We start from the raw sequence: 70,251 nt of genomic DNA on the forward strand, positions 1-70,251 counted from the left end.
GCGGCTCGACGAAACGGCGGCTAATCGGAGAGAAATCTGATAAGTTTAACATTTTTTTTGTTGTCCAATTGCTTAATGGTCACTTGTGAGGATGACATATGGAATCATCTGATTAAGTGAAAGTGGATAAAGATGTCTTTTTCTTTTAAGAGAAAGACGGCAGGAGTTTTGCCGGTTATATTGGAAGGAATAAAAAACAGTATAAAAATTTAGATTAATACATGGCGCAGAGCAACACATCCTCAAGGAATAGGGAGATGATTATTAGGATTTAGGAGAAGTGTTAACAACTAGCCAGGAGAGAGATCCAATGAAGAAAGAGACTTCAGGGTGGTTTGAAGGCCAATTCTCTGTGGTGGACATCGTCTAGGATGAGTTCAGCGACTTGTGATACACTCTTTTGGGCTCCTTTGAAGATTCTCTCATTTCTTTGCAGCCAAATATACCACCATCTCGTGATTAGAGCACCCCCAAATTGAGTCTCCTTTGAATTGTTGTTCCTGAATTTGAAATTGTAAGCATCCATGTTTGCAATACCTCTTTGGGATGAGATTTTGGCCCAGAGTTGCCGCGTGCAGGCACAACCTCTAAAAAGATGATCAGTGTGTTCGAATGCTTCCGTGCAAAGAGAACAAATCTAATTACATAGCCAAAGTGGGTCAAAGATGTCAAATAATCGAAACGTATCTTAAAGATTTTAAAGAGTGTTAAATAATCTTGTGTGGCTCCTTCGCCAGGGCGACGCGCGCTCTCGATCGTTGCCTGGTGAGGAGCGGGACTCTGGATGTGTTTTTGAAAGGCTAGAAGATAGCGTGACATGATTAATTAATTAGCAGAAAGAATTGCTTAATAGAATGCCTAGCACTCGTCGTTCATAGTGTCATCTTAAGTATTTCTCAAACTCCTTGATTTTTGGAGTCATCTAGAATTTAACATTAAAGTTTTGAAGTCATACGATGTGCATGATTAAAATCGTTTGACTGTTCGAGAGTTTTTTTTTTTTTAGATAGTGCAATGCGGATGAACTTGCGACGTGTTCGGATCTTGGTTGTACTGCTAGCTTGAACGATTCGAGGTCGATCATCTCTAACTTGTATTCATCAATGCACTGTCCACCTCCTGGGCAACTTTGTTCAATTCTTTTAGCGATCTCAACATTTCAGGCCCACCTTAGATATTTTTCAATTGACGGATATTTTTCGTTTCATTTTAGTCTAGTTTCATCGAATCTGGTGGAAACTTGTTTAAGTTGCTTCAGATTAAATTAAAATTTTCTCACAATTTTAATTTCCCTCGATGGGATTTTGCTCGAGATGTATCTCAAAGATTTCCCCTCGAGAACAATAAATTAACTCTTGCCTGATATATGTATGTGCAATTTATGCTTCCTTTCATACTCGTCCTACCTTCATTATAAATAAATAAAGCTCCAAAGTGTGACAACACAGGAAATACCAGTCATCAAACCATGGCATCAAGAGCAACAAAACCATGCAGAGATGAACAAACATGTTTCCTACTACTACTACTGCTGTACACAACACACACCAATTACCAATTCCACTGTATCTCTATGCCTCCCTCAATTTTCCCCAACTATGTTATTGTCCACATGAGGATGGGAGGTATTGGGAAGATAGCGGGCAGATACATCTAGACTCGTCGCCCCGCCACTTGAACTGGAACTAACAGGACGCAGCTGACCTGCTGCCACCACGGTGGCGGCCAGCAGCGGCTACCGTTATCTCAAAACTCGACGAACCGGATACTAACCGTGACCACGTCCACCACTGATGAGCGAGTGTTGCCCCATCAGGTGTAATGGCAAGACCGCGGGCTGATTCGGTTGGAGGTGGGAGAATATAGTGTTACGTGGTTAATTAGCTAGTAGAACAACTTGTTCAAGTGAGGTCGTCTAGTGGTCTACCAGGTTCGCAGCATCTGCAGCCACATCTCTAGGATGATTCTTTAGAGGACTCCGGATCGGAATTCATGTGGAATTTTTAAGTCAAAATTTTGAAGCCATCTGACGTGCACGGTAAGTTTTGATTTATTATGTAGAAATAAGATCAGTACCAAAAAAAATATTATAAGAGATTTTTGTTTTCCATGTGATAACACAGCTAAAGAGAGATTACTAGCTCGGATCAAATTGGCCCTGTTGTGTTTAACATACTTGCACCCGCATCTCTATTTTTTTCCCGTATCCTCACCTCCCTAACTAACCCTAGAACAGAGATAGAGAACGACGGAGAGGTGCAGCTCGTCACCGGCGTGCGTAGTTAGTTCCTTGTTTCTCTCTCCCAAGAAGAAAGTCGGAGAGGAAGGGGCAAATGGTCACCACACGCAGGGAAGTGGATCCTCTGACGTGAACTACACACTGACGTGGTCACTGACAGGTGTCAGTGACCACGTCCCTCTTACTTCACGTCAGAGGATCCTAATCCCGCACGCAGCAGGAATTGAGTAAGAAGATGGGGAGAAAGTGTGAAAAATGCAGTTTAGTGCCCTACAGCGCAAATCAAGTGTCTGGATTTTTTTGCTAATCAATAATTGGATAAGACACCATTGGCGGCAGCAAGCCACCGGGGATGGGAATGGAAGGAACCGCCATGGGGTTTGGGATGGGAAGGAGCCACCGGTTGCTGCTGCCATCGTCATTATCAGTGACCTTGATCCTGTGTGCCGTCAAGCAAGCTGCTAGCAGTTGCTGCCCTTTCCACCGTTCTCGCCCTTTTCCATGAAAGTGTAATGGATCGAAGAAAAATAAGTAGCATGTGCTATGAGTAAAAAACATAAACTTTTTGTGTTATTCTTTTTTAAGTATCGGTCTTATTTTTATGCTATGTATCAAAATTTCTCTTGATTTTTTATGTCTAATTTTCTTTTAGACAGGCAACATGTGGTTGTACTTATAATGTGTACGAATCTCAATTGCCCGTACAAATTAGGGTTACGATCATAACCTCGTGTGTTTGACATAATAGTTATTGCATAAGTCAACGCATTGTCTCAAAAAAAAAAGGCATCTCTTGGAAAAAATCATTATGCACGCCCATCACCATTTTATCGTTCCTTGTTATACACCATTATATTTGGGCCATGGTCAAATTTAGGCCTATAATAGTAGTAGTATAATGTTCCCAAACAAAACACCTTAACTCCTTTGAATTACGTACTTTATGCAGTACACTATTATAACACTTACAATACATCACATCATCTTCATATCAAAGCCTTCAATTCCCCTACCAAAATGAAGCTTCGTCTTCCTTTCGATGTATTTCTTATGCGCGTCCTGGCATCTTTCATGCTCTCCAGCACTGACGGATTACACACAGGAGGAGAAATGTATTTCCATCATCAAAATGAAGCTTCATACTTTTAAGTTATTTACAGTTTGGAGTATTTCTTGAGTGTGTCCCCTGCATCTCTCACGCTGCCTGGCATCGGCAGATTACATAGAAGAGTTACTCTGGATTCAGAAATCTGAGGCTCTTTCTCCTTCATGGATGGATGATGGATCCATCTTCTACAGCTTCACCTCCCATACCCCTTCAGAGTTCATCCATTTTTTAGCGCTAAGCACAAGGCTGAAGCTTCTTGAAAGATCAATAAGCAAGACATGTGCATGGTACGGAGGATATCACTTTATTTTTTTTACCTTGAAAGAAAACTTGTATTTTTTATTGCTCGATGTTGAATTGGCTTATCTGGAGATAAATTTTGATAGTGTTCGAGACTATCAAACTGCATTGTTTTTCTTTTATTTTTCTTGTATTTTTTATTTACCAATGTCCTGAACTCTTTTGTCTTCTTTTTTCGAGTCCACAGCTAAACAGTTAAGCCCTATGGCTGTGCAGCAACTAAAACTACGGGCAATAATCTGAAATAATGAGATTGAGCGAGTGGTCAGCACTAATCACTGTTTTTTTTACGGGCACTTCATGAAGCGATGTGAAGGAAATATGGCGCAACTAACACAATTGATCCCGAAATTCACAATCGAATGATAACGAGTTGCACATGTTATTCAAGAGAAAATAAAATATTTAAAATTTCGATCAAAATGATACCGATCAGGGTGAGGGGTACGATATAGCCAAAATTTCAGTCCAAAATTTTGAACCTTGTCATCGCCCCGTGAGATGGAAGAATTCTTCGACAGTATGTCTAGCAAGCTAAGCATCATTTGGAGTGACATCTCCAGGTTACAACCATGGTTTGTACTTAATACTGGTGCACGCAATTCCTCTAAACCAATGCATTTGTCTAAAAGCCATTTTCTGAGTACTTCTGTTCAGTTTGTTTGCCATCTCAAAGTTCCTGGCCCACCTTGTTGCCTTGTTGGCATCTGCGTGCATGCACAAAGAGATACCACCGAACGCGCATGCATGCAACGGCAAGACTGAAGCACCCATCTTGCTCCTTGCGTTGAAATATACTTCCCTCTTTTTTTTGAATACACAAGATGCACGTGCATCTTTGTATTAAGAGAAATAAGAGTATGCACAAGCGGAGCCAAAAAAAGAAAATTAGGAGGGGGACGGGAAACAGGAGAACAACAAATAGCTTAAGCCTATTCTCGTGACATCAGAAGGAAACGACCTAGAACAAGACCAAAATGGTTTACACCGGCAGCGCCGCGTATGCCAACCGCCAGAGAGTCGCTTCCGCCGCCATAGCTCGGGTTATCTCTGACCAGGGCCTTTGCTGAGAGTTGAAGATCCTATTATTTATCTCCTTCCAGATTGTCCACGCAGTAAGGGTTACGATTGTGTCAAATCCCCGCCTGCTAGCCCTCTCCACTTTAAGGCGGGAATTACAGAGCCAGAGATAGAAGGAATTTTCATTCAAGGGGAGACACTGTGGCAAACCAATACTGGAAAGGACGACCCACCAAAGCTGATCGACGAGACTCCGGATAGGCGACCAAGATGTGATCAATAGTCTCATCATGTTGGTCACAGAGCACACATCTGTCCGGGTGAGGCAAACCCCTGGAACGCAGACGCCAGACGGTAATATACTTCCCTCTTAATTAGATGAACCGTTTAACCAACTAACTTTACCCGGGCAAAAGGCAAATATGTGTAGAGAAATCACTCAGCGTCTATCGGTCTATGTGGTTCACGAACGCGAGAGCCTGGGAACTACCCGCCTTGGCCAGACAGTGAATCCGCTGATATATGTACCTGTGCCATTTTTGTTATGTATATGGTATCCTATTTGTGTCTATGTAAGCCTGTCATACATTTAACAAATTTGAAAGTTCAAACATTCATTTTCAGAGTTTTAGGGATCATGAATATATCTAATGACAAGTGTAAGGGCCGCCCATATATTTTACCCTTATTTTAGTTAGTGTCCAAATTATGTAGAACCATGTGAAGATCTTGAATTGCTCTCATGATAGCAGTCAATAGAGCTGTATATCTATCATGTTTCATTTTATCCATTTTCCTGTTATATGCATGTGAACTAAAACTATAATACCTATCATGTACCACCATCATCAATACAGCATTTTGATGTCGGCAATACTACTTCCCTCTCCTGTTTCCTTGGCTATAAAAGGATATGATCCAAATGTAAAACACAAGGAATAAAAAACAAGAGAGACGCCACAATGGTGAAGAAAAGCTAACTATAACATCGATGTTCAGGCAGAGGTTGAGTTTTCACTTCCATGTTGTATCGATCCATTTTCTTCATTTCATTCAGCCGACCTAAGCATGGGAGGTTTCAGGAGAATGATTTCTACGGTTTCGAAGAAACAGTGTCGTGTGTATTGGGCAAGGAGAACAAGGCCCAGGTGAAGCGCAAAATCTAGTGATCAAGCGGCTGAATACTGCTAGATGTTGCATTGGCTTGTCTGGACATTACATTGCTACAGTTCCTGAGGCTGAGATTAATTGTCCGGGACAAGCTGCAGATTAGCGGTGTTTATGTTATTCTTATCCTGTTGGTGAGAGTATTGAGAGGTCAGATCAGCAGGTCGACATGTTTGCAGTGTTTTATAGGAGTAACATGGTCAACCCCATTCAGATTGTTGTCGACTGTCGTTACACATTTTTTATGCACTAAAGCTCTCTTATTTTCTGCCGAGACTCGACACGAATTGTTTTTGACAATGTAAGTCTTATAAATCAATGCATTGTCTCAAAAGCCAACTTCTGCCTTCTTGGGCAATTTCTTCAGTTCCTCGGTGATCTCATACCCTTCTTAGATATTCTTCAATTAGCCAATAATTTCGGTTTTATTTTAATTCTTCTAAGGTGGCTAATTTTTTTTTGTTTGAATTGCTTCAGACTAATTAAAATTTTCTCACAGTTTTAATTTCACTCAAAGAGATCTCACATACCCTATTTAGTTTTTTTTTCCTAGGATGAGAAATTAATATATACCTTTGCCTGGCACACATATGCAGTAATTAACTCTAGGTGTTTAGTGAGAAGTTATCTAGTTTTACGGAACCCATGCCGCCATCTTTTCATTAGATGCGGTAGATTCATTTTGCATGGACGACCCACATGCTAATGACCCTAAACCCCTAAGGTCACCGACTTAAAAGTCAAGGATCTCGTTCCCCTTTCAATAAACACTATAAGTCACCTACCCACCCTCCCAAGCAGCCCAATACATAATATCGTGTCCTCTCGTTTTCTTTATTGTCTCCATATAAAGGGTTCAAGCTGACATGAAACATTGGAAACTTAGAACAGGGTGAGAAAGCTAGGTAGTGGTGGTGTAGTGCTTGATTCCTGAGAGATATATGTGTGTGAGAAAAACCTAGCTAGCTAGTTGCAACAGGGGATTATTCCATTTGCTAGTATATCTTCATGTCATTTGTTTTCAGTCTATTGGGCTATATGCATTGTGGATAGGAGGCATTGGGATAATTGTATTCGCAAAATACAGGGTCGAAACGCAGCATCTTCACGTGAGAAGGATTTGTTGTTCAATTTCCTAAGCCGTTCCAAACAAACTCCGGGTAACATGCCTACAACCTGTCAGCCTTAAGATTGAAGAATGACCAAACGAGAAAGACAAGCTATCGTCGTGTACCTACATCCTCTTTTGTTAAGCATAAGGTGGCGCATGGTTTGGAGCATATTCGTTATAATATGGGATATGCAATGTAAAAGTGTAATCAATGGAGCTGTATACCTTTGGAGTTATATTTTGCTAAAAACTCTGTTTATATGGGTGTAGTAAGGAGGCTAACGTTCATAAATTAAAATATGTATGCATAACAAAATGATAAGCACCACAAAAGAACATCAACTACAGCACCGGGGACCTTGGACAGTTGGATTTACTATGAAGTGCATCAGAAACTTGAAATTACTCTGATTAAACCCAATGTTGTAATGGTCAATTGAGAATTTGGCATATTAATTGTAGTTGCGAATTCGATCTCACTTCTTAATATTTTTTTTAAAATTGTGAGGGGAACAAATTAATCTTATCATATCAACATACAGTTAGTTTTTCGGGTGTTTATTTTTTAGTTCATAACCAAAATGTATCACACCTCACGTACCACTGTATGTGATGATCTTGATTGCTCTCATGATATCAGTCAAGGAAGGGTTATCTATCAATTATTCCAGCTTCTCTTCATTCATTTCCCTGTAATCTACATGTGAAAAAACTCTAATTTGGAAGAGAGATAAAACCTAACTTGTACCAATCCATTTTTTTTGTCAACACAACTTCTATCCCCTGCTTCTTTCCATCTAGGTTATATAAGTACGAAAATGTGAAGTACAAGGAAGAAAAGAAGAACCGCAATGGTGAAAAAACACAAGAGACCGTTCCTACTTTCTTCATTTCGTTAAGCCAACCTAGGGATGGGAGGTTTCAGGAAAATGTTTTCAACCACCTCAGAGTAATTAACCAAAGTTATTTTTCTTTCCTTCGAGAGAATTCCAAGCTAGTTGAGATAATTTGAGAAATTTGGAATGTCAAATGCCAATATTTTGATGCTACAAATTAAGAGAGACCTCTTCTTTTTTTTTCCAGTTTCGGGGGTCATACTAGTCCGAAGTGCATATTAGCTTGGTTAATTTTACCATCCTTGGAAATGTACCGGGAGATGTCATATTTTCTAGTGTAAAATTTGGTGTCTCTAGGTACTAATTACCTTGTTATACCAAAAATTTTAGTGTAAAATTTAGGTACCTAAGGTATTTTCTTAAGAAATGTAAAATTTCTATATTGGCTTATTCAAGAGGCTTGCTAATCGCAACCGAGCCTGGTTCTTTTCTCCTCCATTGTAAGGTACACTCAGTGGCTCAACTCAATTGCTTGTCAAAAAGGGTGATTTCCACATCAAAGGCCGGGTACAGAACTGCAGCAGTACAGCCCCTTGCTCAAACAAATCATTTATTTGATGACCAAATTTCATTCAACTATATTGCCTCTGAATCAGCCTCTTTTTTTTTTTTGAAACACAAGTAGGAGCTCTCCTATTTCATTGATTAGGAGGAAAGTACATGGCCTTCACCTGTCAGCTCAAAAGCACTAGAAGGCAAAGGAGGACCCTGTGGCGAGCCAGGGACAACTTCTCCAGGAGAAGCAAATGATAGAGTGGCTAGAACAGATAACTCTCAATGAGGATGATCTGGGCGTTGAGGTCTTCGTTTTGGAAAAACACTTTTGTTGCACTGCTTCCAAATATTACAGCATATGTATACGAAAACCCCGTCTAATCTTCTCATGTCAGCTTTCCCAAATCCATGGATGCTTCGTGTAGATGAAAACTCCGTTTAATCTTCTATAAATCAGCTACATTTTGACATTTGGAGGTTTTTACTTTTGCTCAACAAAGCATGGCTAATATTTTTTTCGAATAAGAGGGCAGGAGGACCGCCTCTTTTCATTAATAAAGGAGGAGAGAAGTGGTTTAATTACCCCTAGCCTCCTCCTTGATCTTTGCTATGAGTGTAGCGGGGGTTGAAGCGATGTGTTGGAACACCCAGGCATTCCTTTCCTTCCATATTTCCCAGCTGACCAGCAGTATTAGGGTGTGAAGTCCGCTCTTTGGTACTCCGTTCGGTTGGCCTACGACCGTCCACCAGGATTCCACTGAGTTTAAGGCGTTCCAATATTCTAGTGGCAGGTTGATCTGTGCCCATTTCGCTATCTCTCCCCCATATTCTTTTTTAACTCGACAGTGTGCCAGAAGGTGCACTGCCGTTTCATCGCATGTTCAATATAGTGGGCATAATCTTTGGTTGTTCCATCCTCTCCGCTCTAATCTGTCAGCCGTCCAAATTTTGTTTTGAACCGCGAGCCACGCGAAGAACTTGCATTTTGGGGGACCCCAAGGCTTCCATATTGAGGTGCATAGGGTGACGTTTGTGGAGCCATTAAATTGGAATTGGTAAGCTGATTTTGCGGTGTAGACTCCTCTTGCAGTGGTCGTCCAGGTTATCGTGTCTTCCCCATCGGTGAGCGCCACTCCTTGTAATTGCTCCCAAAGCGTCACGTATTCCTCAAATTGGTTTGTTGTCGTGAGATTGGCTATGTTGATATTCGCTATCCACTGGTTGCTTTGTTATAGCCTCTTTAACCGTTGCTCTTTTCTTTCGCGAAGCTTCATATATGCGTGGTGCTATTGCTTTTGGCGCTGTTCCTTCCAACCACATTGATTCCCAAAAGCTTGTTGTTTCCCCATTGCTCACTGTGACGTGTGATTGCGGTAAAAAGTTGTTGGTCCCCTCATCCCACGGGATCTCCATTCCTATCCACGGCTTATTTCGGTCTGTCCACTCGTGCCATAGCCATCTCAACCTCAGTGCTCTGGCAAAGCGCTCCAAAGCATGTCTAATATAGTCTACTTCTAACATTGCGAAACATTACATGTAGTGAGGCCTACATATCATAATCACAATTAGGCGAATTTTGTTTTAAATGGTGAAATGGGTGAAATTGACCATCTATTTCCATGTCAAAGGCCGGGTACAGAACTGCAGCAGTACAGCCCCTTGCTCAAACAAAACATTTATTTGATGACCAAATTTCATTTAATTATATTGCCTCTAAATCAGCTTCCTTTTTTTTTTTGAAACACAAGTAGGAGCTCTCCTATTTCATTGATTAGAAGGAGGCCTTCACCTGTCAGCTCAAAAACCGAAGAAGGCAAAGGAGGACCCTGTGGCAAGCCAGGGACAACTTCTCCAGGAGAAGCAAATGATACTATGACAGAGTGGCTAAAACAGTTAACTCTGAATGAGGACCGGAGAAAGATCACCCTTTGTTGCGCTGCTTCCAAATATTCCATGAGATGTATATGAAAACTCCGTCTAATCTTCTCATGTTAGCTTTCCCAAATCGTTTGGATACTTCGTGTAGATGATTTAATCTTCTAAATCAGCTAATTTTGACATTTGGAGAGTTTTACTTTTGCTCAATATAAAGCAAAGGCTAATATAGTCTACTTGTAACATTGCGAAACATTAGATGTAGTGAGGTCCACATATCATAGTCACACTTAGGCAAATTTTGTTTTAAATGGTCAAATGGGTGAAATTGACCATCTATTTCGCCTCAAACGCATGGTTTGGAATCCAAATACTTCACCATTCACCCTTTCTTTTTTTTTTTACACATTTAATTTTGCGCACGACCAAATTTGGTCATGAAGAACAATAAAATTGTCCCAAACCAAACACCTCGACTCCTCTGACATATACATTATTACAACAGACTTACAATATGTCACATTATCGTGAGATCAAACCATTTCATTTCCAGCATCGAAATGAAGCTTTGTACTTTTAATTATTATTATGTTTACAGTTTAGAGTATTTCTTGAGCGCCTCCCCTGCATTTTTCACGCTCTCCGGCACCGGCAGATTGCAGAGAAGAGTCACCCTGGATTCAGAGATCTGAGCCCCCTTCTCCTTCGTGGATGGATCCAATTTCCACAGCTTCACCGCCCACACCTTCAGAAGTTCAGAACTTCAGATCCATTTTATGATTCCAACACAATTAATTATTCTTTTAATTACTGCCAATCATCAGGCTGAAAGCTCCTAAAAAAATACTAGACATGTGAAATGTACGGAGGAGAAGACTTAATTTTTATTGCTACATGTTGAATTGGCTAGCCTGGAGATAAATTATTTTGTCTATGAGGCTGTGCTTGTCTGGGACAAGTTGCAGCCTAGCCGTGTGTATCTTATCCTCTTCATAAGAAGATTGAGAGATCAGCAGATCGACATGTTGCAGTGTTTTATTATAAGAGTAACATGGTCAACCAATCCAGATTGCTGTCACTACAACTTCTTTTTTTCTGTATTAAAATGTCATTTATTTTTCTCAAATACACATCTCTAGCTGTGTAGTAGCTGACAACTACCCCATTGATTTGTGCCCATAACTTATCAATTTTGATCACAAACAGTCTACAGTCCTCACCGATCTTGGGAGAGAAAAATACATTGGTTGCCTGTCGCTTTTGGCTGTACCGGCTTGTTTCCCCGGGCTCAAAGTTGACCATAAATGATACTCTCTCCATTTCAAAATATTTGACGCCGTTGTTTTTTTTAAAAATGTTTGACCGTTCGTTTTATTCAAAAAATTTAAGTAATTATTAATTCTTTTTGTATCATTTGATTTATTATTAAATATACTTTTATGTATATATATAGTTTTACACATTTCACAAAAGTTTTTGAATAAGACGAACGGTCACATATTTAAAAAAGTCAACGGCGTTAAAATGGTTAAATATTATATATCATTGTCCTATGCTATTCCCATAACGATGAAATCTGTACTAGCACTGTGTGATACCTGACATTGTCGATGGAGGTAGGCCCAGTAAGCAAAGATCTAGGAGTACTATAGTAAACAGCAGCATCATAGTTTGCTCTTCAGTTTATTACTTGGACTGAGAAACGCACTGGGGTATTCTAGCTAGCTCCACAAGGTGGGGTGGTGGGCTAAACGATTTGGGTTCAAAGCCTCACCCCTTCTAATTATTTGATACTACTCTATAATATTTGCGTTTTTTTTGTTTATTACTCGGACTCTCGGAGTATGGTGCTTTTTCATCGTAGTTTATATTTTAAGCATTGGCTTTTAAATTATTGAGTGTGTTTGAGAGGAGATGAAAATAAAAGATTAAGAAGATACGCAAATTTAGGTGATTATTGCATAATTAATTAAGTATTAATTATTTTAAGCATGAAAAATGAAATAATATGATTTTTAAAGAGACTTTTCTATAACTTTATAAAAAAAACATATTGTCTAACAGTTCGGGAAGCGTATGCGAAAAAACAAGGCTCTTTTCATATCTATCTCGGATACTCTCAAACATAAAAGTTTTTACTATATTTCTATATATCTCATAATGAATTATATGCGAAACGAGAGGAACCCATCATCAACAACTTCGTATGGGGATTTAAGAGGCGGCTCGCTTGCATCATTAGGTATGGCCAGCACGCACGGAATGACAGGTGGTGGTGCCTTGTCTTAATCAAGTGGTACTAATCCGGCACCTACTGATTAATTAATCGGCGTGGTTAAAGCAGATTAAACTAGGGGTGTGGGTAATTACTACTAGTAATTAGTGATGAACTGGCTGGACGGATGAGTTAGTTGACTTGTGGTACTAGTAAGCAACCAATTGGAGAATAGTGTAGTGAGAAGTCACCGATGGAGTGGTAGGTTAGGTGATGGGCGATGATGAGGTAGGTAGGTAGCTAGCATAGCAGCAGAGAAGAGGAATTGAGGATGATGGGTGAGGTTACCTGGGTGGAGCGGCCGACGTGGAGCGGGGCGGCGCGGACGAGGACGGTGTCGCCGAGGGCGGCGCTGCGGAAGTGGTTGATGCTGAGCTGCACGCCGGCGACGCGGCTGTAGCCCGACGCCATGTGCGCCCCCATGCTCGCCAACCCCTCCGCTATCAGCGCCGACACGCCGCCGTGCAGCACCTTGAACGGCTGCGCCCCATCCATCCATCGATCAGTATAACAATCACACGAATTAATCCAAGGCTCGGGAGGGGAGGGGGAGTGGGCGTGGCGCGTACGTACCTGGCAGCAGGTGGGGGTGACGAGGAGGCGGCCGGTGACCTCCGCGGGGGAGACCCGCTCGATCTCGAACCCCATGGCGTGGAGCGCCGCGTCCAGCTCCTCCGTCTTGGGCCGCGGCGCCCGCGACGACGACGACGTGGCGTCGTCCATGCCGGAGCCGGACCGGGTAAACGGAGGCGGGAGACTGCTAGTAGCTTGGAGGAGCACGCGCGGGGAGCAGTAGCGAATTGAAGCTACGCTATCTCTCTCGGGGTCGGGGAGGGAGCTGAGCCTGAGCGCGACAGAGGGCGTGGGGGGAGGAGAGGAAGCCACGGAATTTTGTTGGGTCGCTATTATAGATGGACTGGCCGGAACAGACCGGCGGACGGCGGAGGCCACTGGTCGTTACGACGTGCATTATTATTATAGCCTGTGTTTAGATGCAGTATCACATCAGATATACGAACACACATTTAAATTATTACATATAGTCTAATAATAAAATAAATTATAGATTCCATCTATAAAATCGTGAGACAAATTTATTAAGTCTAATTGGTTCGTTATTAGCAAATATTTACTGTAGCATCACATTATTAAATCATGACGTAATTAGACTTAAAAGATTCGTCTCGCAATTTACACATATTTAAACATTCGATATAACGGGTGTAAAACAGACCCATACTCTGGCGATTTATGTCTCTTTCTGTTTTTTCTCTTTTTATTTCCTTCTTTTCGCTGCTCGCTTTATCGTTCGTTGGGGTCGTTCATTATGCTGACGTGCTGCTTTGCTCCGTGGGCAAGGGCGTTCGTACGTTCAAACTTCTTTAATTTTAACCAATTTTATATAAAACTAGCAAAATACCCGTACTTCGCTACGGATAAGTTATTTGTTAGGCTAAGTATTGATTAGATATTTTGATAATAATTAGAATGGATAAAAACCACTATTGCATATTGATATACTCATGTTCTCATAATACCCAAGATGGTCGTGGATGCACCATCGATCAAACTACGGTGAGGACTGTGGTATGATGTGTCCCACGATTAGACTCATCCATTGATGGTGGACATTAGCAACGAAGAAAACGCGACCGACAATATGGTCCTGGTAGAGAAAGAGAGAGAGACGCCAACGGCGACCTCCGGTGGTGAACATGACCAGATGAGTATGTCAAAACGTGTTTTCGGACGAGAGGGTTCTGTTTTATTTGAACACATAGGAAAAAGGAAAGATGGAGAAAAACAATTAACACTGTTCATCTTTCCTAACCGAAATAAGAAACAAAATAGGAGAGACGATAGGCGCCGATGCTCTGGTGACCAAATGGCGGTGAAGAAGGTGGCCGGACGTGTCCCACGATGTGACTCCTCTATAGATGGTGGTGGTTGGAAAAAAAAACCAAAACAGCAGGAACGTGCCCGACGAGACGTGGTCCCAACAAAGAGAGAAACGATTTGGTAAAAAAGACAAAGAGAGAAACGACAACGATGAGCTCTATTGATGAACACGGCCTGGTGAGCGCATCAAAACGTGTTCCCGAATGAGGGGATTCTGTTTTCCTTGATCGTGTAGAAGAGAGGAAGCGCAGGGGAGAAGAAGGGCGTTGGGAGGAGGAGCGTTAGGAAGGAGAGGGGCCACAGGGGGAGGGGGATCGTGAGGGAGAGATGGTTGGCTACGAGAGTGTCGGAGGGTGAACTCCTCCACCAGGGAACCATGAGGCCCCCCTTTTTTGGTTCGGCCGGGGGCAGCGGGTGAGATTCGAGGACTTGGTGAGTGAAACTGTGTGATTTTGAGGGGGTTAGGCCCCTCCAAGACGATGAGACAAAAGGGGTTTATACAGGTTTGGGCTGCTAAGAAGCGTAATACCCTACTCCTGTGTTATGCTGATTGTGGGAGAAATTGCAAGATCTCCTTGTTGGAGCCGAAGGTCTTGATCATGAGGGGCAGAAGCTGCTCTAGAGTCTAAAATGGCTCATCCTCTCCCCCCTCCATCCGTTCACCCCCCTAAGTAGGCCTAGAACTCCTTTTATACCTTGAGGGGTTACCACATGGGCCCAACAACCTAACTTGGAGAAGTATTACAATCTTTGCATTAAATGCAAGTCTTGCCTCTTGACTTGGGAAGCCAAGCTCACGTCATCTTGATGATGGGGCCCGTCAAATCTTGCCGCTTGACACGGGGGGTGCCCCTGTCAGTCGCCATTTAATGGTTGAGGACTTCCGAGTTCCCGTTCACACCAGGAAACATGAACCCTGGTCAATTCAGAGTGGTTGGACCAGTTCTGACCGGGATAAGAGGCTGTGAAGCCCCTCATTATTATGATGGGACGGGACGGAGCACGCCGCCTGACACACTGACAGGGCGGGGGTACACAGTCGCCGTCCCATCGGTCATTCGATCGGTCACAGACCGGTCAGATGCGCAGCACGCCGTGTAAAATGCGGCATGGCGCGACTGCATGGACCGCTTTAAATGCAGTTAGGTAGGCGTTAGGCGCGCCCACCTAACCCTGTACATGCGGGCTGATACGTTAAGGGGGTCGGGGGAGCCCAACCCCAAGCTGGGAGGGGGCAGCCACCGCTCCACCCCGAGCTCGACCCTCCTCGGGGGAGCCACGTGGTCTTGGGGGCGGCCCGACCCCAAGCTGGGAGGGGGCAGCCGTAGCTCGACCCCAAGCTGGGAGGGGTAGCCATGTGGGTTTGAGGGCGGCCTCCTCCCTCTAGCTGGGAGGGGGCAGCCGCCGCTCCACCACGGGGGTTTGAGGGCGGCCTCCTCCCTCTAGACGTGATACCCCTGGGCCCATATCACCAACAGAGAGGGAGGAAGGTGGAAGCGGATGGATGGAAGTAGGCAGAAGCGAATGCGCCGTAAGAGGGAGGAAGGGAAGGAAACGGATGCTAAGGTGCGCCGGAGGGAGAGAGGGAGGCGGAAGAGGAGGCGGAAAGGGAGAGGGGGGCGGCGCGCGGGAGGGAGTCGGGATGGACGGACGAAAAAAGGGAGGAAGCCTTACGTATTTTTTAATTAGGTATATAGATATAATAGTATTTAATTGGGTTGCAGGAAAAATATAGGAATTGAACGACAGAGATATACTCGAAGAAAATTTTCCAAGAGGTTGGACCTCTTGTTAAATTTCCTCTAAAACCTACAATGCAATGAGATATTCCATAGGAATGGTTTGGAAAACTCTAATCCTTTGAATAAAAGGATCGAATAGAAAAATTTCCTACAGAATTTTAGTCTTGTGAAATTTATATATAAATCCTTTGATTTGGAGGGACTCTACAAGTTGTAGTGGTCGCCTAAAAAAGGTGTATCTGCTTTTTTGACCATTTTCTCCGTTGTGCTAATGCGTTGAAACTTGAGATTAGATGCTGTCATCTTCTTTTCTAAGAATGGCCGAATAATTTGTTATAATTGTTTTAAGGCTATAAATGATTGAATTAATTATTATAAAGTTTAAAAATTGAATTTAGACGGTACTCTATGAAATTCATATACATAAGTTTTTTTTAAAAAAATTCACACCGTTTAAGATTCGATAATATAATCCGTTTATCAACAACCTTTTTTTTTCTATCAATGCATCAGATACTTACTCAATTTAGGACTGGACAATCTAGACAGAAGTAGTACGAGGTTAAATTTGTATGGGACGGGGTAATCACGGAACCTCTCTTAGGAAAATGTGGAGGTGTCCATATATATTGCTATAGAAGAGGTCACATTTTCTCTATTGAATTTTTTTTGACGGAGTAGTTGACTACTAGTACGTGGCTCTAGCACAGAAACGGCGATAATGAAGAAAAGAATAAAAACGCTAAAGAAACAAAAAAAAATCGGTTTAAAGAATGCTTACACAGCTACTACACGTTGGTCAGAGGTGGTGTGCGTGCGCGGTTTACACGTTACCTGTAGAAAAAGAAAGTCCACTGTATTTGGGTCGTGGTAGGCCCAGTTTGTGGAATCTGACCGATAGTTTATTACTACACTTTTAAACCAACCGAGGTAAGTACGTGGTTATGAACTTGTGCCCATGTTACAGTAGTTAGTACTCCAGCTCATCATTTTTTTTAAATTCTTACCCATAATAATTAATTAAAGAATAAGTTCATTATGGATCTCTCAATTTCACTACTACGAAAAGAATTTTTTTGTGCGGTAAAAAAAGTTTTCGCATGTGGGTGGGTGAGCCACACGCACCCATGTATATGCAAAAATCACTATTTTTGCCTGCGAGTGGCACACTTGCACGCGAAAAATCTGATTTTCGCGTTCGGTGTGGTTATGTTGCGCACGCAAAAATTAAAAATAAAAAAAGAATCCAAAAATACGAAACCCTAACCCTAGCCGTCGCTGTCCTCCTTGTGGCCGTTGCCTGCTCCCGTCGCCGTCACCAGATCCGCCGCCCCCATGCCTACCCACTACCCGCCGACGCCACCCTCCCCTCCGGCCGCACCGCTGTCGACTCTACCCTCCCCTCTGGCCGCACTGCTGCCGATGCCCCTCCCCTTCGCCGGATCTAGGAGGGAAGCGAAGGAATGCTGCTCATTGACATATGGCCCTATGTGGGTCCCACTGACTCAGCTTGTCACGTCACATCAACTAAAATTGGGTATAATACTGCTTAGGATGTCGGGTGAGCCGGTTTTGTAAATTAATAACGGTATTTGGGTTTAGGGGTGAAATTCAGACTCAGCAAAAATGTGAGAAACTAAAGTGAACTTAGTTACATTGATTAATGACAGTTTAGGCCCATAACCATGTTGGTCTCCGTCAGCCGCTCTTCAACTCGGCCCAGTTATTCGTGGGCCAGCCATCCTGGCCCATGTACCGTCAGCCGAGCCATTACGACGCTGTCCCAGAACTCCACGTGGGCCCCACCTGTCAGCCACAACCCCCGTGCCCCGTCCCATCGCCACCGCCGCGCCGCCAATTTCAAACGCTAGAAGCCGCGGACGGCGGCGGCTAAAAAACCAAACGGACTCGCCGCGTCCGCTTCGTCCAGATCCGCCTCCGCCCTCCGCCACCGCAGGTAAATCCCCAAATTTCAAATCCTCCTCTTCCCCCCACACCTCCACATTTTCTAGGGTTTCCATGCCCGATCTCTAGCCATGTCCCGCTCCTTCTTCCCGACCTGCTCCTCCCTCAAAGGTGGGTGGGTTGGGTCTGGCCGCCGCCGCCGCCGCGGCTTTCCGCGAGATTTTGGTTGGGTTGGAATGCGTACTGTGCGTTCTCACATTGGGGGTTGATTTGTGTGTTTTGGTGCAGTGGAAATGGAGGAGATGTGCAGGGAGATGGACGAGCTGAGGTCGGAGGTGGAGGCGCTCACGGCAGAGTGCCGCGCCAAGGCGGAGCTCGCCGAGGGGCTCAAGCGGGCGGGCGCCGAGCAGGCGGCGCGGCTCCGGGAGGCGAGGGCGGAGGCGGAGAGGCAGGCGCGGGAGGTCGCCGCCCGGGACGAGGAGATCTCCTCCTCGGGGGAGGCGCGCCGGGAGCTGGAGGCCAGGCTCGCGGAGAAGGAGCAGGCGCTGCGGCACCTCTGCGCGGCGCACGAGGGGCTCAGGAGCAGCGCCAGGGAGAGGAGCGATGCCCTGGAGGCGGAGAAGCGGGAGCTCGTCGCGGCGCTGGAGGAGTCCGAGGCGAGGCGGCTCGAGCAGGAGGCGGCCGCGCGCTCGTGCGGCGAGGAGGTTGCCCGGCTCAGGAGGTTGCTGTCGGAGAAGGAAAAGAAGTGCTCGGAGGCTGAGCAGAGGGCATTGGCACCGAAGGAGGTGATGATGAGGGACGATATGCTGCTGAAAATGGAGGACCAGAAGGCCGCCGTCGAGGGGAAGCTCAAGTGGAAATCTGAGCAGTTTAGGCACCTCGAGGATGCACTCAAAAAGGTCCAGGATGAATTCAGGGCCGCGAAGAAGGAATGGGGCTCTGATAGATCAATGTTGGTTGATCAGATTGGCACTCTTGAGGTCAATTTGGATTCCAAGACCAGAATGGCTGAGGATTTTCGGTCAAGGCTCGAGATGTGCAGCCAGGCATTAGCCCATGAGGAAGGCCGCCGGAAGCTGCTCGAGGCGGAGATGTCTGAATTGAAACACTTGTATGGTAATGTGGTCTCCGATTATGAAGAGGCGAGGTCCACAATTGAGTCGCTTGCCGCAAAGCGGGATGGGGAGATCGCATCGTTGAGAAGCTCACTGGCTGAGAAGGTCACATTGCTCAAGGAAATGGAGTATGGGAAGGCACGTCTTGAGCAAGAAAATGAGGATATGCGATCTTCGTTGAAGGAACACCAGGAGGCTCAGATTGGTGGTGCAGATGCTGTAGTTTCATTGAAGGTTCTGCAGCAGAAGTTCCGAGCTCTAGAACAGACGCATAGAAACTGCATTGATAAGCTGAGAGATAAAGAGGCAGAATGGAAAACACAGATGGAGAAGCTTGGGAGTGAGCTGGATGGATGCTTGTCACAGTTAGATTCTAAAGATACACTTATCAAGCAAATGCAGATTGAGCTTCTGAGCAGTTATAGCTCCCTGGAGATGCAAGCTGTGCAGAATTGGGAAGCTTCAGTAGCTCTTGTTATTGTAGAATCAAAACTTTATGATTCTTGCTCATATTTTGAAACGATTCAACTGGATATGCAGAAGAACTGTGCACAACTTGAGCACAATTTTGCTGCTGCAAGAAAGCAGTTAGAGGAAGATAACTGTGCCATTGCTCAATCTCAAGCTGAGCGGGCACAACAAGTTGAGGTAATAGCAACATTGCATCAAAGAATTGAGCAGCTTGAACACATGGAAAAGGAACGTGAAGAGATGCAAAGGCAGCTTGATACATACAATCTTGACAATGCATCAAGAGATGTTCACTGCTTAAAAGGTGAATCTTCAGAAGAGGAAAAAGGCCTGCATGAGAAACTGCAGAAAGCATTATCTGATTTGGATGAAGCATACTCTGCAGTTTCTGAGCGGGAGAGTGAGCTGAGCCAAATAGAAATCAATCTTCATAAGCAAAAACAAGCAATGGAGCATTTGGAAGAGCTCAAACTTTCTATGGAAAATGAACTAAAGGGCTATATGGATGAGAACAATGTACTGAAAAGAGATCTTATTGCAACAACAGAAATTGAAAAGTCCCTAAGAGAAGAAAAGGAGAAATTACTAGGTGCTCTCAATGAAGCAAACTCTGCCCTTTCTGAGAAGAACTGTGAACTGAGACAATCTGAAATCATTCTTCATCAGCAAAAGCAAGCACTAGAACATTTGGAAGAACTGAGAGTCAATATGGAGACTGAAATCAAGGGCTACATTGATGAAATTTGTGTCCTGAAGAGGGATCTAGATGCTACCCATATGGCTAAAATAGAAGCCGAGAAGACTTACAGTGAAGAAAATGAGAAGTTGCTATGTGCTCTTGATGAAGTAAACTGTTGTCTTTTGGACAAGAAGAATGAGCTTGACCAAGTCACAGAAAATCTTCATCAGCAAATGCAAGCAGTGGAAGAATTTGAAAAGTTGAGAGTTAGTATGGAAACTGAGCTAGGGCGCTACATGGATGAAAACTCTGTGCTAAAGAGTGATCTGGTTTCTGCTCTTAATTCCAAAATGGATGCTGAAGAGTCTCTTAGGGAAGAAAAGGATAAGTTATGCAGTATAATAGATGAGAGGTGCAGGAATATTGACGAGCTTCAGCAACACATCGCTGTGCTGGAAGAAGAAAATTTAGATAAAAAGCTTGATGTGGCAGGTCTTATCAAGTCAGAGGCTGACAGGTCCATTCAAGAAGTCAATAGAAAGTACTCTGAAATCGTTGAGGTCTTTGACAAAAAGCTTTTGGAACTTGAAACAAGGCTCAGTTTCTTCGAACAGAAATACACATGCAGAGAGCAAGAACTCATGGAAATGTTTGATCAGGAGGAAGCTGATTGGTATACACTAATTGCAGAAAAAGAAAATGCTATTTCTGAAATTCAAGAAAATGTTGAATCTGCTCAAGTTGACATTAAGCACCTAGTCGAATCTGCTTCAGAAAAGCTAGCAGAAGTTCAGGTTGAGGTTCGGCAACTATATTGTTTAGCAGGAAATCTTAATTCACTCAATCTTATCCAAGAGCATGATAATTTGTTCAAGGACATGCTCATTGAAGAATGTGAAAGAGAGCTTAAGGCAGTGCAAGTAAATTTAGCGTTGGAGAAACAACAGTCCAACAATTTGAAGAATGATCTTGAGCAACTCAAAGCCAAGGCAACTGCAGAGATGTTAGAAAATGTAAAGGAGCATCTGGAAGTTGCAAATAAGCTGAGATCTTTGGAGGAAAGAAAAGAAGTACTGGATGAGCATGTAGGAGAGTTGAAGTCTAGGACAAAGAATATGTGCAATGCCTTTGTTCAAGAGAGGAAAAATTTATTTGATGAGTTGACTGGACTGGTCGATACCATTGGAGCAGCAATTCATGTAGATGAAGATCTGATGACAAGCTTGACAAAGATCATGCATAAAGTTAATAATGAAGAAGCCTTCCGGAATTCTAGTAGCAAAGAAATGCTTAGCTCGGAGAATATAAATGCGAGGAATTCTGCACCCTTGGTCAGGAATAAATCTGTACAGCTCCCAGATAGAAGATTACCATTGAAGGAGCACAACTATTAGCCTTCGTAGCTGAGGACAGATTGTGTACTGACATTGTTGTTATCTTAGCATCCTGTCTCTCTGGATCCACATAGGCTTTACATGCTACCTGTAGATTTGTGCTGCCATTTGTGTTGTGTTGTTTATACGCAATGGCTATGCTCATCCTACATTTCTTATGTATCAGCTTTACCTTTAAACTAATTTATTATTTTGACTACCTAGAGGAATGAGATTATTCCTTTAAAACATGTGCTCATTTCATTATTTTAATCACCATCAGCTGTGTTGTGATCAGCAGTTGATTGCTTAGATGAATATTTGGCATCAGATGTAAATCTGCTAGTTACTTTTAATTGCTTGTGCATTTTCCTAAGCTCGTAAACAGCAAGTTCTGAAATGTTCATGTTAATACACCTAAGTTGACTTGTTTGAATTGTTGAAAAGCCACTAGAATAGCTCTGAAAAAAATTGAGAGAATATCCAAATGAGGTGCTGCATCATAAGAATTTTTCAGTAGCAAGTAGATTCTCCCATTCCCTTGTCTATGAGGAATCTGCTGTCAGTTGGTATGTAAGATTACGTATGAAAATTTTTGTTTGTGCAATTACGTCTGTTGTAAATTTAGTGAAGTTTTTTTCCTTAAAATTTCTCATTTGTAAGAGCAACCTGCGTTGCTTATCATAGTGATTTTCTCTGGGACAGAAATAACTAGATAGCATACCAAGGCTTCAACTGGTAAGGTAAGCAGTTATTTTTACATGTTACAGTTTCACTAGTTTACCGAGGGAGTGAAACTGACAAAATCAGACCAGAATCTCCTGGTAAGGTCATGCACTCATGCAAGTAAAGAAGAGGGCTGACTTGTTACATGGTTCTCTAGTCCTTTGCAATATACTGTCATCTCTCAAGATGCATAGTTTGTGGAGCTGTATTCCTAACAAGATGAATATCTTCATTGGTTCCTGGTGATTCAACTATATGTCCACTTTTGAATGAATTTGAACATTTGAAATAACGTGTCTGGTTGGGTGATGAACTCAATCTTTGATTCTTTTCTGTAGGACTGAAGAACCTGTGGCCTGTATTCTTTAATTACTCTTTCTCAGTTTATATGGTCACTGAATTTTTCTCGTGCATCTTTATATGCATGATTGTAGCAGGTTTGCCTGTTTGAATTCCTATCGAACTGTGATCTGCTAGTTGTTAAATATTCAGATTATTTTTTTGTTCTGTAGCCTACTGCCCTTTCATAACTGATGTTCCTGTTATTTCATCCCCAATGTTCATTGTGAGGTTAAATGTAAGTTTTGTGGTGACGTTGTCAATCTGTAGGTTCTTATTTGAACTTGTGAAATTTTGACATACCAGGATGCTACCTGCTATTATACGAGATTAGGCGCTCAGTTGTGTGGGTTTTCTTCCCTGTTATCATTGAGTCAAAATGGCCGTAACATCTTGAATCACTAGCAACTGGCCAATCCAAAACTCTAATAGTGCTTCCTATTTTCTGCAGGAATTCACTGATTAAGTAGGAGTTGTAATCACTCCGTTATTTGATACATATCTCAGGACCATTATGTCAACAGTTAATCTGATCTGCAGGTTATATTGCTCTATAGGCTTATAATGCAGAGTTGCGACCCATACACATAATTTCAGATGAAAATACATCTATTTTGTCTTCCTTCTGGAATACAACCTGAGATTTTGTATCAACTGGTCTGATCATACCCTTTGTGCTCTTGGACAGGGCTTAACTGAAGTTTAAGGTAGCTGAAGACAACATGACCAATATTTGCTTCAGAAAAGAGGGTCTGCACTGGAGCAAACAGCCAAGAACAGTCCAAGCTTGCTGCAAGGAAGGTAAAAGCCAATGATAATATCATTTGATCATTACATATGCTCTGCATCATGTCTCCATCATGCAAGGAGAATCGTTCATCGATCCTTATTTCAGTCGTTTTGCTGAATTGTTTTCAACAATTTTTATCGAGTGCAAATCAATTTCTGTTTGGCCTTAGAATAACTGACTAAAGTTTTTGCCATTTTCTAATGTAAAGTTATGACAGCCTAAGATATTGCATGTTGTACAGCCTAAGAATCCCCTTTTACACGTTACAGTTTCACTCATTTTAAGGAGATATTTGATGATGCTAAAAAAACCAGATGAAAACCTTCTTCCCAGGAGAATGCAAACCAGTAAGAACTGCATCCTTACTAACCGGCCTTTGGTCTGTTGAAACATACTGGGGCCATACCTCAAGATCCGAAGCTTGTGCATCTGTATTAAATTGGTTTGCAGCTCTGACATGGGCAAAATCTGAAAAGCATTGTTGTTGGTTGAATACTGGAGCGAAGTGGAGAAAAACTGCTGAAGAAATCAATCATAATGTGTGGGGGATAATACACCGTCTGAATGGCTGTTTTGTTCATTCTGAACCTTCTCCTGGATACAATTACTTTCAGTATTGTATAGAACTGAGGACATATTAATAGGCTCTTTGGTCTAATTAAATCAAGGTAACTTCTTCGCTGATATTCAGTCTGAGTATGCAGTGTTTGTGGTCTAAGGAAATCAAGATAACTTCACTTATAATCTGTCTTTAAATGCAGTACTTGTGGCTGATATCCGGCTTGCAAACAGACATGCTGGAATCGTGGACAAGGAATTTCATATTCCATTATTTTGTGAGAAAGTAAGCTTCTGCACTCAGCTGATTGCGTAATTACCTTCTCGTTTTGCGTAAAACACTTAATCTTTATCTTCATGTTTATCTTCAGAAGATTCAAATACCACCTGAATCTGCTTGCTTTATTGAATTCCCTGATGAATCATTGCCCCATGAAACGCTGCAAGGTTGTCAAGCAATCATAATTATCTATGAATTTTTGAAACAATCAACAGCACACATCAGTCTTAAACTGCCCGTACCATTGTTCAGAATTTACTTCATTTATTTATTTACAGTCAAAGAATCAATCTTAATCCATCAATTCATCCCGTGGTCAAAACTAAAACCACAAATCGTCCAAACTAAATATTGGACGAAGATCAGGATGTTGCAATGGCAATTACAAGCATTTACAGCTTCAGTTCTGATTTCTGAAGATAGAAATTGAATCTTCTCAATTTCTGTAAATATTATCTACAAGAGGCATGGTTACTGGTTACAAAGACTAAGCCCTAACTATCACTCCAACTCCCAGCAAGCTCTTCGGCTGTCCATCTCCATGGCCACCATGGCCGCCTTCGCCGCTTCTTGGCCGCCGGCCGGTTGCGCGCCATTGACGTTCTTGGACATGGAGGGCAGCGGGCGCACCGGCCACGCCGGCGGTGGCAGGTCGCGGCGGCGGTGGCAGCAGCAGCAGCAGCAGCAGCTCTGGCGGCGGCGGTCGTAGAAGCACTGGTGCGAGTGGCTGCCACCGGCGGCGAGCTCCTGCGCGCTGCGCGCTCGCCGCATGGGCGGCGGCGCGGCGGGGAGCCCGGCGGCGAGCCCCATCTCGCTCCGGGCGCGCCGCATCATCATCGGGGGCGCCGCGACGGGTGGGTGTGGGCGGCGCCGCTGCTGGACGCCGGCGGCGGCGTCAACGGCGGTGGAGACGAACACCCGGAAGCTCGCGGACGGCCGCGTCGCCCTGAGGCGGTCGTACTCGTCGCGCATGTGGGCGAGCTCCTCGTCGGAGGTGACCGACACCAGGAGGTCCTCGTCGGGACCCTCGTCGGCGAGGCGGTACCTGACCGCCGTGACGGCGGCGGCGCCGGCCTTCTCCGCCAGCCGCGCCGTCAGCTCGCGGAAGGGACACCGCGCGGCACGGCGAGGGCGCGCGTCTCGCCGCCGACGTACCGGAGGCCGCCGCCGGGGCCGCACGGAACGAGGCGGCCACCGTGGCTGCAGAGCAGCCTCATCATCGCCTCCTCCTCCTTCGCCGCCGCCATCGGAACGATTCGATCGATGATGGATCGATCTCGGAGTGTCAGCAGGTGAGGTGAGAGTCTGGAAGGTGAGGGGGGAGATGAGATGAGATGAGATGTGCACGGGGGCGGGCGAATCTGGCGCGAATTTATCGACCCCGCCTGCGCGTGCGCAACCGTCAACGCGTCGTTCGAAATCCGAATCGGATTCGACATGGCCCTGTCTCGGGGTGATGCTTTCGTTTCGTGGGCCGAAATTGCATATGTCGGCCCAACGGACGGATAATTCAGGTTTTCCCAGGAGTATTGGGGATTTGGGGGTGCTATCATTTGCATAAACTGGAAATGATATCCTAGCGATTTTAGTAAAAATATACCATTTTATCATATGTTACTCTACCAGATATTAATGTAAGTTCGATTAAATAAAAGAGTTGTGTTAAAATAGAAATCTAAAATGAAAAGGAAATGGCTCGCTGAAATTTCTCTCTTTTTTTTCTAAATAACTGGGCATGCGAAGTTTCATATTGATACAATAGGAAAAATAATTATAAGATCTATAACAAAAGAATAGCCAACACACGACAACTCCTTGAAACACATCAAAAGAAAGTACTAGCACCAAACCAGTCGCCATTGTGTGATTGATTGTCGCTAATTTTAAAAGGTGCTACAAATGCCTTGCTGAACACCTACTCCAAACAGAAGACCGTCGATGGGCTCTTAGTCATCTTCATGGAGAAGAGTTAATGAAGGAGAGGGTGAGAGAGAAGATATGCTTATCCCTTGTGCTAACCTAGTAATGACAACCTAGAACACACAGCTAAACTAAGAGGAACCAAGGAGGTAAAGGTGGTGAAACAGGACCTCCTAGACGAAGCCTCCGGGACGGTAGTGGCGCTGAAGACGCCACCATCATCCGTAAGCCAAGACCCAGGCACCCAAGCCTGTTTAGCCCCATAGAAAAAAAAAAGGAAAATCATTGAGCTCTATGGACCTTTTACCTGGCCATGGCCAAGTGACCCAGAGCCTAAGGTCCACCTTGAGGACGACATACCCTGCTTTGAACATCACCAATAGTTGCAAAAATTTTTGTTCCCTAAATCTCTTTTAAAAATCTCTAATAAGTATTTGAGGACTAAAATACATACTTCACTCCAAGAGATAGCCTACCTGTTTGGTAGAGCTCCAACTCCTAAATCTAGTTTTTAGGAGTTGGGTCTGGAGTGTAGTTGTGGAGCTGTCTAAACCCAGCTCCACATATCTAATTTCATTTTGTGAGAGAGCTCCACCCAGCTCCGCTTCCATTTTAGGTGGAGCTGAAACTGTTCGGCTGAGCTCTAGCTCCAGGAGAGGTGGAGCTGGAGCTGGATCTGTGTCAAATAGGCCCTTGACTAGAGGTGGACCACCTCCAAACTACCAACTTGATCTCCCCTCGTCCTACGTGATCACGCACGCCCCTCCCTAGCTAGTCACAGTGGATTGGGAGCCGGTGCACTCCCCCACTAGTGGAATAAGAGAAGAATGGAGAAAGGGATTTCAATCGGCTTGCAGCTGACTTGGGCAAAACTTAGAAACAACCATTGTTAAGTGGAGAAGAACCAAGAGTGGATTGTAATATCTCGAGGAGAAGTCCTCTTGTATTCCTTTGCCACTCAAACCAAATGTAAATGGTTGTAAAAAAATTCAAAACTTTTGATAATGTAGAATATAGTGATATACTGATATTTATCACTTCACTTAAAATCAAATTCGAAATCAACCTACATATTGAAAAAGAAGGGACACATTCAAGTATAAATAGTGCACATACTGTTCATATGTTGGATTTGTCTTTTTAATATCTTCGATGTATGAGTTGAGTTTAGACTTAAAAGATTTTGTAAAGTTTATATGTTGTATGAAGTGTCAAATTTTCAATGAAATATTCATAACCATTGGATAGTTTTTTACCGAACTAGGGAACATCCCCTCAAGGAATCTGCATACTTTTCCCAGAAAAACTGCTGAAGAAATCAAGCATAATGTGAGGGATAATACACCATCTGAATGGCTTGTTTTGTTCATTCTGAACCTTGTCCTTGGATGCAATTTCTTCAGTATTATAGAACTGAGGACATTCTAAATTTCTAATCGGCTCTTTGGTCCAATGAAGTCAAGGTATGCTGATATTCTGTCTTGAGTATGCAGTATTCGTGGTTCAAGGAAGTTAAGGTAACTTCACTTACAATCCGTCTTTATATGCAGTAGTTGTGGCTGATAGCCGGCTTTCAAACAGACATGCTGGAATCATGGACATGGAATTTCATATTCATTTATTTTCTGAGGAAGTAAGCTAATTTCGTATTCAGCCGATTTAATCTGATTGCTTAACTGAATGCTGATCGAATCTGATTGTTTGATTGAATTTCCCTGATATTTATTCACTGCGCCATGAACTCATGCAGGCTGTGAAGCCAACATATTGTAGATGTAACTTTGAAACAATCTACATCAACATCAACAAGCAATAAACTGTACCTACCATTGTTCAGAACTTTATTTATTTACAATCCAAGAACCAATCTTATTCCCATCATTAATTACATCCTGTGGCCAGAACTACAAATTACTGAACCACAAATCGTCCAAACTAGTATTGGACGAAGAGGACGTTCCAACCATTGGCAAACTACAAGAATTTACATCTCCACTTCTGATTTCTGAATGAATTCAGAAATCGACAAGAATAGCTATGATCTACAGAGACTAAACCCTAGCTATCACTCGAACTCCCAGCAAGCTCTTCGGTTTTCCAACTCGAAGACCACCGGACCTGTCGCCTTCGCCGCCGCTGACACCGCAGGAGCCGCCTGTCGCGCGCCATTGACGTTCTTGGACATGGCGGCCGGCAGCTGGCGCACCGGCCTCGCCGGCTGTGGCACAGCCGCGCACTGGTCGCGGCGGCGGTGGCAGCACCAGCAGCAGCTCTGGAGGCGGCGGCGGTCGTCGAAGCACTGGCGCGAGTGGCCGCCCCCGGCGGCGAGCTCCTGCGCGCTGTGCACTCGCCGCACGGACGGCGCAGCGGCGCTCCGCCCGGCCGGCGGGCAAGGCCGGCGCGCCAGGCGCCCGGCGAGCTCCTGCGCGCTCCGCGCGCGCCGCATCATCATCGGGGGCGCGACGGGCTGGCGCCGCTGCTGCTGGACACCAGCGGCGGTGGAGACGAACACCCGGAAGCTCGCGGACGGCCGCGTCGCCCTGAGGCGGTCGTACTCGTCGCGCATGTGGGCGAGCTCCTCGTCGGAGGTGACCGACACCAGCAGGTCCTCGTCGAGGCCCCCGTCGGCGAGGCGGTACCTGACCGCCGTGACGGCGTCGCCGCCGGCGCCGGCCTTCTCCGCCAGCCGCGCCGTCAGCTCGCGGAAGGGGGCCCCGCGCGGCACGGCGAGGGCGCGCGTCTCGCCGCCGACGTACCGGAGGCCGCCGCCGGGGCCGCACGGCACGAGGCGGCCGCCGTGGCTGCAGAGCAGCCTCATCGTCGTCTCCTCCGCCGCGCCCATCTCGATCAATGGATGGATGGATGGATCGATCTCGGAGAGATCGAGTCGAAGAGCACGGAGAATTGCGGGGCGAATTTATCGGCGCGCGTACGCGTGCGCGCGCAACCGTCGACGCGTCGTTCGAAATCCGAATCGGATTAGAGTATTAGACGTGGACTCCGTGGGATCGTGGGTGAGGTGATGTCATCGTGTGATACTGATGCCTACGTGGGCCGGAATTGGATATGTGGGCCCATGGGAAGACATATTCAGGTCTTCTTCCCAGGAGTATCACTGTATCAGGGTGCTCTCATTTGCACAAATTAGGAAAAATAATATCCGTAAAATTTTAGTAAAATAGAACATGTTGTCGTACTGTTACTCGACAAGGTTTTAATGTAATTTTCGAGTAAACAAACGAATTTTGTCAAAAATGAAATTATTGTTACCTGAAATTTGTCTTTGTTGTTTTTCGTATACTCCCTCCGTTGTTTTTAAATATAATTTTCAAAACAAACCTCTATAAATCTTGATTTAAAAATAATATTTTTACATTTTTTTAGAGGAAACATAGAACATTACTCATAAGAAACATAGAGGTAGGCTCCCCTGAAAAAAAAAACATAGAAGTAGGCTAAGGCCCAGATTGACAGTCCAAGCCTGTTTAGGCCCACCCAAAAAGAAAAGAAAATCATTGAGCTCCATGTACCTCTTACCCGGCCATGGCTAGTTGGCCCAGAGAATGAGGTCCAACCACCCTTGACGATTTTTAATTTTTATATTTTCCTAATATTTTTTTAAATATATATATATTTTGGTCCTAAAATTTTACAGACCTTTACCTAACGCTATATGAGAGAGTGTTTTTTTATAAACACCCTTCTAGAGGGCCTTTTTTACGATGTTGTAGACGTTCATTGGCATATGCTAATGATCACCCGTCGAGGAGGCCGACCATTTTGCAAATAGCCCTTGCAGCTCTTGGAGAGGATGGTAAGAGGGTCGCCTATAAAATTGATACCCTAATCGTTTTGCATGCGGCTCCCTTTAGCCCTCCTAAAGGGTGGCAAAAAAAAATGACACCCTTGATTATTCTGTAATCAGCTCATTTATCGCTCTTTGCCTAGCAAAATGACCAATTCATCGGCGGGCGTCTGTTAGCATGCGCCAATAGCCATCTGCAATGTCATAAAAACATCATTTGTTCAAGAGGACGTTATGGTATAGATCTGTGATGCACATGGTGACTTTGTGAATATGAAAATATGTTGACCCAATCTTCGAATGTGCTCATATGTATTGGGTGCGTATGTTCCTGTGAGCGTCATGCGTCTGTAGTGTATTTCGGAAAAAAAAGGGGGAAAGAAATCTGATCTAGTAAGATAACATATATTATTTAATCTAAAACTGGAACCATAAAAGGACAGCCGTCAGATACGGATGGAGGGAGATAATGGCGAACGGCAACCCTTGCTAGCAGCCTAGCAGAGGATACGTATCTGGAAATACAATCTGGCAACTGGCAAGGAAGAACAACTTGTGGGGAGCATGCGAATTAATTAATCTATGCAGGTGAAAATGCAGGTAGGTAGGAGAACACAGATGGGAGTTCATAGGAACAACCGAAACAACAGGTAAGCCACGTTGGTCCTCGATACACCATTGATTCTGATAATATATAGTACACCACATACATGATATGCTACATTATATTATAAAATTATAGTATGCTAAACAGCTAAAGTACTTTTGATGATAAAATCTACTAATATATTCTTCCCCCACATCGAACGCAAATGCTATTTTATTTGCCAACTTGCACTGCCAGCGACTAAAGTTTCACCAAAATATGACTATATATCACAAAACGCGCGCACAAAACTTTTTTTTGAAAAAAAAAATTGCCAAAGGATCGAACACGAGCAGCAGCAAGTCAAAATTGGAGACTTTGTTCGTGGGCTGCCATAAACTTCCAACCGTTGAACTGTGTCCTTGACCGAGACGTCTACGTGCTCCCAGCTCAGGTTTGTGTTTGCACACTGTTCAGACCACACAAAGCTTTAATTAATTTGCCTCTTTTTTGTTTGAACGAACTAATTCTGTCATCTTCGTTGAAGGATAGGACTTTTGGCATTGCGTCGACCGACAACGCAGTTGACAAATGCAGCCAGCCGCTTTCATGAAACTATAACTTTTTAGTGATCCTTGTGAACCAAAGTCAGAAGAGTTGGAGCTATTGCTCGATCTGGAAAGAGATATAGTCAGCTCAGTTGTTGTGGCACAGTCAAATAAACCCACAGGTTTTGTAGCACCAACCATTTGTGCTGAGATGGAGAGATCAGTAACTATGAGCATGCATCAAGCAAATAAGGGCCTGTTTAGTTCGCGAAATGAAAATTTTTGGATGTCACATCAGACGTTTGACCGGATATTGGAAGGGGTTTTCGGACACGAATGAAAAAACTAATTTCATAACTCGCTTGGAAACCGCGAGACGAATTTTTTGAGCCTAATTAATCCATCATTAGTACTTATGGCTAATCATGAACTAATTAGGCTCAAAAGATTCGTCTCGCGATTTCCCCCCTAACTGTATAATTAGTTTTTCTTTTAATCTACATTTAATGCTCTATGCATGTGTCTAAATATTCGATGTGATGTTTTTGAAAAAAACTTTTTAGGAACTAAACGGGGCCTAATTGAGACATGCATACTGAGTAGGAGTACATTACAAATTAACACTGAAACAGTCAAGCAACCACGTACATATAATCATATAGTATATATCTCTACGCAAGCATACCTGGAGAAGAAAAAAAAATCCAACCTGACTGCGGCAAATAGGAAAAAAGAAAATATCCATCCAGTGTGAACCGTGGACTTAAGCAAATGTTATCGTGTTTTCTCTGCCATGCCAACACTCTTAGATTGTGTTTAGTTCATGCTAAAGTTGGAAGTTTGGTTGAAATTGGAACGATGTGACGGAAAAATTAGAAGTTTATGTGTGTAGAAAAGTTTTGATGTGATGGAAAAGTTGGAAGTTTGAAAAAATATTTTGGAACTAAACACGGCGTTACTCCTAAAATTTGTGCTTAACTTGTACTCCGTCCCAAAAAAAAATATGCGTGTTCAGATTCGTTGCTAGGATTGAGTTTTTTTTTTGGGACGGAGAGGTATATATTTTAAAAGCATGTACAGAGACTTGATGATTAATTTCCTGAAGGATATTTTCGGTCCAATTGAAAAGATAAATTCGTTAAATATATGAGAATGTCTCAAAGACCATGAGCTTCTAACATGGTGTTAGCAAGAGTGAAAATCTAAAAATTATGCAACATTGAATCTTCAATCATTGATAGCGTACATCATACTCTGGGCTTGTTTGGTTACAGCTTCAACTCTACTTCCATCTCTCCTAGAGCTAGATCCCAACCAAACAGTTTCAGTTCCACCTAAAATAAGAGCAGAGCTGGGTGGAGCGCTCTCCCAAAAAGAACTAGAGACTCCACTCCAGACTCAACTCTCGAAGCTAAATTTAGGAGTTGGAGCTTCTACCAAGCAGGCCATTTATCATCACCCCATCATCAGGTTCAAAGCTTTTGGCTTGAGGGATATTTTTTAAAATAATATATATATCTTAAATTGTGCGGAAAGTATTCTCTAGCAAATTACTAACTTTTTATTATGCCATTCAACTGTAACACATTTTTACGGTGTCTATCAACAAATTACACAAACTTTAAGTGTCATGGTGTTTATCAACAAATTACACAAACTTTGAGTGTCATGTGATAAAATTTGCCATTCCAATATGGCTGCTCGTAGTGTTCAGATTTTGTCTTAAATTAGAATACAATTATCTCTTGATCTACTCCGTCTCAACTAATAAAAAAATACTCAATTTAATTTTATATGACTTCTTAATACTCACTTTGAAAAAAAAATCAAATATGATTTTAGAACGGAGGAGTGGCTATGTGCATATGTACATGCTCGAGGAGTTTAAGATTTTATAAACGCTTTCTAACTTCTGGTTGCCTGGTTGGTTTTCTGAATTTCAAAAGTACAGCTTCTTAGAATCAGATGAAAATTTAAGTCGCTTGGAAGAGTCGAAGGTGTTAGGAGAAGCTTTACGGCTTTAGAAACTCGGACTAGGCACTTCACACCGTGAAGTTGAAACTCAAACCACTCTATTGTTGTCTACTACTACTCCCTCCGTTTCACAATGTAAGTCATTCTAGCATTTCCCACATTTATATTGATGTTAATGAATCTAGACACACACACACACACACACATATATATATATATATATATATATATATATATATATATATATATATATATATATATATATATATATATATATATATATATATATATATATATATATAGATTCATTACTATCAATATGTGAGAAATGCTAAAATGACTTTGTCGACGGGTGATACCCGTAGACCGGATATAGAGGGTATTGGGGTACGTTGGTACAAGGATCTACATAGTACGACATCAAGCAAACAAAAGACAAGAATTATACTGGTTCAGGCCCCTTGATAAGTAATAGCCCTAATCCAGTTGATGTGGGATTATATGGTAGAAAACACAGGTTACAAAGGGAACAAGCGAACTTGTCGGATCCGGCGAGATTGTAGTCAAGTTGTTTCGACTAGCTCTCGATGACTTGGCTCCTCGTAGGCTCCGGCTTCGTAGGCTGTGTAGGTTGTGTTGGTTCTGAGATTCGATGTCCTCAACCCTCCCCAGGGGGTCTCTTTTATATCGCAGATCTAGAGGTCTCCACGTAGAACTCGGAGGTATCGGACCCTATACGATACGCCAACGACCCAGTTCTGCCCGAGTAGGATTCTTCCCGTCTGTAGATTCCGTGAAAGGTTTCCTTAGAATATACAGGAAATATCCGCATGCGCGTGGGTATGCCATATCGATATGTAACGTATATCGAAGGGTAAAGGGTACGCCTAACCCGTAACCCTGACAGACTTATATTGTAAAACGGAGGAAGTACTATCCAAGTCATCAACCGATCAATCTCTTTTTTTAGGCTTATTTAGTTGGTAAAAAAATTTGCCCCTACATATCACATCGGATATACAGAGGCAAATTTGAAGTATTAAACGTAGTTTAATAACAAAATAAATTACAGATTCCGCCAGAAAACTGCGAGACGAATTTATTAAGCATAATTAATCCGTCATTAGCAAATATTTACTGTAGCACCACATTGTCAAATCATAGCATAATTAAGTTTAAAAGATTCGTCTCGCAATTTACACGCAAACTGTGTAATTGGTTTTTTTTCCACATATAATATTTCATGTATGTGTCTAAACATTCGATGCGATAGCGTGAAAAATTTTGTTTGGGAAATAAATAGGCCCTTATTTACTACTTCCTCTGTCCCAAAAAAAAGACAAATCTTGGGTTTCCGTGTCCAACGTTTGACCATCCGTCTTATTTAAATAAATTATGAAAAAAATTAAAAAGACAAGTCACGCATAAAGTATTAATCATGTTTTATCATCTAACAACAATAAAAATATTAATTATAAAAAATTTCATATAAGACGGACAGTTAAATGTTGGACACGGAAAATTAAGGTTTGTTTGTTTTTTTTTTGACGGAGGAGTACATGTGACGAAACAACTGGCCGGCCGGACCACCGGCTAGTGTACGGACCCGGCGCCGGAATGCGCGGTGGGGCGACCCATCAACGAGCCGACACGGGTCTCCAAGTTGCGCAATATTTAAACCAGCAGGCGTGGTCAACGCCCGCCCACATGCGAGATACGACTCTCCCCCTCCCCTCCTACTCCCGCAAGTCCAAGTGCTGAGCTCCTCCCCCAATAAATCCGCCCAGCCCCGCCGCGCCATGCCCGCGAGACCCCTCCACGGCGACGGCCATGGCGAACAGCAAGAGCCTGCTCCTCTGCTGGTGCTCGCTCCTCCTCCTCCTCCTCGCCGCCGCAGCGCCGCCCGCCCTCGCCCTCCCGCTCTGCACCGACTCCAGTGAGTAGTGTGATTCCGGCGTGCCGTTCCTCTGTTCTGGACTCCTTTTTGTTTTTTGTTGTTGAGTTTTGTGTGTGGTTGATCGGGTGCAGGGGCGCCGGTGCCGCTGAACGGGACGACGCTGGGCTTCTGCGGCGGCGGGGGGAGCGGGAGCAGCAGCTGCTGCGGCGCCGCGGATGATGCCGCGCTGAGGAAGCGGTTCGAGGCGATGAACGTCTCCGACGCCGCGTGCGCCGGGGTCGTCAAGTCCGTCCTCTGCGCGGTACGCACGGATCGTTACTACCTCTGCTTATCAATTTATCATGAGTTTCCGTGGCCGTCTCGTCTTCAGGGGAAAAAAAATCTGAAGACCAAAAAAAAAAAAGTACTAGTGTTGGTTCAGCAGTTTCTGCTGTTTGGGTTGCATACCAAGTGTTCGATGTTTTGCCTGATCAGGCTGATATTCCGGGGGGAGGTTCTAAGCTGAGCACTTTTTTTTTTCATTCTCGGGGATGATGATAGTGTTGATCAGTCGTATTAGCATTCCAAATGTTGGTAGCCGAAATCTCTAAACCAAACTCATGAACCACCCTCACAGCGAACAACTTAACTGAATCCTTGGGCATTATTCTTCCCATGTTGTGATGACTGCTGAGTCCACGCGCTGCACACCTCTGCCCAACACTATCACTCGTTGACTTCATAGAGGGATGGGCAGCAATCCAAGTACCATTTATTCTTGAATCAGATATTGGATAGGTGTGTTGTGATTCAAGACTCTTAACATACCAGGATATAGCCGTACTCTTATTACTATAAGAATCTAAAAAGGAAAAGCAATAGAATTTTCATGTAAACCGCCTTTGGTTCTAATAAAAAGTTCGTCTAAATCATTAAAAAGGAGGTGTGACTGGGTCATGCATGGGGTAAAGCCATTGGGTTTTACTGTGTATAATGATAATAACAACAACACTGCCTGACTGCCATGTGATGATCAGTACTTGCAGTAGGACATGGATTTCAAGAGATATTCTGCTGTTTATTTTTTCTGTGAGCTGATAGTTACTACTTATTTGTTGCTCGTAGACATCAATGCTAAAATATTTTCTAATCTTGTATCCAGAAATGTAATCCATATTCGGCTGAGTTGTTCAACTCAAGCTCAAAGATTCGGATGGTTCCCGTCCTGTGCAATGGATCAGCTTCAGCTAGTTCTACTCAATCGAAGGATTCTACACAAGACTACTGCAAACTAGTTTGGGAAACATGCAAGAATGTGACAATACTGAATTCTCCTTTTCAATCTCCTTTGCAAGGTGGTGCAACATTACCTAGTTCATCATCAAAACTTACTGATGTTTGGCAGTCAGAAAATGACTTTTGTACATCATTTGGTGGCTCATCTGACAACCAGTCAGTATGCTTAAATGGAAATGAAGTTTCATTTAGCACTTCAGAACCATCACCCAGTCCTAAAGGGGTGTGTATTGAGAGAATTGGAAACGGGACATACTTGAACATGGCTCCTCATCCGGATGGATCCAACAGAGTTTTCTTGTCTAGCCAAGCAGGTAAAATATGGTTGGCAACTGTCCCAGAACAAGGCTCTGGAGGCATTCTGCAATTTGATGAAGCCAGCCCATTTATTGATCTAACTGATGAAGTCCACTTTGATTCTGAGTTTGGACTCATGGGTATAGCATTTCACCCAAAGTTTGCTACCAATGGGCGCTTCTTTGTTTCTTATAATTGTGACAGAACTCAGTCATCTAACTGTGCTGGTAGGTGTTCATGTAATTCTGATGTTAACTGTGATCCTTCAAAGCTTGGATCTGATAATGGTGCCCAGCCATGCCAGTACCAAGTTGTTGTTGCAGAGTACTCTGCGAAAGTCTCATCATCAAATGTTTCGGAGGTATGCATTTTGATACACTCTTCTGTGCAAATATTGACATCAATGCTCTTTGCTTATCCTTATTCTTCTTCCGTGTGTTCTCTTATTTTCGAAGACACAATGCAGCATGTATATAAAATGAAAGAAGATATCACAGAGTTGACATTTCAGTAGCATTCTCATCATATATTTATTTTCTAGGCAACATCTGCTAATCCATCCGAGGTTAGAAGGATATTTACAATGGGACTGCCATATACAGCCCACCATGGGGGACAGATACTTTTTGGACCTACAGATGGATATCTGTACCTTATGATGGGTGATGGTGGAAACAAAGGCGACCCTTTTAATTTTTCTCAAAATAAGAGATCACTTTTGGGGAAAATTATGAGGCTTGATGTTGATGGCGTTCAAAGTAAGTTAGTAATATGGATTTTGTTTTCATGGTTGTTCGTAATGTCATTTCATTGACTATTCCATTATTATAATTTGTTAAATTGATGCCATGTGTAACTGTTTCATCTCCATGTTCCTGTTGTATAGAAAGATTATTCTGTTGGAAATTTTATAATTGCTTTATTCAAATGCCCACTATGTATAATTTAATATTCTTTCCTTCCTGAATACCAGGGTACTAGTAACTATACTAAATGAAGCAGCCTACACTAAGAAAATGATAGCATTAAAAATTTGCACCGTTTGGTGTTTACATAATTATTTAATGTGCACATGTTTCTGGATGGTTGAGATTATAAAAAAATATAGCTGACAATGGTAAATTGTAATTTTGTGTCTGCGGTCCTAGTTTGATATCAGAATAACATTACGTGACTGTTTACATTTGTCAGCCAAAGCTATTTTATCAGGTGAACACACTGTCCTTTCGGAACTTTCTGGATGAAAATAGTCATGCCATTACTGCATCTTCATGATATGGTATTTACTTTTTATTAGATTATTGCTCCTTCACAGTATTGTTGCTTTTCAGGCCAGAGTCAAATCATTAACCAGAGCTTGTGGGGTAATTATTCTGTTCCTAAAGACAACCCATTCAGTGACGACCGAGACTTACAACCAGAGATTTGGGCCTTGGGCTTGAGGAACCCATGGAGATGTAATTTTGATTCTGAGAGGCCTTCCTATTTCTACTGTGCAGATGTTGGGCAGGTAATGTTTCTGAAAATATTGGCAAGTGGGCAACCACTTCATATTGTCATGTGCATGTTACACAACTCATTTAAGTCTCTTCTTTGCAACTGAGCTCTTTTAATATGGGCTACTGAACTAGATTTGGACATGATCATGCATTCTCTTGCTAAAATTTCCATTTTTATGTAAGGGTTTGTAGTTACTATGCACATGTTTAAGCCTTTTTAAAACCCCATACGGGTCCATATTTTGTGAAGATTCACATATGGAAAATCGTGTAAGAATCTTGCCTTGTTTTCATCATCTATGGTATTCTTTTGCAGTATGTACTGTTCTTTTTGCTCATTATGTTTGAAGGCTGAGAATTATTTCGGGTACAATATAATATGGACTGTCAGGATGCATTTTGATCTGACCATTTGCTTTTATTGGCATTTTTACCTTGACATACATCCATAGGATTTATATGAAGAGGTAGATTTGATCTCGAAGGGTGGAAACTATGGATGGCGTGCATATGAGGGCCCATACATTTATCATCCAGAATGGACTCCTGGAGGGAATACATCGCTTAATTCTATAAATGCCATCTTCCCTGTTATGGGCTACAGCCATTCTGCTATCAACAAGAACACTGGGTCTGCATCAATTACAGGTGGATTTGTTTATCGAGGGTCTTCTGATCCCTGCCTATATGGAAGGTTTGTATCTGCTATTAGTTGGTTTCTTAACATTTCATAATTTTGGAGCAAATGACGTAAAAAATGACTCCATGCAGCATGAGTAAAGTTTTCCATGTATCTAGTTTCATTAGGTAACGTGTACGCTGGAATTCATCATTTAGAACCAGTTACACTACCTATTCACAACCAATCATGGCACATGCTATATTTCTATCATGTCAAGCCAACAGTGCAACTTCACTTTTTTTTAGAACTTATGGTGCGCAAAATAGTTTGTGCATTAATTGTAAAACAAATGCATATATACAGTATATTTCTAATGAAAAAATAAAAATATGGATTGAGCATGTAGAAAAGCACTTTGTTGGGCTTTGCAAGACAGAAGCATATAACATGTTAAGTGCAGAACTTTTCACTCTGATGCTTATTCATCAATCCCTATTTTTGTAGGTAGTCACCCTAGTACTAGTTTTTGTGTATACCATTTGCAGTTACAATAGCACCCTAACCATACATTTTCATCTTTGCACACCGACATATATTCACCAATCCTTCCATTGAAGAACATGACTTTAATAGCAACTTGAGGATTGATGAATATCAATATCATTCACATTTACAAGCTGCATAGTAATTAACCAAACGACTATTTGTTCTTCTAGTAATGAGCCGTGATAGTAACATATCATCTATTCTGATATATATTAATCAATCCTCATAGTAATATGCATATTGCCAGTATTGTTCTTCTAGTACTATTATTTGTGTTTACCATTTACAATTACAAGTTGCGCAGCAAAATTAGCTATAGAAATTACAATTTCTATCCCCTTGATATGTGTTCAGGTACATATATGCTGATCTTTACGCGTCAGCAATGTGGACCGGCACAGAGACCCCAGAGAGCAGCGGAAACTACACCTCAACTCTGATTCCGTTCAGCTGCTCCAAGAACTCTCCAATACCCTGCGAATCTGCATCAGGCAGCAACCAACCATCGTTGGGCTACATTTTCTCCTTCGGCGAGGACAACAACAAGGATGTCTTCCTTCTAACATACAAAGGCGTCTACCGAGTTGTCCGGCCTAGCCTCTGCGGCTACACCTGTGCCGCGGAGAAACCAGAGACCAACAACAATGGAACGTCTCCCTCAGGCTCTTCATCATTTGCTTCAGGAAGGAGGATAGGGAAGTTGGCAGTAGTAATGGCGTTTGTTTTGTGTGCATTATTCTTCTGAGATGTCCATCCCTGTTAGCTTGTTATATATCATGTATGGTTTCTTTCGCACCTGCTGTACAGCATTGACGAGCCCTACACGTCTGTGTGACTGTTTGTGATTATTAGTAGTATTTGGTTGTGCTTAGTTCTCAAGTGGTGGGCTTGTGCAATGTAGCATTGTGATGACTGAAAATTAATTAGCCGTGCTTGCCTTTAGGATTGGGCAATGGGCAAGAATATTTGGCAAGTGGAACCACGTTACTGTTATAAATGAAAGTTGTACGGGGGGTAAGCTTTGTTCTGAACCTTTAGTTTTCGGGCTTGTTTGGTTTGGTGCTAAATTATGCCCAACTAATTCATTGGTAATTTTGAATAGTGCTTCTATATGTTTGGATTGGTGTCAAATTTTACCAACACCAGTTCTTAGGTAGTACAAAATTTGTCCACCTAAATTTGGTAGTACCAAAATTTGTCTAAACTTTGATACTACCAAGATTTTAGTAGGGCACCAAACCAAACTGGCCCTTCATCTTCTTTTTGTTTGAAGAAGACAAAAATAAACTCACCATCTGGACATTCTTCTATTCCATCAAGGTTATCTTATCCTCCTGTGTTCCATCACTTCTTCCAGGTTGTTCCTGTACCTTCCTGCTCATTCGGTTGGCATCAGTCATTCGGTAAGCAGTCATTCGGTAAGGCCATCCCCAACGGGTATCCTTGGCTAATAGCCTTGCTGACGTTGTCGAGCTCACGTTTCTTTTCACGCCGGATCCGTCTCCCAGCAGAGAGAAGCGACTCCTCTGTGAGGCACGAGTCTCCTTGCGCTCCTCATCTCCTTTTCATGGAGCCACAGGTCGTGGGCTCGTGGCTACACGTTAGGCGATGCTATGGTTAAGCCTCACGCTAATGATCCTTGTTGCAACATAGTCATTTTCCTCCTTCAACCCTCGGCCTCGTCGCTTGGAGGAGGCCCACGGTGGTGGGGAGGAGCCAGAGGGGAGGCGCGGTTTGGAAATGGCGTGGTGGTGGAGCTCCCTGGAACGAGTCGGCGGCATGGTGGGGAGTAGGAGGCAATGCGACCCACCAAATCCAGCTGCCGGCATGGTGGACGTGTTAGGAAACGATAGGCAAACAAACGATAAAGAACAATAGATCAATCACAGAAGACACGAGATTATAACGTGGAAAACCCTCCCAAAACAGGAGAGAAAAAAACCACGGACGCTAGCCAGCAAAATATCTTCACTATATCTCATTAGATAGAAGAAGTTGGATCAGCGACAGAGCCTTACGATCTTTCCGCTTCTCCTCAGCGGTCCATTCAGTCGATTTCTTCTTCCCAAAGCTTTCCAGCGCCTCATCAAGATCCGAAGTTTGCGCCAGAACAGCCCGCATCTTGACTTGCCACAGCGAGAATCTCGTCTTGTAGTCTAGCAGCGGTAGATCATACTTCATCGACGCCATCGCGAAACCCTAATGTGGGAACAAGCTCTGATACCACTTATTAGGAAACGATAGGCAAACAAACGATAAAAAACAATAGATCAATCACAGAAGACACGAGATTTTAACGTGGAAAACCCTCCCAAAACAGGAGAGAAAAACCACGGGCGCTAGCCAGCAAAATATCTTCACTATATCTGCAGTGAGGTTACAACGCCGCACGACGGCTTATAAGAGATATATATATGGTGAAACCCTAGAAGGGATGACGATCAGTTTCGCGGGGGCTCCGCCCCCCACCCCCAGGCGTCCCCAGGTGCACGGCCCAATGGGCCAGCTTCAGCCTCCGCTCCACTATGGCATAAGCACCTTTATTAAGTGCAAATGAATTTGGATCACAACTCAATAGGACGGTGACAGGTGGAGGGAGAGAGAGAGGTGGCGGTGACCTGGGGACGGCGCAGCCTACCTGATCAGGTTGCTGGCTTGGTGGACGGTGAGGGACGGAGGGAGAGAGAGGCGGCAATGACCTGGGGATGACGCAGCCCACCAGATCTAGCGCGGTGAAGAGGAGCTCCATCAGCGACAGTGACAGGAGAGCTTGGCTGGGAGGAAGGAATCGTGGGTGGCGACGGATGGAGGTGACGAGAAGTGAAGATAGCTGCGCAGTCTAGAGGAGGGGAGAGGTGGTCGGTCGATGGGCATAATAATAAAAGAGGGGTAGGTGAGGAATACCACACTCGTGGTTTCGTAGGCTGGGACACATGTGTTATGTACTTAGAGTGTTTTCACATAGTGCCCTCAAATTTTAAAAGGTTTATTCAAGAGTAGCTTTTATTGTGAGTAGAATGTTCCATGTGTGATCTTATGCTATATGGTCCAAAGGAGACCACTACTATCGGTGGCTTTTATTGGGGATACTCTAATGTTGTTAATTGAGTTTCTTGTCCTACCTTCTGTCAGAGAATGGAAAAGGTGTCTTTGGATGTTGCTAACCTCATTCTTCATCATTGGGTTGGTTGTCCCTCCCCTTGGAATCGTGCAGAGGTGCTGACAGCCAGACGAAAAACTAATAAGAAGAAAAGATTAGCCAGCTTTGTGTAGTACGAGCTACCATTTGTAGACAGGATCACAGGAAAGAGAACTATATCAAAGTCTTTTCAAGCATCCAATCTCTTTGGAGATCTCTGAATTTGTCAACGATCGCCGCGAGCTCGACGTCCGGTCGGCCTGTATAATCGCTTCTCGCCCCTACACCTATACGCACGAAATGGCAAAAAGAAAGTACAGGAAGGGGATGTTGGAACGATCTAACTAACTAATTAAGCAGCTAATTAAGCCCGTGAACATTGCAACTGTATTGTACTAATACACCTATAGCTAGGTGACAATCTCTGCTTTTTGACTTTGTCCGGCTAAAGCTTCTGCTCTAATTGGAGAAATTTTAAGAATATTGTTTGGAACGAGTTCAAGTGTATAGGAGAAAATATATAAAAGGTACTGCACTTCAATATATAAAAGGTACTGCACTTGAACGTTAGGGAACGTACAATTCCGACTAATGAAATGTCTCATAGTACTCATATCGCAATCGTAGAGGAATAATGTTGTTGTCTCGTCAAAAAAGCAACTTCTCGGGCATTAGGTGCCGACAATGAAACGTACATAGCGGCAAAATGCTATTTAGAGTCGTACGATCTCTTTTACAGTTATACATGTACTGTGTAGAAGTCAGAATGGGAAGTCAGTTGAGTGTAAAATTTTGTATATTTGCAATGAATGGACAATTAACTACTGCTCTGTTCTTACTTTTGCTAGCTGCATGTTAATAAAACTTATTAGTAAAAATATATCCATATGAAAGTAATTTTTTTATAACAAATCCATTTTCGTGTATTAAATTCTAATATTTATAATATATTACTAACGTAAATTAAAGAGGTTTGACTGTAATGTTTATATCACAAAACGGTATTTGTTTTCAAAACAAGTTGGCTATATGCAAATATAGGACGCCATCTTTTAAGAAACGGAGTACTTTTCTTTTTAAACAAAATAGAGGTCTTTTTCTTAACAACCATAATAAGTCGGTTCTGCTATTTAACAGGTAACACGCGACAATTTAATTTCCAGTGAAAAATATTTTATTTTTTAGCCATCAAATATTAGTGCTGTGGGGAGAAAACATTTCACGCACATGCAAAGGCGAGGGGAATTAAACTCATGAGGTGCCGATCGCAACCGTCAAACCCTAGGTACCACTGCACCAGCTAATAGCTTTGTCTGTATACATCCAATTTACGTGTAAGTTATAGATTTATAGTATAATTACATATAAGTTATAATATAATTATGCTCTAACTGCATTATAAATTTAAAATTACATCTACTACGTACTTTCGAATGTTAGTACTTCCTAATAATAAGACTAATAAGTACGAATACTAAGTACGTGTGTGTTTGGAGGGTGTTGGTGGGCAACCCAGTGAACCGCCTAACCAGTGCCGCTAGCAAGCAGGGTCCCCCCGAGTCCCTTGGACGCTGCCGGCGCTCACACGAAAAGGAAAATCTCCCCCACGTAATGCCTCCCATGTCTCCGCGACACAACCAAACCCCGCAAATCCCCTTCGCCACTCCGATCCCTCCCGCGTCGATCGATCGGCTCTCGTCGCCCGCACGACGCCCCTCTTCCCCCGCTCCCGCGCGTCGCCGAGCGTTTCACGTTCACAACACCCCCCCCCCCTCCCCGCTCCCATCGTACGAACTCGTACGACTCGCCTCCGCATGCGAGGATTTTCCCTGCCGGCTACGCACGCCACCACGCTCTCCGTGACAACGAGGCGCCAACCTCCTCCTCACTACCCGCGTCGTGCTCCCCCTCCCCCACTCATATAACCGTCCACACCCCGCTCCTGCTCCCGCCACGCCATTGCATCCATCCAATATCCATGGACACCCACGCCGTGCCCCGCGCCGCCGCCACCGTCGACCTCCGCTGGCTGCTCTCCGTCGCGGCGGGGGCCGTCTTCGCGCTCCTCCTCCTCCTCGCCGCCTCCCCGCCCTTCCCGCTCCGCCCCGCCTCCCTCTTCACCACCACCTCCCCGCGCCGCGCGCTGCCGCCGCTCTTCGTCGAGTCCTCCTCCACGCTCTCGGCGCCGCCGCCGACACCGCCACCCTCGCCGCCGCGGTTCGCCTACCTCATCTCCGGCTCGGCCGGGGACGCGCCCATGATGCGGCGCTGCCTCCTCGCGCTCTACCACCCCCGCAACAGCTACATCCTCCACCTCGACGCGGAGGCGCCCGACGACGACCGCGCCGGCCTCGCCGCCTTCGTCGCCGCGCACCCGGCCCTCTCCGCGGCCGCCAACGTCCGCGTCATCCGCAAGGCCAACCTCGTCACCTACCGCGGCCCGACCATGGTCACCACCACGCTCCACGCCGCCGCCGCCTTCCTCTGGGGCCGCGGCGGCGGCCGCGGCGCCGACTGGGACTGGTTCATCAACCTCTCCGCCTCCGACTACCCCCTCGTCACACAGGATGGTACACTCTCTCTCACCATTAATGCCACTCCAAGCTCTTCCTTCCTACTACTCATTAATTGTTGCCGTTAGCGGTTGGATCAAATTCAGTTCATCCGCATTTCCTGAAAATTATTGGTGTTCTTGATTGGACTCCGCATTGATTCTTCGAAAATTGTGATTAAGATGCTCATTAATTTACTGCAGATTTGATGCACGTGTTCTCCAAGCTGCCACGCGATCTCAACTTCATCGATCACACAAGCGACATCGGATGGAAAGCGTGCGTGTTAACTGAACAGTGCCAATGCATTATTCTGATCGGTTCCTTTTGCTGATTGATTGCACTGTTTATGTGATTATTTTATCAGATTTGCAAGGGCGATGCCAATGATCGTGGACCCAGCGCTGTACATGAAGACAAAGGGTGAATTGTTCTGGATTCCCGAGAGGAGGAGCTTGCCGACAGCATTCAAGCTCTTCACTGGTATGATATGATACTGTCCTGAAAATCTCTCAGTGGAAACCTGATGCTGCAGTAAATTTGTCCATCATTGCACTTGATTAGCATGATAGTGCTGTAGTTTTTTAGAGGAGAAATGTTACTGCTTTTAAGTTCTTCACTGGTATGAGTGGCACCATGAGAAGAAGTTCAACCCAAAGGATCTTTGGTACAACAGAATTGCAGCTGTTGCAGGCTTGTAGGTGATGTTTATTGCATTGTTGATTTTGGAGCGTTGGTGATGTTGTTTACTCGTTGCATACCAAAGATTTCAACAGGATAAATTGCTTGTTCTTGCAAATCATATCCTGTTGAAAAATTATGATTTTTCTGTTGTTCTTAATTCATAATTCCAATAGCTGTTTCAAACTTGACTTTGTCTGAACTCTGAACAATTGAAAGGTCTAGATTCACTAAATCTCAGATAGTTGGCCTTCCTAAAAATAAGGTGATCCTCTCTAAGTTCTGAATTAGTGGAGACCATGTTTCTTTCTAGGAAGCCAATAAACGCAGCATTCCTGTGTCTGATTGCTTCTCATGGTCTTCTAATTAGTGGAGTATTACTAGCTAGTTAGCCTAATTAGTATGTGTAATATAATGGCAATCAAAATTAACTTATTGATCTTCGCTAATCCAGTTGATATACTCAATTCACAGGTTCGCGGAGTAATAAACTGCCAACTTTATTTGAGCTATTATAACATTGTTTTATTTTACTTGCGGCACATTTAGCTTCTCGGTCCAAGAAATGGTGCGGCACATTTTTATATGAGATTAATAATTTATAAACAGTGCTACAGGAGAGCAGGATAGCAGGATGACCACCTCTCAACCACAACCTAAAAACTACTAAAAGAAACATAATAGCTGGATAGTAGCAATCATATTATTCATTAGAAAATTATATTCATCGGATTATTATTATTATTTGCTCTATGGATCAAAGAAAGTTGATGGCGTCTTTGCTTCCTTCCTATCAAAGAGTCAAAGTCAACAGTGAATCGGTTGCTGCAATGAAATGAATAAACTTGCCAGCTATCTTATGATGGCCCATCATATTTATGCTATAAATCAGTAATATAATATGCTCCATCATATAATAAATTCCAAAGTTTTACTATGCAAAATGCTCCATTTTCCTCTGCCATTTCTCCTCTATCTGCAAAGAAGAAGTCCTGCTCGCTCACTGACTAAATGTCGTGAGTGATAGATGAAGTGGCCGAAATAGCGTCCCAGTTTGAAGAAACACCTGCGTTATGATGGTAGAATCATGTGTATATGAATTCAACCACCATGGTTCCACAAATATTATGTACAAACAAATATGCTTTTAATATATAGTAGGAATTTAGCGGTGCTAGAATATGTAGCTGGTCTCCGTCTCTTTGAGCGTGTGTGTCTTCCGTGAAATAAAAAAATAGTCTAGTTTTAATCTTTTTAGAGATAAATTTTAGACTTCCGTGAAAGTTCAGGGACATTAAAAAAAAAGAGAGACATTTTTCTTACTCCATTCGAAATCAAAGACTAAAATGCGAGATATCTGCAGGGTCAGCGTGGATGGTGCTATCGAGGCCGTTCGTGGAGTACCTGATCTGGGGGTGGGACAACCTCCCGCGGACGGTGCTCATGTACTACGCCAACTTCATCTCGTCGCCGGAGGGCTACTTCCACACCGTCGCCTGCAACGCCGGCGAGTTCAGGAACACCACGGTGAACAGCGACCTCCACTTCATCTCCTGGGACAACCCGCCCATGCAGCACCCGCACTACCTCGCCGACGCTGACTGGGGCCCCATGCTCGCCAGCGGCGCCCCCTTCGCCCGCAAGTTCCGCCGCGACGACTCCGTTCTCGACCGCATCGACGCCGACCTCCTCTCCCGCCGCCCCGGCATGGTCGCCCCCGGCGCCTGGTGCGGCGCCGCCGCCGCCGCCGATGGCGACAGCAACAGTACTACTACCGGCGGCGCCGTCGACCCCTGCGGCGTTGCCGGCGGCGGCGGCGAGGCGGTGCGGCCGGGGCCTGGCGCCGAGCGGCTGCAGCGGCTGGTGGCGTCGCTGCTGTCGGAGGAGAATTTCCGGCCGAGGCAGTGCAAGGTGGTGGAGGCGAATTGAGCAAAGCTAAGCTAGCTTAGCATCTCGCCATCGAAGATCGATCTCTCGTCGATGGGATGAAATCTTGATATGATCATGTGAGATGAGAGCGCAAAATTGCCTGAATATTGGGAGTGCGATCGATCGATCTCACGTACGGCATATAGGGTGCATGACACCTGAATATACTGATGATGGTGTGTGCATATATAATTTGTATGGTGGCAATGTGGCATGCAAGAATGCATGATGCTAGGTTGTCAATTAAGGTATACGTGTGTATACTGTATACTGTAAAAAGAAATAGAAATACTACCAGCATATATGGAACGAAGAATGTGTGTATTATCCGACATTTTAACACACTTATACATTTGTTTTTAGAAATTGGAAGAGTACAAGCTAAGTACAATTATTTTACCCTTTTTTTCAAACTAGGAAGGTAGCCCGCGCATTCGCGCGGGCATGTGTCGTATGTTAAGTTTGAGATACTTATAAAAGTGAAATATTAACCGGAGAACACCTCCCATAATTTCTCTATAAATTGTTTTCGTGGCATTAATTGCTTTTATAATTTTATAACCTGTTAAATCATATTTAAGTAATATCTATAAGTAATTATTTATAATCATCTTCATCATTTGAAAAGAAGGTAGACTTACTTTATTTAGAAAACATATCAACGTAAGTAAAAGTAAGTTGTTTTTCTTTTTTTAGTTGCATATATATTATCATAGTTTACTAAAGGATGAATTGGGTGGGACATGAAGCTCTAGTAAATGTATGGGTTTATATAGCCTAATATGATTAATGTGGTTTGAGAGACGATCCATCTGTGAACATTTCATGTAGAGTGAGTGAGAGGCTCCACGCAATCTAACATGAATACGATAACGATGAAATATAATTGCACAATAATATTTTTTAAATGTGATGTACCATGAATATACGCTTGTTTTTTTATATATAAGATAGATATAATGGTTAGAAATAATGGTACAATTGATTTAAAAGGCATAGGAGTATTCCATATATGTAGCTTATGGTTGTTTTAATTATGTGGTTGGTGACTTACGAACACTCTGGAGGGCGTTTAATTGATTTTTGTTATGTACAATGATTTAGTATAACACAATACATATTTTCAATTATTTTTCATGTTTATTTAGTGTTCATGCAAACGGTAGGATCTACCTTCAAATGATATGTTTTAACTTTTATATAGCAGAATAAAGCTAATGAATGTTTAATTATAAATAAAACAATAGTTATGACTGTTTTTATATTATGTTAGTTAGAAAAAAATAGAAGAGGTGATAATTGCATTGGAGAGGAGAGAATGCGATAGCCAGAGTGGGAGGATAGTGGTATTACGAAAGACAGGATGATGGAAGGAGATTATTGTTTTTAAGATAGATCAAATGTATCCTATAATTTTGAGTTATCTATTTTTATAAATACATTTAATCTTAGATCTAATTTAAAATACTTTTGGTGTTGTATTTTCTAATTAAACTACTTAATATATTCTAATTTTAGTGCATTTTATTAATCAGAAGGTTTAAAAATCTATTTGATAAAATAATAATAATTTAATAATTTATTGGTTAAAAATATTCGGTCTAGTTTGAATTTAAATAATTTATAAAAAAGGAGGGTGGACACCGGCCTTAGAACACGAAGGATGTCCGTTTCTACAAAAGTGTATAGGACGGTGATTTAGTTTTATTTTTTTGAAAAAATATTATTATAAATTGTGATTTCCATCCAACTAAAATAGCATGAAAATCATGAAAATAGGATAGAAAAGGAACAAAGGGGAGGGCGTACACGAAAGGAGTTCACGTACATGGAAATGTACTTAATGACATATGATATCAGGTCCACCATATAATTGTAAATCTTATAGCTGAAAATCTAAAATAGTGGGTTCACCGGTTAATTAGAATGCCATATGGCGGTTTAGGAATGTTTTTAGAAGTACACGTGGCGGTTTAGGAGTATTTGTAGGAAGACATGGACAATAGTTTTTTTTATGTACGTACATATGCATGTTTTCTTTTTTTTTTCCAAATAATAGTCTCCTGTACATGCATATATACATACATATATTTTCTCCGGATGAATAGTATATGTTTATTTTTCTCTCTTGCAAATACACGTGAGATTAGAAGAGAAGGCCGGGATTAATTACTTTAATATGATTTGATCTAATCTATTCTACACCTGTACATGCGTGACTACATATAAAAGGGAAAGTGATGTTACGTGTGGGAGGGAGGAGGTGGAGGTGGAAAGATTTTTTTAAAAGATAAATCTGACGGCTTAAAACAATGGGTCTACCGATTTTAATGAAAATGGATGGACAGATGTTTTGTTTTTTTCTTAGAATTTGTAAAAATTTCTATTATTTATTAGAATGCCATGTGGCGACTTAGGAGCGTTTGTAGGATGTCATGTGGCGATTTGAGAGTGTTTATAGGAAGTTTAATGTACTTTTAGTATATAATAGATAGATAGATAGATAGATAGATTGGTAATGGGATATATTTGTATTATTTTCTTGTTACTTACAACGAACTACAAGGAAACCGACCTGTACACTGCCTCTCTAACAATTAAATCAGCCAAAAACGAAGCACGTTTTGTCTATGGTCAGTTCTTCACTCACTACACCTGGTCTCAGAGTTAGGATTGCTTCCTTTTATTTTCACGAATATTAAAAAATGACCTAATATCAAATAAATAGAAGACTCGCTACACCTGGTCTCAAAGTTAGGATTGCTTCCTTTTATTTTCACGAATATTAAAGAATGACTAATATCGAATAAATAGAAGAATCGCTACACCTGGTCTCAAAGTTAGGATTGCTTCCTTTTATTTTCACGAATATCAAAGAACGTCCTAATATCGAATAAATAGAAGGGGCGAGACCTCGAACCCAGACCGACTAGCCCACCACTTTGTAGAGCTAGCCGGCCAGAAGACCCCTGGGTGTTTCTCGCTTCCTTTTATTTTCCACCAAAGAGTTATGAACATGGATAATTTTACTATTCTTGAGTAAAGGTATCAGGAGATATCATATTTTTTTAAAGAAAACTTGTCACCTCTAGATATTAGGTATCTTAAGATACTAAAATTTATACATATTTTCTCAGGTACTATAAAATTTTTGAAAGGACATACATACCAAATTCTCAATTGATGGTATCCCTGAGGTCTTGTTTAGAAGGGCCTCAATTAATTCTAGCTCATCCACTTCGTATAAAATTTCAAACACATACAAGCGGATAGGAATGCATTTTGGCCCATCCAAATGAAGCCGTACCTGAAGAAGTATGTTCATACATGTGTACGTACGTGCTCTCGAGTAATACTGATAATTAATTAGGCGATCCCCTAATTCATTACTTCACAATTCACACGTTGGCATCAAGGGAAAAAAAGAATAACTCATTCCCAGGATACAGTATCTGTTTTTGACAATTTGGATGGGCTATATGGGCCACGATTGCCTTTAATACTGTGGAAAAGTACATATGGGTCCCTCATCTTGTCATCGGATTTAAAAAACATCCCCAACTGCAAAACCATATATATTTCATCTCTCAACTAACAAAATCGGATCTCTCTAAATTCCTAGACGATTTTGACTCTGGTTTTGTCCTACGTGGCCGCTCAGTCATAGAACCCACGTGGGCCCATACGTCAGTCTTTCCCCTCCTCCTCTCTCTCACTTTTCTCTATACAGGCCAGCCGACGGGTGGGGAGGAGGCCGGCGCGGCGAGTCCGGAGAGGAGGGCGTCGGCGGCCAGCGACGCGGCAAGCAACGGGCGATGGGCGACACTTGTATGCTTTCATTGGCAAAAGTTCGGTTTGCTTGCTGCAAATTCCTGCAACAACATACGTGGTATCATAGATTGTCAGTACTGAGAGGTCTTAGTGAATTAGAACTACAATAAATAAATCGATATTTTCTATATGTACTCTGACTTATTTTCCCAACCAAAAAAAAAAAGCAGGACCTCATAATGTCGAACAACGAACGATCCCCAGAAAAAAAAAAAGAAGAAGAACTACACATCTATATATTCTCAAGCCGGCTGGTTTGCCGGGTTATGATTGGGCCACTTGGCGCTGTTAAGATGTAAGATAAATCAGGGATTATGGATGGTAAAAAGAAAAAAAGAAAACACTTGCATACGCTGCCCCACTCGAGCTTTCTCGAACGAAAGTGCAGTAAGCCAGCAACATTCTAGAGAGGCTTCCGAGTTCCGATAATCCGATCCACCTGCCCTCAAATATATTCAACCGCACAAGTGATTCATGTGTATGGTTAAGAACAATAATCGCAAAATCTATTTCGAGAGGCATCTCGATTTAGACTTAACGAGCGACGCGGATAATTACGTGAGAAGTACTAGTAGCGTTACAGACATGCATGCAGATAGTTTTTGCTATTAGATTGTGCATATTTTTTTCTTCTTATGAAATTTTCTATTAAATTAATTATCTGATCTATAATTCGATTACGCCGTTGTGTTCATAACAATTAAATCTTTACAACAAGATCTCACATGATTATATTTTGATGAAAAATCACAAATTACTTTTATGATATGTCTAAATTACTTTTAGATTTCACTAAGTTACTTCTTAGACATACAAAAGTAAATTCAGTAAAGCCTAAAAGTAATTTACATATATTATAGAAGTAACTTAAAACAAAACGAATGCAACTTTGGCATGTCATTTGAAGTAAATCCGTTGTAGAGATAAAAACATGACTCTATCTAGAAATTAAATTAATCAGCACAAATTATTGAATTAACTAAAAACAATAATAAAAGTAATCACCTCAGAGCATTATGAATATATAGAAAGTATTTTAATCAAACCTAAATAAGTAACTTATATATATGATAATTATATATGTGATAATTTGTTCAATGAAAAAAGGTATTAATTAAAGTTACTTTCTTTTTTGTTATAAGTTACTTCTATAATATATGTAAATTACTTTTAAGATTGACTGAATTTACTTTTGTATGTCTAAGAAGTAACTTAGTGAAATCTAAAAGTAACTTAGACATATCATAAAAGTAATTTATGATTTTTCATCAAAATATAATCATGTAAGATCTTGATGTAAAGATTTAATTGTTACGAACATAACAGTATAATCGGATCGTATATTGAATGAGTAGTTTAAGAGAAAATTGTATTTGAAGTATAGGTGGATGGTGTCTCTTATAGATGGAGACAAACCAGCTACCACTAGCTATGTAGTCACGTCCAACGATAATACCTCCATCAATAAATACATTGATTGTCCTGTGTTGCTAAGAAAAAAAAATTCTCCCAAAATGATTGCTCGTTGCCTTAATTTTACGAGCGGCTCATTTTGTTGGCATGTAGAATTAAAAAATGGTGTGTAAAAATGATTTTTATTAAGTAGTATTAAAATATGTGAAGCGTGTCAATTAGTAGCATCTAAGAAAGCTACCGTTATGTCTATTAATTTTTCTGACAATTATTAACGTAGGAACAAGTTTCGTTCAATGATATTTTTGAACAACTTTCTAAAGGTATACAAAATAGAAAACAGTAAATAACTAAATCAAATTAATCACAGAAGATAGGATGAAAATTCATAATCCTAAGAGTCAATAGATTTTCAAGAGTGTATACATACATGAAACATTTAATTCATGAATGTCACATTCTATAAAACATGCTTTTATTTAAAAGGAGAAGCATATTACATCCTATTTGATGAATACTTATTTCCTTCCTTTTCCAAAAATTTTAAAAAAATAACAAAAAAAATCTGGAACTCTAGTACATGCTTAACCCTCCGACGATTCCTTTCAGTTTTACTTAGGAAATTTAGGCCTTGCCTCTATTCGTCCCAAAATAAATTAATTTTTCATCCATTCCACACATACTAATACAAAACTCCCAAAATACTATAATGCCCCAACTTTATCAAATCCAAATTTAACTATTCTTCACTTTATCTACTCGCAATATAATTATTCTCTAATTATTTATTTAAGATTAAACTTATTCTAGGATAATAAAGGGGGATGACTAGGTATCGGTCGCCCGATCAAAATCTTCAAAAATCGGGCGCTGACGTCAGCATGACGTCAGCGTCCGATTTACGTGCAAAACTATTTTAAACTGATTTTTCTCTTAAATTACTTATCCAAATCATGATCCGATTGCACCATTAAATTCGTTGCAATTAAATCTTCAAAACAAGATCACACATGGATATATTCCGACGAAAAAAAAATTAGCTTATTATTGAATTTTTAAAAAATATTGCACGATGTTCCACCAGGTATATCGGAATTGTTTTACTAAGTAGATCGAAAATGTTTCCCTCGTTTAAACCGGGTGTTGTTTCACCTTATATAAAAATAATGTTTTAGCAAATAGTGAAAGAATGTTTCAGTTCACTGCAACATTTGATCTATACATAGTGAAACATTGTGTATACACTAGGTGAAACATTTTTCGGTGAAACAAAAAATAAAACGAATTCCCTTAATAGGGGGTTTCCAAAATATATGGGTTTTTTTAATGGAATATTTCAGTTCACTGCAACATTAGATCTATATATAGTGAAACATTGTGAGTACACTAGGTGAAACATTTTTGGTGGAACAAAAAATAAACTAAATTCCGTTAATAGAGGGTTTCCAAAATATGTAGTTGATTTGTTGCAATTGCAGATAAGGCAGGCACTATGGTGGAACCTAGTAGCATACATGCAGGCGTGTGGAGAGGGCCGCGCGGGGGGAGCGCCCGATCCGGCTCCCCCGCGTCGGGCGCCGACGAAGTAGTACTAACGATTAACGGATAACTAAGAAGTATGTACCTAATATAACCGTATTATTCTGTCACGTAGTGTGTAAATCTTTTCTCATTTACCTTGTCTAAAGCACATAAGCATCTCCTATATACTAGCACAATGGTGAGCGATGGAGAATACATACGGGCCATACAGACACCCTCTGCCCGTCCTACAACCGTTCACCGTGCGGCGAAACCGTGTGGACCGTGGCATCTATCTATACAGAATGGTTTTGCAAGTTGAGCTTCTAAGATTTATACTCCCTCTCTATTTTAATGTATGACGCCGTTGACTTTTTAACAAATGTTTGACTTTTCGTCTTATTTAAAAAATTTATATAATTATAATTTATTTTATTGTGACTTGATTTATCATCAAATGTTCTTTAAGCATGACATAAGTATTTTTATATTTGCATAAAAATTTTGAATAAGACGAATGGTTAAACGTTGGTTAATAAGTCAACGACGTCATACATTAAAATACGGATTAACACGGAGGGAGTATATTGGAGTACGTAGTATTATAGTTTAGGATCGTCAATTAAACTCGTTGTAAAGAGGAGGAAAAAGTAAACGTACTTATGGCCGCTCAGCTCGGTCGGAATCTCCACGGTCCAAGGTTGGGAAGGAACGGTCAAAAGCTCGATCCCCCGCGGCTCCCGCCTCGCGCGAAAAGAAGAAAAAACATTCTCCTCCCCTCCCCTGCGACGTGGATCGATCCACAGTTCAACACCAGCATGCAGCGACGACAGCATATGCCACCATTGCAACAACCTCCTCTGATCCTCTCTCTCTCTCTCTCACACACACACAGCCTCTCTCAAAAGCCGGAAAAGCTAGGCCGCCCGACCAGTGTAGCGAGAGAGCTAGCTCGGACTACACACTAGTATTATATGCGCTGTGCCAGCCAGGGTCTGGAGATGATAGCGATGCGTCCATCTCTGGAGAGATGTTGTGCTGTGTTGGGTCGCGAGGAGGGAAGAAAGCAGAGAGTGGATTGCGACAGCGCGTCCGGCCCGGTTAATTCCACCGGGAACTCTCAAAGCGACGCCGTAGGGGCCGGCAGAATCCGGCGCTGTCCCCTTGGCGCTCGCCAGCGCCATCACACGGTCGCTTTCCCGGTTTATCTTTCTCGATGCCCAGCCAGGAGCCAACAAGGCGTTTCTTTGCTTGTATATATATGTCTTTTACTGGAACAAGGATTTTACGTTATACTACGATCCGTGCAGTATACATTTGGTTGAGGGAGACGCACGGTATAACATATGGAATCTAACAACATCAATATGCTTCAAACAAAACATATAATAGTTGATCTTGTCCTAGCAAAACAAAATACGCCCTATTTTTAAAATGGAAGGAGTAGTAGAGGAATGCTTATGTGTTGATGATGTTGGCATAGATATGTATCCCAACGTGTACTCGTCTAGGGCTGTTAAAAAGCTTGAGCCCCGCGAGCTGCTCGAGCTCGACTCATCCATAGCTCAATTCAAGCTCCAGACGACACGAGATGAGCTGAGCCCGACCATATGCCAAAGCTCGCAAGTTTTGTTAAGCCGAGCTTAAACTTATAACGAAACTAACAATATATGGTTTTTATTATCTATTTAAAATATTATGAGATTAAATATGTTATTTGTATGTATCTCACACTATGGCTTGTATTGGCATCATATATTTATCTTATTCCTTTTCTCCTCTTTCATTAATGTGATAAATTAAAAATAATTATACTTTTAAGAGATTATTCTTGAAACAAACATAGTTCTATTTACAAACCAATCTCAGTACTTGAGCTCAAACCAAGCTTGTGTGAAAGCTCGACGGACAAGCTCAAACTTAGATAGGCAAGCTTGCTTGAGCTCGGTTTGTTGACAGCCCTATACCTGATCATCGAAGTTGAAGGGCTCCTCAAAGGACACTACATTAGCGCCTACCACATTAATCTTGGTGTGGATCCAACAGTGAGAAATCCGACTTATCCAACCAAAAGTGTGTTGAAAAAAAAAACTCCGAATAAAGCGACGAAAAAGAAAGCTCAAATATCTAATACAACTAGATGAAACAAGTACCTCGTATTTAGAGCATAAGCATCACTATCAGAAACCTCTTTATACTTGAAGGAACCTCCTTATACTTGAAGGATTGAGATTCTCCTACATAACATCAGATCCCACCGTTCAAGAGCACACATGTCAGTGACTACATCAATGAATCTACCTTTTGTACTAACAATGACACGTTGTTTCAACATTAGCCACCACAAAGGAGTGGCATTTTGATCGAATCCCTCGCACATCCAAATCATTCAACCCATGCGCCCATGCTCAAGCAACTAGACATAGCCAGTACTACAAAGCGACCGTATCTGATAGTACTATGACTAGACCAATATTCTGCCGTCGGTAGTAGTACCAAGTACTAAACCCTGCATTGCATTGTAGTCATCATCACTTCATCAGTTTGTTCAGACAGAGTAGGTCCCCTTCCATTGCACAGATCACCCATTTGAATACTCCATCATCTCTCTGCCTGCCTCCCCTGCATCCATTCCATTCCGATGATCGAGCTGGCCCGAATCCTGGCTCCTTTGGAACTTCCCTGTCTTTCTCGGGCTCTCACCCAAATTCATTTTCATCGTACAATCTAAAACTAGATGTGACATATTCTAGTATAATAAATCTAGATATATATCACATTTAATATTAAGTTGGTTTTTTATGGAATAGAGAGAGTATCTATTTATGCAGTTACGCAGAGAGCTGATCTGATCACGACGTGACCCTTGCCTCATTTCTGCTTGCTGCTTGCTGCTTTTCGAGTGAACCAACCAACAAAGAAAAGAAACGACGAGCTACTAGTAGAGTATAATAGTCATTCAGTCAGGTGTATGACTCGCCACGTTGCTATCGATGCACATCAACATCAACCTCTGCATCGAAAGCTAAGCTAATCCGATCTGAGTATATATATGTGCGTGATCAGATATAGTCGAATAGTCCATAGCCAAATCATACACACATAATTTCTTCCTCTAGACATTAGTCCATTACCAGTTTAATTACCACTTGTGTTTTTCAGCCTCTTCGTCTTGCTCCCAAGAACTCGCGAAGTTGTTGGCTAAAGCCATGATCTGTTCGTCCACACGGTACACCTCATCGTCTCTTGTGTGTCGCGAGGAGATCACTAGGAGGAGATAGCATCGTAGCGGCGGCAACCGGCGGCGACAGCTTATTATTACAGGAGAGAGGTTGCTGACGAGGAGGCCAGTGGTGATCGTCGTGGTCACGCCTGAGCAGCAGCAAGCTAGCTAGCTAGCGGCAATGTGCGGCGGCGGCGGCGGCGGGCAGATGGTGGTCGTCGTCTTGCTCGTCTGCGTCGTGCTGGTGTCGTCGGCGGCGATGGCGGGTGGCGCTAGGACTGGGCCGGTTCATCTTGCCGGTGGCACGGCTAGTAGCAGTAGTGCTCCTGGCCCGGCCGTCGCCACGCCGCGAGGTGATGCCGCCGGAGCTACGACGATGACGGCGACGACGACGACAATGACGGCGGCGGCGACCACGGCAACGTTTGCGGCTGATCCGTACAAGGATAGCAAGAGGAAGGTGCCGAATGGGCCCGACCCGATTCACAATAGGTACTCATCTCATCTAATTCTATATATTTATCTTTCTCGTTGCCACACTGCAAATTTAATCAAGGATGCATATGTGTTTCTAGTCTTACTTTTTTAGTGCAAGCATGTGAAGTTAACTCTGAAATTCTGCTGATTAAGCAGTAGTGGACTAGTGGTTAACCTACAACTCGAACAACTGTAACTCTGTTCTGCAGCCTTGTCCGAGAAAATGCATAAACCTATTAAGCAAATCAGATTAACACACCTACTAAAGTGGGCTTAACTACTCGATCTTGAGCTCGTGACCTGTCAAATGAGTAGGTATGTTATGTAGCATGTCATCACACAAAACATCAGTGTTCAGAAAAAAAGAGAACAGGTTAATTAGCTTTGAAATGCGCTGTCAGATATGTGCACTGATTATTGAGAGCATCCAAGAGGCCTCTCTGAAAAGAAGAGGAATGCTTCGATGTTTGCGCATGTCGTGACTGACTGACAGTCTCAAAGGAGTCGGGCAAAAACGCCCAGCACAACACAAGAAACAACAAATGATTGCAGTACACAGAAACAAGTATATACTATATTTCTATGCAGTATATATGTATCTATCCATCCATCCATCAATCCAAGAATTATTCCTAGCTACCAATCATATAAGCATGCATCCATGGGCCCCATTGAAGCAAGCTAAGCTAGCTAGTAGTCGAATTCACAAACTGACCTCGGTTTTCTGAATTCTGATTCTTCTTTTCATCATGATGTTCTCCCCTCTCTGCATGTGCCTAACCATCATTCTTGCATTTTGCCTTTTTTCAGGAGAGCCAGATGGGGAGATGCACCAGCGAGGAGAGTGTAGAACAACTACATGCATCCATATTCATGTAGAGTGTCGGATCGAAAATCGAACACATGAAACTGTCCATTATAGGTTTTGTAAAAGAGGATGCAGATCTCTGAAGAAAACAAGATTTGGTGTTGAATGGAAGGTTTCATGCCAGGTAGATGATGATGATGATGATGATCACATTATGGACGATGGTGAATAGAACAGCCATGAAGGGTGGTGGTGCTGATAATGATGGTGGCAGGAGGGGATTTATATAGTTATAAGCTTATATAAGTATTCTTGTATAATGTATTAGAATCAGAGAGGGAGCTGAAAGTGCAAAGCCATGGCACACTTTGCTTTGGCCAAAGTGCATGCTCGGAATCCTCTCCAGTCTCTTGGTGAGATTTTGTTTCTTTTCTTTTCTTCTTCTTGTTCTTTGGAGGGGTTAATGGTGTTAAAAGGAGCACTCCAACTCCAAGAGCTAGCTAACTTTGTTAGCTACTTCATTTCACACAGAGTAATTGAGTAAAGCTCACACAACAACTTCTGAACAAAGACTGAAGAATGGCTCAAAGCAAGTTTAATAGTATAGCCAACTACTAGCTCTAATTTATCTATAGCCAATCTAATAGCTCATTCATACAATAGTTACATACTACACTATTAATACCTGGTCCCACCTGTCATACACATACTGCATCTTGGAGTCCGTGCTACAGCTGGCTACAAATCTGTAGCACGCTTCTCTTCTCTCTCCACATTTATCTTCTTAAAATATGTTTGTAGCTGGCTTATAGCATGCTATTGTACTTGCTCTCATGCATGGTGCTTTATTTTTTGTATTTTTTTGTGCTTTCCTTCTTCCCAATGCATGGCCTCTCTTTATAGCAACCCCTCCTTGCTGTGCTTGGAAAGGAATCAAAGGGAGAGCAGTAAATCTAACAATGCAAGTGAATGAATGAGTGATACATCCATCATTCACCAATTGAAACCAAGAAACCGAAATTCCAGATAGCGAGGCAGGCAGATCCGCAGAGGTATATAGGCTTCTGAATGTCTGATCATTGGAGAGGGGTCAGCTACTATTCGGAGGCCTAGAAAAAATATACTTCCTCCCTCCCAAAAACTAAAATGAGATAGAACATAATCTGCATATGTTGTATTAGATTATATTACATTCCACTCTAGGTTAATTTTTATGTGACAGAGAGAGTATCAACTAATACTCGATTAAACACCACCAAATACTATACATTTGGATAAATGCTATCCAAATTCATAACTCTCGAGGGTATGTCCCCTCATTACTTATATGTCACTTAAGTAGTTACAAAAAAAATAAAATAAATTAATAAGATGTATTAACATATGATATATCTCTACAAACATGTAAGCTAAAATTCAACTGACATACAAATAATAAGGGACGTCTTCTCAAGAGTTTAGAATAGTTTTTTTTAATAAAGTATTCAATCAAGTACTGAATTACTACTATATTTTGGGACAAAGTGAATAGTTCTAGCCTAGGAGAGGTTCTTTTCACGCAGAAAGTAAGGTAGGATAGCTAGAAGCAGAGAGGCAGGAGACCGTGTCTTGATTCTTGGGCACTGTCATTGGCATTGGCATTGGCTTCTTTTGCACTTGACACAGGCAGTGAGGCGGCAGCAGCAGCAGCAGCAGCATCTCGTCCTCGTCGTCGCCGCTTTATCTTTTAGCTGCTGTTGCTGTTGCTGCAAACGAGAGTCACGCATTTTGAGGGGGTATGCTGATCATGCTGATTCGGGGTCTTGCATCCCGAGGATGCTGGTGATCGAGGACGAGCTGATGAATAATCGATCGATCAGCTAGCTGCCTGCGCCTGCGCCTGTCCTGCACTGGCTGTGCTTTGCTGCTGGTTATTTTGGAAGTGCACTCGAGCTTGCATAGACTAAACGTTCGTTCACCATGGAAATATTCTTGCAGCCAGAGACCAGACTCCAAGGCCGGCGGACATGCAGTCAGGCGGCACAGCTAGCTACTGGTACATCATGGTACGCAGAATATAGGATTACTACAGCATGATTACAACTACTGTAGATCATAGGTCTATCTAAATTTGTTGCACAACTTAGGCTGTGTTCGTTGTAGGGGGTTGGGAACTAACTCCTGTGCACGGAAAACCGAGCGGTCCATTAGCACGTGATTAATTAAGTATTTGCCAATTTTTTTTAAAAAAATGGATTAATATGATTTTTTAAGCAACTTTCGTATAGAAACTTTTTTGCAAAAAATACATCATTTAGCAGTTTGAAAAGCGTACGTGTGGAAAACGAGAGAGGAGAGTTGGGAACCAGTGCACACCAACTCAGCCTTAGTTTTAAAAAACAATCGTTGCACAAGATATATATACGGAGTATTCCAGCATCTTAGGGCAAGTTTTATAAGTAGATGATATTGTCACATATAATATTATCCACATCATCAACTTATTTATCGGAGGACAGCTCATACACCGCATTGCCTTTAATATACTAGTCCCAATACAACACAACTATTTATTTTATCCACTCTCATCAAATCAATCTCACTCTTTTTTTCTTTCTTCCTTAAAATTTGTGAAGAGGTTGCTCCTTATATGAGGGGGTGGCTCATCATCTCTCTCCTCTATTCTCTCCTCCACCTCATCATTTAAGCTTAGGTAGCATTTAGGAGATTGTGTTTAGATACTTATAGCACTTGTCCTTCTAGGTTGGTTTATTTTACAACGGATGATATATGTGGCACGGATCGCCTCCCGTACGTTGTGGCCCTCACTGCATCACTAACACATGCTTCATTCATCCTAAAAATATAATAATTCAAAACTTATTCTAAAACAACAACATTTCTATTTCTAATTTCACATAATTGGTTAGTACACTTGTTTAATTCTAAAACTCATTATATTCCTAATTGTTGATGAAATATGTGGGTTAATATTGATCTTACACGAAATACACATGTATCTTGTTCTACGCCCGTGATGTGGACCCATAGACATGGACATACCCCATCCGTGTATATCCCTGTTGTGCCCAACACAAATACAGATATATCTTGTCTTTGACGTGCAACCATCTCAGACGGAAAAAACAATATTGGTGGTATGAATTCATCATAGATGTTAGTGGTGGAGCCATGAATTTAATCTTGTGGAGTCAATTACTACTAGTTTGTATTTAAGTGGTGTCATTTCTCTATTTTTTCTGGGTTTATACATGAAAATAAATGCCTATATGGGGTGTTTTTTTAAAAGATGTGGGGTCAGCCGACCCCGCAGTTTATGCATAGGTCCACCACTGATAGATGCTATGTCCAATCCTGTCCGTGATTTGAACAACACCACAAATGACTCGATACATGTATGTGACCTTAGCGGGATCACATATATTCCTTCGCATCCCCGTCTTTATGCTAAGTAATGTCTATAATTTGGATAATGATCATAGACACGGGAGGTATCCCACATATGTACCATTCTTTAGCATAGGTATTATGCCACCAAAACTTAGGTTGTGTTCTTTAGCATGAGTTTCCACACACGCTTCCTAAATTACTACACAGTGTGTTTGTTTGAAAAAATATCTATAAGAAAGTTGCTTTAAAAAGTCAGATCAATCCATTTAGGGAATTTTTACCGTCCAGCAGTATAACGAATGGCTGTCGACAATCGAGTACCTAGCGCGCGGTACCTGCACTCATCCTGCTCTGTACTAGTAGTCCGAAGGGTAAATTTGGAATTTCGTGTTTAACCACGAAGCCGCGTCCCTCTCGCAGGAATCCCGACTCGGGAGTTCTTGCGCCTGACGCCCCATGGTATTCCTCTTCTCGTCTCCCAGCGCACCTACCTTGCAGGAGAACTCACCAACGACGAGAAACAGGGAGGGAGCTAGGGTCTGGATCCGGCTGCCCCAAGCCTGGGGGGTGCAAGATCTGGAAGCGCTGGCCACCAAGGCACTGGATCCGGTCTCCCGAGGAAACATCCTCACCATCCCCAGCGACAGGAGTTCGACCAGCCGTCGGCACCCTCGCCGCACAACGCATCTTCCTCGCTAGCGATTTGAAACCATCCGTGTTGATTTTTTTTCCTCGGCTCATCCATGGCACTATGGCAGAACCATCTGCCTTGATCTTTTTTTTCCTCTCATCCTTTTCAATCACAGTATGCTCTCACTATCGTAGATGGATGAAGCTAATCTATTGGTTCTATTCAGACATGGATTCAAAACATTGATATCCAATTTGTACGACATATAGCTCCACATTTTTTCCCCAAAACTTGAAAATCGGTGGCGTGTGATTCATATATATGTTTTTGGGTCGATGTAGGGATTAATTACATATGCATGCTAGATTTAAATTGGTTAGCGAACCAAGTCAAATCAAGTTTATATTGGTTTATCTGATGATACATGTGATTTTTACGGCCTCCGGATCCCTCGATGCATCGGCACCGCTCAGACCAATCAGTAGTTAATCGGCGACGGCGACACGGATGAACACTCAGGTAGCACTACGATGGTGCTGGTGGCCATGAAAGAACACCGATGTAGCGACTTTGGCGATCAGAAAGTTCACGAACAAGACGATGATGCTAGATTGAAGAATCGGGTCAAAGGGCGATGGCGCTAATTAATGTTCTCCACCGCTACTTCCCTTCTTTTCTTTTCCCAATCATGCCCCTCTTGATTCAACGGTACCAGTACCTGGAGGTACTAGTTGATGGACCATAAAAACTTTCATCCATTTAATTTTAAATTTATTTGTTAATACTTAATTAATATGCGCTAATCCACTGTTTTATTTTGCACGCAGGAGAAGAGGGGTTCCTGACCCCTCGCGAACACAGCCTTCGCTGCATCCTGAAAAAGAGCCAGGATTTGGCAGCCACAAACCCCGCAATACCATACCACACAAACATCATAGAATACCAAAAAATATTTTGGTACATCCTGAAACGTAACTCAGATTTTGGTGGCCACAAATTAAACCATGCAAAGATCACATATCACATATACGACACATAGAGCAATCTAAGATTATGTAGACAGTTCGAGTTAACGTTGAGACGAACAATAACATAGAACCGAGGAAGATCAAATGAATAACAACAGCGTCAATTCAAGTCACCTATACAGATCAACATCAGTTCAAGACTTCAAGTCATGGAGAGGTCAATAATTAGCAGTGGCACCATGGAACTATTTTAGCGATATCACCGTCATAAAAAAATTGGTGATCCATTTTAGAATGTGACTAGAAAATCAGCATGCCAGTTGGCACGCCGACTGATTTGTGTTCTGTACATATTATTGTGGCTCCTCTAGTCTCAATAAAATTTCCATGTTTATATGGATCAATTAGTTCATCCCTTCAAAGAAAATATGGAATTAGTTTAATGCCAATAAAATTTTTAATGAAATTTCATACATTTGAAAGTATCCCTTAATTGGTTATTTTGTGTTTGTAAGTGATAAGGGGCCGATTGAAATATACAATTTTGGTTATCTAAATAAATTTGAAAACTATGTTGAACATCTAAAATAGAAATTTTTGTATAGTCGCTTATACCGAAGAAAAAAATGTAGCATACCCGGTGCACACATTATATAGTGTATATTTGGAATGTGGAAATTACTATATAGATCTTTCATAAAAAGTAGTTTAAGTACCTTAAAATTCCATGAAAACTTACATTTATAAAATAAGAAATAATATATGCTTTGTGTAAAATACGTTCATCAAATAGGATGTAATATGCTTCTCTTTTTTTTAAAAGCATGTTTTATAGAATGTGACATTCATGAATTAAATGTTTCATGTATGTATACACTCTTGAAAATCTATTGACTCTTAGGATTATGAATTTTCATCCTATCTTCTGTGATTAATTTGATTTAGTTATTTACTGTTTTCTATTTTGTATACCTTTAGAAAATTGTTCAAAAATATCCTTGAACGAAACTTGTTCCTACGTTAATAATTGTCAGAAAAATTAATAGACATAACGGTAGCTTTCTTAGATGCTACTAATTGACACGCTTCACATATTTTAATACTACTTAATAAAAATCATTTTTACACACCATCTTTTAATTCTACGTGCCAACAAAATGAGCCGCTAGTAAAATTAAGGCAACGAACAATCATTTTGGGAGAATTTTTTTTTCTTAGCAACACAGGACAATCAATGTATTTATTGATGGAGGTATTATTGTTGGGCGTGACTACACAGCTAGTGGCTACCACTCCATCTATAATAGACACAATCCACCTATACTTTAAATACAATTTTCTCTTAAACTACTCATTCAATATACGATCCGATTACACCGTTATGTTCGTAACAATTAAATCTTTACATCAAGATCTCACATGATTATATTTTGATGAAAAATCATAAATTACTTTTATGATATGTCTAAATTACTTTTAGATTTCACTAAGTTACTTCTTAGACATACAAAAGTAAATTCAATAAAGCTTAAAAGTAATTTACATATATTATAGAAGTAACTTATAACAAAAAGAAAGTAACTTTAATTAACACCTTTTTTCATTGAACAAATTATCATATATATATAATTATCATATATATAAGTTACTTTTTTAATTTGATTAAAATACTTCCTATACATTCATAATGCTCTGAGGTGATTACTTTTATTATTGTTTTTAGTTAATTCAATAATTTGTGCTGATTAATTTAATTTCTAGATAGAGTCATGTTTTATCTCTACAACGGATTTACTTCAAATGACATGCCAAAGTTGCATTCATTTTGTTCTAAGTTATTTCTATAATATATGTAAATTACTTTTAGACTTTACTGAATTTATTTTTGTATGTCTAAGAAGTAACTTAGTGAAATCTAAAAGTAATTTAGACATATCATAAAAGTAATTTGTGATTTTTCATCAAAATATAATCATGTGAGATCTTGTTGTAAAGATTTAATTGTTACGAACACAACGGTGTAATCGGATTATAGATCGGATAAGTAATTTAAGAGAAAAATTCATAAGAAGAAAAAAAATATGCACAACCTAATAGCAAAAACTACCTGCATGCATGTCTGTAACGCTGCTAGTACTTCTCACGTAATTGTCCGCGTCGCTCGTTAAGTCTAAATCGAGATGCCTCTCGAAATAGATTTTGCGATTATTGTTCTTAACCATTCACATGAATCACTTGTGCGGTTGAATATATTTGAGGGCAGGTGGATCGGATTATCGGAACTCGGAAGCCTCTCTAGAATGTTGCTGGCTTGCTGCACTTTCGTTCGAGAAAGCTCGCGTGGCGCAGCGCATGCATGTGTTTTCCTTTTTTTTTTACCATCCATAATCCCTGATCGATTTTGCTATATATTTTTCAACAAATTTTTCCCCAAAAATTTGACAGATGTAATTACAGTACAATCGTAGTGTAATTACACTGTAACTTGCATGTAATTACACTGTAACTATAGTGTAACTTGTATGTAACTTTCAAAAATCTCCCCGTAACATGTTATTTTAGTAAATTGGAGGTCGTGGGAACAAATTCTTTCACATATGTGTGTGCTATGATTTGTTTTCTTCCTCACCAAAATAAATCTTGTAATAGATCTAACGATTCAAAATTATGTAAAACTTACATATAAGTTACACTGTAGTTACATGCAAGTTACAGTGTAATTACATATAAATTACAGTGTAATTACACTACGATTGTACTATAATTATATCTGTCAAATTTTTAGGAGAAAATTTATCGACAAATGAATAGGTAGTCCCATCCCTGATTTATCTTACATCTTAACAGCGCCAAGTGGCCCAATCATAACCCGGCAAACCAGCCGGCTTGAGAATATATAGATTTAGGTCCTTCATTTGACATTGAGTTTGAATTACATTCCTAAACCATAAAATCGGGTACAATGTACCCCTCATGTTTTAAAACCGGTGTAAATGTAGTCCTAAGGTAATATTGAAGTCGATTTTGGGTGAAGTGGCACAAGATGCAAAAACAAAAAAAAATATGTCCTTCACATCGGACCCACATGCAAGTAGAGGTGGGGTGGATGCCGTGGCGGCGGAGGCGAGGTGGCTCTAGCGCTCGCGGTGCATCGTAGGCGGGACCCAGGTGGACTTGAAGTGGGTGGTGCAGTCAAAGCCATGGCTCTTGCAACAGGTGTGGCAGCGAAGGTGGGTGCAGTCCTCCTTTGCCTGGTTGCCACGGTTTTGGCATCTGATGATGCCGCTGGTATTGGGGCCCCTCCCGCCGCATGAGGACGGCACCACCGCGGTGAGGTCATCGATGAAGCGGATGATGTTGGGGGCGTAGAACGGGTGCGCCTGGTGCTACTACCATAGTTAGAACTCGCCACAAGAGGTCGTGTTTGGGTAGAGAAACATTGTGGTGAACTCGAGGGCGATGGGGTTGATGGAAGGGTGGTGGTTGTTTCCTCCACTCTCAATCGAGCCCCTAAAGCGGCAACTTGATGGTGGTGGGGGGTTTGTCTGCGGCAGGGAGCAGGGAGTGGGAGAGGTGAGAGGAGACGAGGATGAGAGAGACAGTCGGCGGACGGAAAACTGACGGTGTCCACCACCGCTGCAGCAGACCCGTCCCCTCCTCCGATGCAAGGGCGAGTCCGTGGGTTGCGCAGCTGCCACCTGAGAGCGTGAGGGGATAAGAAAGAATGTTATTTCACTTACATGTGGGTCCCACATGGTTTTTTATTTCCTTATTTTCGCTTCTTGTGCAATGTCAGCACCACGTCACCCAAAACCACCTTCAATACTACCTTATAACTATATTTGCATCAATTTTGAAAGAAAAGGGATGTTTTGTACCTGATTTTACGATTCAGGGATACTGAATAAACTTGACATCAATATGAGAGACCTAAAGATGTTATTCCAAAAGGAAAACGATTGTTTGAGTTAGACCCTTTACCAGCCCGTTTTCGCCCAAGGAATAAGTTCACCCGCCATCCCTTAACTTTACGTCGAGTTTGTACGACATCCCTAATCCCTAATACCAAAAATGTCGACCCCCTCAATTGTTCAAAACCATGCAAAATAAGTCCCTTAGTAGTATGGATAGGGGTTTCGCTGATGTGGCAAAGTTGACCTAGTCCATTCGAGCTGACTAAGAACTTACGTGACAAAAACAAAAGTGGACCACACAGCTCGCAGGTCTTCTCTCTTCCCCTTCCTCCTCAGCTCTTCTCTCTTCCCCTTCCTCCTCTCCAGTCTCTCCTCCCAATTCCCAAATCATGGCAACGAGGAGGCTGCATCGTCGCCTCGTCAGGTGTGGCGGAGCTTGGCCCTCTTCCCCCTCCCGCCACGCGGCCGCTCCCCTATCCCGCTGCCGCGCTTTTGCGTCGTTGTTGTCGTGACTAGGTTGGTGCCGGCGCGGTGCCCCGACCTGGACAACCAGCACCTGCTACTGCGCGGCATGGAGAAGAGCAAAGAGGGGAAGCTGAGCGAAGGCGCAGGCGCATGCAGGACCGGCTCAACATGGACGGTGACGGAGCCAGAGTAGGCGACGATAGCCGAGGAGACTGATAGGGACTGGGTGGGACAGCCGCTAGGTGCCGGGGACGAAGTCGGAGCTCGCCGGCTGCCATAAGAGAAAAGAGAATAGAAGAGAAGAAAGAGAAGAGAAGAAAAAGAGAGAAGGGAGAAGAAAGAAGATTATGTGGGTCCCACATTTTTTTAAGTCTCCCTTACATGTGGACTCCATGATTATTTTTTATTTTTTTTTCTGACTAGAATGCCACGTCTGCAAAACCACATATCTATACTGCTATGGACCTTAATTGCATGGTTTTATATAGTTTAGGGGTGAAGATTTCTGGTATTAGGGATTAGGGATGACATACAAACTGGACGTAAAGTTGAGGGACGGCAGCTGAACTTATTCCTTCGCCCGAAGGCTCTTCAGCCCAGACAAGTTCAAACCTGGGCTGCTACCGCAGAATAATCATGGACCGTAAAATGTGTCAAACTTTGCGCCCATCGTCAAGCACCACATCTAAAGTCGATGAACAGTATTTGAGTTCAGAACAAAATTTGGATTTGATGAACAAAACCCAAACAAATTCTGAATTTGATGGACTAAACAAACGAACTTTTGCACAAATCAAAATCTCTCTCTCGAAGAAGAAGAAGAAGAAGAAGAAGTCCTAATAGGTTTTCTCCTTCTCGAAGGCCTCGTAGCACTGGTACACGGTGGTCACCGCGAGCAGCATCCCGGCGCCGGAGCCGACGGCGCCCATCAGGTCGGCGGCCACCGTCAGCGCGCCGACGCACACGCCGCCGAGCGCCGCCGCCGCCGGGATGTACCGCTCCAGCTCCCTCTGCATGCTCGCCTCCCGCATCCCCGGCATCACCATCTGCTGCTCCCGGAGCCGCCTCGCCACGTCCCGGGACGACGACCCGGACACCACCACCCACGCCCTGGACAGCGCCGCGCACGCCGCGAGCACGAACGCCACGTACATCGCCGCGTGGAGCGGGTTCGCCGCCGCGCTCGCCGCGCTCGCCGGCGCGGTCACGTAGTAGGCGATGCCGCCGACGGGGACGGCGGCGTCCGGCGTCCACTTGCCGAGCAGGTCGACGAGGAGGCTCCCGCCGAACCGGCGGTACAGCGCCTGGGAGACGACGTAGAGCGACGAGACCGCCGAGGAGAGCAGCACGACGGGCATGCCGGAGGTGTAGAGGAGGCGGACGCTGTAGGCGCCGCCGCGGTGGCTGCGCGGCGCGTTCCGCGGCCGCACCGGCAGCGCCACGCGCACGCCCTGGAGGTAGACGGCGGCGAGGAAGACGGCGCAGGTGGCGGCCAGGCCGCGCAGGTCGGGGAGGCTGCCGCCGCCGCCGCCGCGGAAGAAGGCCTCGCGCACCGCGGACAGCTTTCTGGCCCTGGTCGCCAGCAGGTGCGCCGCGGCGGTGACCGCGCCCACGAACTCGGCGCCGCGGCCGCGGTCCATCGTCGCCGGGCTGAGCGCCCTGGTGACGACGCCCTCGCAGGTGTTGGCGGCGGTGAACAGGGAGATGCCGGAGCCGAACCCGTACCCCTTCTGGAGGAGCTCGTCGAGGAAGATGGCCACCATGCCGCCGAGCACGAGCTGCAGCACGACGAGCACGGCGTTGCCGGCGCCGAGCACGCCGACGCTCCCGTACGCCCCGGACAGCACGTACGCCGTCGCCTCGCCGGCGGTGATCACGATCGAGAGCAACTTCTGCGCCGCGCTCCTGAAAAGAAATCACGTCAAACACATGCAAGAACGCAACGCCATGATCTGATGAACTCGATCGATCTACTCA

General features: G+C 42.6%; 6 protein-coding genes and 1 long non-coding RNA gene across 7 annotated transcripts in view; 5 read left to right on the forward strand and 2 right to left on the reverse strand.

Annotated features, from left to right (window-relative positions):
* Positions 1 to 10,569: 10,569 nt before the first annotated feature.
* Positions 10,570 to 13,457, reverse strand: LOC4333780 (1,4-dihydroxy-2-naphthoyl-CoA thioesterase 1). The gene is made up of 3 exons (XM_015772690.3): positions 13,060 to 13,457; positions 12,775 to 12,966; positions 10,570 to 10,956 (listed from the first exon to the last, which is right to left on the reverse strand). The coding sequence occupies exons 1-3, from the start codon at positions 13,207 to 13,209 to the stop codon at positions 10,804 to 10,806; spliced, it is 495 nt and encodes a 164-aa protein (XP_015628176.1). The 5' UTR covers positions 13,210 to 13,457; the 3' UTR covers positions 10,570 to 10,803.
* Positions 13,458 to 18,051: 4,594 nt separating this feature from the next.
* On the forward strand, positions 18,052 to 21,919 carry LOC4333781 (uncharacterized protein At4g38062). The gene is made up of 2 exons (XM_015774136.3): positions 18,052 to 18,203; positions 18,321 to 21,919. Exons 1-2 carry the CDS (start codon positions 18,164 to 18,166, stop codon positions 21,689 to 21,691), a joined length of 3,411 nt encoding a protein of 1,136 aa, XP_015629622.1. The 5' UTR covers positions 18,052 to 18,163; the 3' UTR covers positions 21,692 to 21,919.
* Positions 21,920 to 35,001: 13,082 nt separating this feature from the next.
* Positions 35,002 to 40,363, forward strand: LOC4333783 (HIPL1 protein). The gene is made up of 7 exons (XM_015776891.3): positions 35,002 to 35,132; positions 35,225 to 35,394; positions 36,235 to 37,026; positions 37,207 to 37,423; positions 37,997 to 38,175; positions 38,617 to 38,858; positions 39,687 to 40,363. Exons 1-7 carry the CDS (start codon positions 35,027 to 35,029, stop codon positions 40,075 to 40,077), a joined length of 2,097 nt encoding a protein of 698 aa, XP_015632377.1. The 5' UTR covers positions 35,002 to 35,026; the 3' UTR covers positions 40,078 to 40,363.
* A 4,061-nt stretch (positions 40,364 to 44,424) lies between these two features.
* Positions 44,425 to 47,999, forward strand: LOC4333784 (beta-glucuronosyltransferase GlcAT14B). Its single transcript, XM_015773704.3, has 4 exons — positions 44,425 to 45,041; positions 45,227 to 45,302; positions 45,391 to 45,506; positions 47,068 to 47,999. The coding sequence occupies exons 1-4, from the start codon at positions 44,450 to 44,452 to the stop codon at positions 47,631 to 47,633; spliced, it is 1,350 nt and encodes a 449-aa protein (XP_015629190.1). The 5' UTR covers positions 44,425 to 44,449; the 3' UTR covers positions 47,634 to 47,999.
* Positions 48,000 to 56,467: 8,468 nt separating this feature from the next.
* On the forward strand, positions 56,468 to 59,476 carry LOC107275593 (uncharacterized). Its single transcript, XM_066308268.1, has 2 exons — positions 56,468 to 58,113; positions 59,021 to 59,476. Exons 1-2 carry the CDS (start codon positions 57,803 to 57,805, stop codon positions 59,136 to 59,138), a joined length of 429 nt encoding a protein of 142 aa, XP_066164365.1. The 5' UTR covers positions 56,468 to 57,802; the 3' UTR covers positions 59,139 to 59,476.
* A 3,271-nt stretch (positions 59,477 to 62,747) lies between these two features.
* On the forward strand, positions 62,748 to 64,299 carry LOC136355850 (uncharacterized). Its single transcript, XR_010740374.1, has 2 exons — positions 62,748 to 63,651; positions 63,755 to 64,299. It is a non-coding gene; the product is annotated as an uncharacterized lncRNA (long non-coding RNA).
* A 4,811-nt stretch (positions 64,300 to 69,110) lies between these two features.
* The window catches only part of LOC107276128 (uncharacterized), a 1,499-nt gene continuing 358 nt past the window's right edge, over positions 69,111 to 70,251 (reverse strand). Inside the window, exon 2 of the mRNA XM_015774634.3 lies at positions 69,111 to 70,179. Coding sequence (XP_015630120.3) covers positions 69,111 to 70,179 — 1,069 coding nt within the window. The remainder of the gene's footprint in view (positions 70,180 to 70,251) is intronic.

The sequence above is a fragment of the Oryza sativa genome, chromosome 3, assembly GCF_034140825.1.
Source record: "Oryza sativa Japonica Group chromosome 3, ASM3414082v1".
Lineage (NCBI taxonomy): Eukaryota > Viridiplantae > Streptophyta > Magnoliopsida > Poales > Poaceae > Oryza > Oryza sativa.

What these genes read in the sequence shown, in the direction of transcription:
- LOC4333780 (XM_015772690.3), bottom strand. Translation starts at nt 13,209, where the DNA reads ATGGACGACGCCACGTCGTCGTCGTCGCGGGCGCCGCGGCCCAAGACG. An exon ending in TCACCCCCACCTGCTGCCAG is followed by an intron (nt 12,967 to 13,059) that starts GTACGTACGCGC and finishes GATGGGGCGCAG; the next exon opens with CCGTTCAAGGTGCTGCACGG. An exon ending in ACGTCGGCCGCTCCACCCAG is followed by an intron (nt 10,957 to 12,774) that starts GTAACCTCACCC and finishes GAACTTCTGAAG; the next exon opens with GTGTGGGCGGTGAAGCTGTG.
- LOC4333781 (XM_015774136.3), top strand. Translation starts at nt 18,164, where the DNA reads ATGTCCCGCTCCTTCTTCCCGACCTGCTCCTCCCTCAAAG. An exon ending in GACCTGCTCCTCCCTCAAAG is followed by an intron (nt 18,204 to 18,320) that starts GTGGGTGGGTTG and finishes GTTTTGGTGCAG; the next exon opens with TGGAAATGGAGGAGATGTGC.
- LOC4333783 (XM_015776891.3), top strand. Translation starts at nt 35,027, where the DNA reads ATGGCGAACAGCAAGAGCCTGCTCCTCTGCTGGTGCTCGCTCCTCCTC. An exon ending in TCAAGTCCGTCCTCTGCGCG is followed by an intron (nt 35,395 to 36,234) that starts GTACGCACGGAT and finishes TCTTGTATCCAG; the next exon opens with AAATGTAATCCATATTCGGC. An exon ending in ACTGTGCAGATGTTGGGCAG is followed by an intron (nt 38,176 to 38,616) that starts GTAATGTTTCTG and finishes ATACATCCATAG; the next exon opens with GATTTATATGAAGAGGTAGA.
- LOC4333784 (XM_015773704.3), top strand. Translation starts at nt 44,450, where the DNA reads ATGGACACCCACGCCGTGCCCCGCGCCGCCGCCACCGTCGACCTCCGC. An exon ending in AGCGACATCGGATGGAAAGC is followed by an intron (nt 45,303 to 45,390) that starts GTGCGTGTTAAC and finishes TTATTTTATCAG; the next exon opens with ATTTGCAAGGGCGATGCCAA. An exon ending in AGCATTCAAGCTCTTCACTG is followed by an intron (nt 45,507 to 47,067) that starts GTATGATATGAT and finishes AGATATCTGCAG; the next exon opens with GGTCAGCGTGGATGGTGCTA.
- LOC107275593 (XM_066308268.1), top strand. Translation starts at nt 57,803, where the DNA reads ATGTGCGGCGGCGGCGGCGGCGGGCAGATGGTGGTCGTCGTCTTGCTC. An exon ending in CCCGACCCGATTCACAATAG is followed by an intron (nt 58,114 to 59,020) that starts GTACTCATCTCA and finishes TGTCCATTATAG; the next exon opens with GTTTTGTAAAAGAGGATGCA.